Here is a 72089-nt window from a genome sequence, read left to right as displayed (position 1 = left end):
GCATAGCTCGCAGGTGGGGGGCAGGGGGTCGTGGGGGGAAAGAGGAGGGCCGCAGGGAGGAGAGGGATCGCGGGGGTCATAATAAAAGAAACGTACCTTTAGGTTGGGTCCCCCGTCTTATCTGCTCCTGCTCTCCTGCGTCCGACAGGAACAGGAAGCATGCAGCCAGGCTCCCTCCCCATAGCCAATCACAAGGCTGTATTACAGCGTTGTGATTGGTCTAAGCGTAGTGACATGGCACTCAGCAAGGGGCTGGAGGGGTGGGCATGTTCTAAAGAGGGGCCGACCAAACAGTCATTGCGCACTCAGTCCTGACCGCCATTCTTATTGTGTTTCCTGCAGATTACCACTTTCAGAGGCAATGAAATGAAAAATCCTGGTTCACTGATAGAATACCAATGCTAAAAACATTGATGTTCTAAATATTGAAAAAAATAAAAACTACAAAAATATCGACTCCCTTACCTTAAAAGGTAAGTACAAAAATATCAAATCAAAAATATCGAAATAAAAATATTGATTTAAAAATATATATGAAATAATATATTATGTATTAAATATTAATATTATTTGTAACAAAAAAATTACATTTAATATACATTTTAACTAAATATAAAAATAAACGTAATTAACAAAAAATATAAACACACAAACCTAATAATTTATACATAGATTTACTTTAAAATAACTTATTAACTATTATCTTTATTTAATTTTAAACTTTAAAATTATATAAAAAGAAAAAATATATATGTATCAATAATTTAAAAAAAAATCCATAATAAATTAAAACATTACATTATTTAAAAAAATTCAAACTTGCATTTAACAATACAATAAATGCAACAGTAGGGAAAATGTTGGATAGTGGAATAATTAAATTTACTATTCCAACTTTAGTGAGATCAACAGTAGGGAAAGTGTTGGATAGTAGAGCGGTAAACATTAATATTCCCACTCCAGTAAGAGCAACAGTAGGGAAAGAGTTGGATAGCGAAGAGGAAAAAATTACTATTCCCACTCCAGAGAGTGCAACAGTAGGGAAAGTGTAGGATAGCGGAGGGGTAAAAATTAATATTCCCACTTCAGTTAGTGCAACAGTAGGAAAAGTGTTGGATAGCGGAGGGGCAAAAATTACTATTCCCACTCCAAAGAGTGCAACAGTAGGGAAAGTGTTGGATAGCGGAGGGGTACAAATTGTGGGACTGCAACAGTAGAGAAAGTGTAGATAGCGGAGGGGCAAAAATTACTATTCCCACTCCAGTGAGTGCAACAGTAGGAAAAGTATTGGATAGTGGAGAGGTAACATTTACTATTCCCACTCCACTGAGTGCCAAAGGAGGGTAAGTGTTGGATAGCGGACAAATTAATTTTACTATTCCAACTCCAGTGAGTGCAACAGTAGGGAAAATGTTGGATAGCGGAGGGGTAAAAACTACTATTTCCATTTCAGTGCCTGCAATAGTAGTGAAAGTGCTGGACAGCGGAGGGGTACACATTACTATTCCCACTCCAGTGAGTGCAGCTGTAGGGAAAGTATTGGATAGCGGAGGGGCAAAAATTAAGTATTCCCATTCCAAGGAGTGCAACAGTAGGGAAAATGCTGGATAGTGGAGGGCAGATGGGGGTAGTAAACACTGGAATATGGATGATTGGAGGTAAGTAATGTATTAATGTATTACTTGTAAAGCGCACTGTTGCCAGCCGGCGTCCTGGCGCTGTATACCGCTGGGGAACCCGTCCTGGCTTTCCCTGTGGGATGGTCCCTGCTGGGAATCCCCAAGGTGGAGCCAGGCATCCCCGGCGTTGATGGGGCCGTTGTGGAGATTAGGCAAGCTAATGCCCAGAGTTGCCGAGTGGGACCCCTGGTTAGAGTAGGCACCGAGGTGAGAATTATCAAGTCCGCTGACCCTGGTCCACGTAAACAATAAAACAAATAAAACGAATTTCGTTGCGCGCCCTGCGCTACGAAATTCATGTTATTTATTGTGGTCTCTATACTCTATAATCAGTTCCTTGCTGGTTCGTTCTCTTTCTTGTACGCAGTATGGGGAGGCATGTACAGTATTTCATGTCAGTATGCAGTGAGGATAAATTTACGCCGGTTCTAGATGTTCAGTCAGCAGCATGCTGTGACTAGCAGGCCCACATTGACATAGTGAAACCGCAGTCCAAGCATACATTATCCAATTTGCAGAAAAAAACTGGGTGGTCATTTAACCTCCATGATACGGGGTGGATGCCAGCTACATAGAGTACACGCGGGTGTCGGTAGCACTCTACATTTGATTATTTATTTTTCTAATTTGCAGCCCACATGTGTAGGGCGGTGGTCTCTAGAACCCTATGCCAATGCCTTTACTCATTACACGTGTGTGGTGGTTATAGTAATGTTGGTGATCTCTTTTCGGTGTGATAATGTGGTGATGTTCTTTCCTCTAAGCAGTAGGCAGTATGTGGCATTCAGAATGCTGTGCAAAGTACACCTATTGATGCAGTTCTCATCTCAACGCACCTGGGTGTGCTGCTGTTTTCTCCTCCGCGCACCTGTAAATGGTGCTTTAACCTCTGTACAGCGGTGTGGTGATGACGTCTCTAATATGTCCAAGGTTAGATTTGTGGACTCCTTTCCTCTCCTTAGTGCACATGAGGAGGGCTCTTGGTGAACTCATGGTGGTGGAGTTGACAAGGAGGGTCTTTGTTCTGAACCAGTTGGACCAGTGAGGTGATGTTCTGTGCCAAGTACCGATCTAGTGCGATTTTCCCTTCCCAGTAACCCTGCGGGCGGCCTTCTCTCCTTAGAGGCCCTATGTAGTGCTGTTCCCTCTTCAGTGCAGTGCAGCACTGATGAGTTCTGTCTTCTGTAGGTGTTAGCGCTGTGGCTTGCTGCTTTTCCCCACAGTGCTTTTTGTCCACAAACCACAACACTGAAGAGTAATTCATTAATAACATGTATTTTTCTGGCTCTGTATCAGCTATACCACAAATATAAAAATGAAGCAATACAGGGATACCTTGAGCTTCATAATTGTGGACAATTGACTCTGTGTGTTTCTTATGTTTTCATGTCTGTATACGTGAACACTGTAAACATTTGATTTTCCATGTTATGTTAGTATAACTGATTGTATTATATGTAATCTGTATGTTATGGACAGACAGAAAAATATATGTTTTTGATTAATTACTCTTCAGTGTTGTGGTTTGCAAACATTAAACAGTTTGAAGTGCAGAGGCAAGTAAAGAATCACTAATAGTAGCTCTCGTGCACAGCCTGATAGGGATCATATGGGACCCTTCATATATATGCTTAATAAAACACATTTCTCACAATTTCTGCCAAAATTGTGATACTTGTAGTTTATAATTACATACCCAGGTTCTGAGCGACACAGGGCAACCCTATTATACCAAATGGCTTCCCCTTCGTGTGGCTATGACTTCTCTCTTCATATCACCTTTGGGTTGCAATTCTCTTTTTGTGGTCCCAGAGGGATGTGATCTATTCCATGTTGCGGTGGTGGTTTCTGTACACATTGGATCTGTGTCATGCTCTTCACCTCTCAGTCCCCATGGCATAGTGCTGTGCCATGATTAGCCCTGTGTGGTGCTGCACTCCCTTCGATGTTCCTGTGGGATGGTGCTGAGCCCCGATTACACCTGCATGGTGCTGATCTTGCGTCAGTGTTCCAGTGGGTAAACCCTGAGTCTCGATTACACCTGCGCTATGCTGGTCTCGCCTAAGTGTTTTTACACCTGTGTGGTGCTGGTCTCGCCTCAGTGACTTTACACCTGTATTGTGCTGGTCTTGTCAGTGTTTTTACACATGTATAGTGCTGGTCTCTGCTTGGTTTTCCTGTGGGTTAGTGCTGAGTCTTGATTATACCTGTGTGGCGCTGGTCTCTCCTCAGTGTTTTTACACCTGTGTGGTACTAATCTTTTCTCCGTTTTTTAAACCTGTGGGATTCTGGTCTCTCCTCAGTGTTTCTGTGAGTTAGCCCTGAGCCACGATTACACGTGCGTGGTGCTGGTCTCGCCTCTGTGTGTTTTCACCTGTGTGGTGCTGGTCTCTCCTCAGTGTTTTTACACCTGTGTGGTACTTATCTTTCCTCAGCGCTTTTACACCTGTGTGATGCTTGTCTCTCCTCAGTCTTCCTGTGGGTTAGCCCTGAGCCACGATGACATCTGTATGGAGCTGGTCTTGCCTTTGTGTTTTTACACCTGTGTGGTGCTGGTCTTGCCTCCGTGTTCTTACACCTGTGTCGTGCTGGTCTCACCTCAGCATTCCTGTATGGAGCTGGTCTTGCCTTTGTGTTTTTACACCTGTGTGGTGCTGGTCTTGCCTCCGTGTTCTTACACCTGTGTCGTGCTGGTCTCACCTCAGCATTCCTGTAGGTAAGCACTTAGTCTCAATTACAACGGTGTGGTGCTGTTCTTGCCTCAGTGTTTTTACATCTGTGTGGGCTTGTCTTGCCTCAGTCTTTTACACCAGCGTAGTGCTGGTTTTTCATCAGTGTTTTTATTCCTGTGTGGTGCTTGTCTCGTCTGTGTTTTTACACCTGTATGGAGCTGGTTTTGCCTTAGTGGTTTTACATCTGTGTAGTGCTCGTCTGCCTCAGTGTTTTACACCAACGTGGTGCTGGTCTCACCTCAGTGTGGTGCTTGTCTCGTCTCAGTGTTTTTACACCTGTATGGGGCTGGTCTTGCCTTAGTGTTTTTACATCTGTGTGGTGCTCGTCTTGCCTCAGTGTTTTACACCTGTAGACACAGAAGCGAATGCGTCAGAATCAATACTGAAATCCCCATTACATGGATAGGAAAATATTAATTTATCCTTCCACAGAGACAACTTCTCAACTTTATTTGATATAAATAAATGTCACCAGCACAAACTGTAGTTCTCCAAATTGATTTTTTTATATATAATTGAAAACAATTGAAAAAAATCTTAAATGCATGATTTCAAATAGCCAATACAATATTTAACCACACATTAATAGTCCTATGGATAGCCACAAAATCCCTAATTACCCTATTCATTAATACAGATGCTACTCATATGTACTCAAAAGCATTCTGTTTTGTGATTGCTCCGTCTTATCACCAGGGAGTACATCAATGGACAACAATTCATAAGTCCTTCTCTAATCTTTTGTACTCTCACACTTTTTTGTGTTATTCCAATTTATGTAGGGCTTCTCCAGAAATGGTCGATGCAATTCAGCCCGACATATATTGGGCCTCATCGGGACAGGGGTAAAAACAGTGCACCTTTAAGGTGTTTCTACACCTCCGTGCCGGAACTACTCTTCTTACACGTTTCTTTTTTTGCGGGTGGGGAAGAAAACTGGATGCTTAAATTTCCCGGATCTCGCAATCACGTATTAGTGACTTGGCTACAATATAAAATTCTTGCAGCCCTCAAACATGGCTCCGGTTTATTTGGAAAATCCCGGGTCGCATGTTCAATATCTGCTGTCTGGCTTCGGTCTCTATTACTTTTTAGGTCTCGGCTAGCGTAGGCTGCGCTTGCGTAGTCTCGCTGGCGAGATTTTATGTTTTCTAGAGTAGGGAGGTAAACGAGCTAGCTCTTCTCCATTGGCTGGCCTCCTAAACGGCAGCCTGCCATTGGAGAAGAGCTTTGTTCCTCACTTTAAGCCCCGTCCATTTCGGATTGAGGGGCGTGTTTTTTGCTGTCCTTTCTCTCTGTGACGTCTTCAGTCACTCAACAAAAAACCCCCCCAGTCTGAAATGGACGGCGCTTACAGACTTCTGCTGCCCGTCTGCCCGATGCTTGTTTTTATTTTAATATACCGCAAACGCGGCCCGAAAGGCATTGGAGCACTCTCCAGGGGAGAGGGCAGTTCGTCCGCAACGTCCACCATGTGGGGGGCCTCGGTGGCAGGAGCGCTCTCCAGCTATCCTTGCATTTCCGCCAGGCGGGCCTGCGTGTGCCGCAGCTCTCCCCCACCGTCAGCCTCCTGCCTACGTGTGGCCAGATGCTCCCGGGGCCCACAGTGCCTGCGAGTCTGCTGTCCCCACTCCTCACTCGGCCGAGGGTCCAGTCCGTGCAGTTTAGTTTTATCTTTCATGTATTTGGGTCTAGTGTGTTCTGCATCCATCTAACTTGTAGAATCATGCCGGGTCCAAAAGCTGCATACACGAGACAGCTGCTCTTGGCATTCGCCATTAGAGTTGTTATTTTTCGGTCCGCCATTTTGAGTTCCTCCTTTGTGTTCTCTTGCAGCTGAGCCTGTGTGCTGGCCGCCGCCTGCCTGCACGCCTCGCCCATGTCCGCCGACACGCCTCCGTTCCTGAAATCCTGGGCTCCGGGCCCCTTTTCCCTGGTCCTCCCTCGCGCTCTGAGGCCGGGAGCGGGGGCCCGCGGGCAGGAGGGGCCTCCAGCAGGGAGCGGGCTCTGTGGCGTCCAATTTTACCTGCACCCGCTTCTGAGCAGCGCGAGTGTTCTGGGGGCTCCCATGCGCTGGAGGGAGCCCCAGAAGAAGAGAGAGCCCGCAGCCTATTGCTGCGGAGGGAGCACGAGGTACACCGCCCGTGCCTGCCCCTGCCGCTTCTGAAGAGGGAGATGACCAGCGAGGAAGGGAGACCGGCCGCGCAACAGAGAGAGACACCACCCCCCCTGAACCGGTAAGTTTTCTTGCCTCTGTTCCCTGCTTCTACTCGTGTTTTTCTTGACTCTGTTCTCTGCTTGTGCTCGTGTTTTTCTTGACTGTTCCCTGCTTGTGCTCGTGTTTTTCTTGACTCTGTTCTCTGCTTCTGCTTGTGTTTTTCTTGACTCTGTTCCCTGCTTCTGCTCGTGTTTTTCTTGACTCTGCTCCCTGCTTGTGCTCGTGTTTTTCTTGGCTCTGTTCCCTGCTTGTTGTGCTCGTGTTTTTCTTAACTCTGTAACCTGCTTGTTGTGCTCGTGTTTTTCTTGACTCTGTTCCCAGCTTGTTGTGCTCGTGTTTTTCTTGACTCTGTTCCCTGCTTGTTGTGCTCGTGCTTTTCTTGACTCTGTTCCCTGTTTGTTGTGCTCGTGTTTTTCTTGACTCTGTTCCCTGCTTGTTGTGCTCGTGTTTTTATTCACTCTGTTCCCTGCTTCTTGTGCTCGTGTTTTTCTTGACTCTGATCCCTGCTCGTGTTTTTCTTGACTCTGTTCCTTGCTTGTGTTTTTCTTGACTCTGTTCCCTGCTTGTGCTCGATTGTGTGTTGGGCTCTGTGTGTGTGTTTTGGGGCTCTGTGTGTGTGTGTTTGGCTCTCTGTGTGTGTGTATTTGGGGCTCTGTGTGTGAGTGTGTGTGTTTGGGGCTCTGTGTGTGTGTGGCTCTGTGTGTGTGTGTGTGTGTGTGTGGCTCTGTGTGTGTGTGTTGGGCTCTGTGTGTGTGGGTTGGGTTCTGTGTGTGTGTTTGGCTGTGTGTGTGTTTGGCTGTGTGTGTGTGTTTGGCTCTGTGTGTGTGTTTGGCTCTGTGTGTGTGTGTGGCTCTGTGTGTGTGTGTGGCTCTGTGTGTGTGTGGGTGCGTGTGGCTCTGTGTGTGTGTATGGGTGCAAATGCAATAGGTCTCCCATTTGCGAGAGATTAAGCTATTGGCATTGTAAATGACAATGCCATGTATTTATATGTTTTAAAAACAAAAATAATGTCATGAGTGAGGCCAATAGCTCTAACTTTAACAAAGACGAGACCATTGCATTGTAAATGCTTGTTCTTAAAGTTATCCCACGCGGCTCAAGGCAGCCATGGTATTCCTGGATTCTGGCTCTCGTAGGCAAAACCACGTGATCCAAGTGTTTTTACATCTGTGTGCTGCTCGTCTTGCCTCAGTGTTTTTACATCTGTGTGGTGCTTGTCTTGCCTCAGTGTTTTACACCAGCGTGGTGCTGGTCTCGCCTCATTGTTTTTATACCTGTGTGGTGCTTGTCTCGTCTCAGTGTTTTTACACCTGTAGGGAGCTGGTCTTGCCTCAGTGTTTTTAGGTCTCATAACCTATCAATACGCATGCGCATTGAGCGGAGCGAGATATAAAGGGTCTTAAACAGAGCTTACCGAGATCGGGCGATTCCATGAAGTGCCTGTGAAAAGCTCGCTCAATGCGCATGTGCATTGCCATGAAAAGCGCATGCACAGACACTAGCCTCCCTCCCACAGTCATCCCCCAGCGTGCGCTGTGCCAACAAGCCTTTGAAGTGAAGCTTAGCTTCACTTCAAAGGTATCCGCTCCCCCCGCCCCCTGCTTCACACATCTCACGGCTGCCAGGCCGTCTCGTATTTCTCCTCCCTCGCCTCCCTCGCCTCCCTCGCCCTTCAGCATGCCTAAAGTGCTTTAGCGAAAGCGCAAATTCCAGCCACGCTTCTTGCAGTGAAATGGAAAGCTCTTGGCAAATATTGACTGTTCACTTTTAAATCTGTATTTTCCCCGAGACACGGCCGACCGGCCGTACTTTCACTTTCACGGCCGGCAGCCGCAGGACATGTCTACTCTTTTTTTTTAACTCTAAACACAACTCTGGGTGAATGGGTGTTGCTGAACAGTCCTCAGATCGGCATGTTGTGGTTCCTGCTGTAATTGTAGTTACGGGAAGGTTCAATATCTGGAGCATGGCGAGAAGACAAGGCTGTGGCTGGGGTAACCTCAGCACTGCAAATGTCTTCTGAAGCACTTTCCCAGAGGATATTAAACGGCCTCTGCTCACCACTCTGCCCGAATGCAGAAAAAACGCACGGCTACTCAAAGGGAAACAGGATGGGAACAAAATTGACATAAAGGAAAAATATTGCGCATTTAACTTCGGCAAAGATACATTTGCTGTTCCCAATCTTCACCGCCCTCCTGCTCCCTGCACAGATGTAAAACAGATAATTAAGGAAGCAGTGCACCTTATTTTTGTTACAGTAAACAGTAATAGACGGCCCCTTGCTTTCCTCGTGCGAGCTTAAGGTTGAGCCGAGTGGCCGTCTGTGACAGAAGCCTCCTCCTCGAGTTCAGCTTTTCGTCTAATGATACCGGACATCAATGTGTTCTCATCCCAATTTGCAGACTCCGCACAACACTCATGCACATCCACCGCCACATCCACTGCCACATCCACCACCACATCCACCACACCCACCACCACCACATCCACCACACCCACCGCCACTACATCCACCACCACATCCACCACAACCACCACCCCATCCACCACCACCACCGCATCCACCACCACCACCGCATCCACCATCACATCCACATCCACCATCACATCCACCATGACATCCACCATCACCTCCACATCACATGACATCCACCGCCACATCCACCACCACATCCACCACCACCACATCCACCACATCCACCACCACCGCATCCACCACCACACCCACCACCACTACATCCACCACCACATCCTCCACAACATCCACCACCACCACCGCATCCACCGCCACATCCACCATCACCACATCCACCGCATCCACCACCACCGCATCCACCACCACACCCACCATCACCACCACATCCACCACCACCACCACATCCACCACCACCACCACATCCACCATCACATCCACCATCACCTCCACATCCACCATGACATCCACCGCCACATCCACCACCACCTCCACCACCACCAAATTCACCACATCCACCACCACCGCATCCACCACCACCGCATCCACCACCACATCCACTACAACCACCGCTACCACCACCACCGCATCCACCACCACCACTGCATCCACCATCACCACATTCACCGCATCCACCACCACCACATCCACCGCATCCACCGCATCCACCACCACATCCACCACCACATCCACCATCACCACCACATCCACCATCACATCCACCACCACCACCACATCCACCATCACCACCGCATATACCATCACCACATCCACCGCATCCACCACCACAACATCCATCGCATCCACCACCACATCCACCATCACATCCACCACCACCACATCCACCATCACCACCGCATACACCATCACCACATCCACCGCATCCACCACCACCACATCCACTGCATCCACCACCACATCCACCATCACCACCACATCCACCATCACATCCACCACCACCACATCCACCAACACATCCACCATCACCCCCACATCCACCATGACATCCACCACCACATCCACCACAACCACCACCCCATCCACCACCGCATCCACCACTACCACTGGATCCACCACCACCACATCCACTGCATCCACCACCACAGCATCCACCACCACATCCACCATCACCACCACATCCACCATCACATCCACCACCACTACCACAGCCACCATCACATCCACCATCACCTCCACATCCACCATGACATCCACCACCACATCCACCACCACCACTGCCACACCCACCACCACTACATCCACCACCACATCCACTACAACCACCGTCCCATCCACCACTACCACCACCACCGCATCCACCACCACCACCGCATCCACCATCACCACATCCACCGCATCCACCACCACCACATCCACCGCATCGACCACCACATCCACCACCACATCCACCACCACATCCACCATCACATCCACCACCACCACCACATCCACCACCACATCCACCATTACCTCCACATCCACCACCACATCCACCACCACCACATCCACCACCGCCACATCCACCACCGCCACATCCACCATCCCCACCACATCCACCATCACATCCACCACCACCACCACATCCACCATCACATCCACCATCACCACCACATCCACCATCACATCCACCACCACCACCACATCCACCATCACCACCGCATCCACCATCACCACATCCACTGCATCCACCACCACCACATCCACCGCATCCATCACCACATCCACCCCCACATCCACCATCACCACCACATCCACCATCACATCCACCACCACATCCACCATCACCTCCACATCCACCATGACATCCACCACCACATCCACCACAACCACCACCCCATCCACCACCACCACATCCACCACTACCACCGCATCCACCACCACATCCACCGCATCCACCACCACCGCATCCACCACCACATCCACCATCACCACCACAACCACCATCACATCCACCGTGGAGAAGTGTGGCTCAATGGTTAGAGGCGGCAGACCCGGAAGCTGAGATCGGCCCGGGACCAGGGTTCGATTCACAACGCCACAGGGTCTTGGGCCAAAATGTCCGCGGGCTTGATAATTCTCGCCTCGGCGCCTACTCTAACCTTGGGCTCCACTCTGCAACTCTGGGCAATAGCTTGCTTAATCTTCACAACGGCCCCTTCAACGCCGGGGATGCCTGGTCTCACCTTGGGGGTGCCCAGAAGGGACCATCTCACAGGGAAAGCCAGGACGGGTTCCCCAGCGGTATACAGCGCCGGGACGCCCGCGGTGTGGGCAGCTGTGCGCTTTACAAGTATACAACATTTACCACCACCACATCCACCATCACCTCCACATCCACCATGACATCCACCGCCACATCCACCACCACATCCACCACCACCACCACCACCACCACATCCACCACGACCGCATCCACCACCACCGCATTCACCACCACCACCACACCCACCACCACTACATCCACCACCACATCCACTACAACCACCACCCCATCCACCACTACCACCACCACCGCATCCACCACCACCACTGCATCCACCACCACCACTGCATCCACCATCACCACATCCACCGCATCCACCACCACCACATCCACCACCACATCCACCATCACCACCACATCCACCATCACATCCACCACCACATCCACCACCACATCCACCATCACCTCCACATCCACCATGACATCCACCGCCACATCCACCGCCACCACATCCACCACCACCACATCCACCACCGCTACATCCACAACCACATCCACCATCACCACCACATCCACCATCACCATCACATCCACCACCACCACATCCACCACCACCATCACCTCCACATCCACCATGACATCCACCACAACCACCACCCCATCCACCACCACCACCGCATCCACCACCACCACATCCACCGCATCCACCACCATCGCATCCACCGCATCCACCACCACATCCACCATCACCATCACATCCACCATCACCTCCACATCCACCATGACATCCACCCCCACATCCACCACCACATCCACCACATCCACCACCACATCCACCACTACCGCATCCACCACCACCACATCCACCACCACCACACCCACCACCACTACATCCACCACCACATCCACTACAACCACCACCCCATCCACCACTACCACCGCCACCGCATTCACCACCACCACCGCATCCACCATCACCACATCCACTGAATCCACCACCACCACATCCACCGCACCCACCCCCACATCCACCATCACCACCACACCCACCACCACCACCACATCCACCATCACCTCCACATCCACCATGACATCCATCGCCACATCCACCACCACATCCACCACCACCACATCCACCACCGCCACATCCACCACCACATCCACCACCACATCCACCACCACTTCCACCACCACCGCATCCACCACCACCAGATCCACCACCACCCCCACATCCACCGCATCCACCACTTCCACTTCCACCTCATCCACCACCACCATATCCACCACCACCACGACATCCACCACCACCGCATCCAAGACCACCGCATCCACCACCACATCCACCATCTCATCCACCACCTCATCCACCACCGCATCCACCACCACCACATCCACCACACCCATCACCATCACTCCACCACCACATCCACCACCACTTTCACCAAATCCACAACCACCACATCCACCACCACCACATCCACCACCTCCACATCCACCACCACCACCACATCCACCACTACATCCACCCCCTCATCCACCACCATCACACCACATCCACCATCAACACCACCACCACATCCACCACCACCATACCCCCCAGATCCACCACTACCACATCTATATGTGTGTGTGTGTGTGTGTGGCTCTGTGTGTGTGTAGGTGCACCCACCACCACCACATCCACCACACCCACCACCACTACATCCACCACCACATCCACCACAAACACCACCCCATCCACCACCACCGCCGCATCCATCACCACCACCGCATCCATCATCACCACATCCACCGCATCCACCACCACCACATCCACCATCACCACCACATCCACCAACACACCCACCACCACATCCACCATCACATCCACCATCACCTCCACATCCACCATGACATCCACCGCCACATCAACCACCACATCCACCACCACCACCGCATCCACCACCACCGCATCCACCACCACCACCACACCCACCACCACTACATCCACCACCACAACCACCACCCCATCCACCACGACCACCGCATCCACCGCCACCACCGCATCTACCATCACCACATCCACCGCCACTGCATCCACCACCACATCCACCATCACATCCTCCACCACCGCATCCACCACCACCGCATCCACCACTACATCCACCACCGCATCCACCACATCCACCACACCCACCACCATCACTTCCACCACCACTTCCACCACCACATCCACCACCACCGTATCGCCCAGTTCCACCACTACCACATCTATATGTGTGTGTGTGTGTGTGTGGCTCTGTGTGTGTGTAGGTGCACCCACCACCACCACATCCACCACACCCACCACCACTACATCCACCACCACATCCACCACAACCACCACCCCATCCACCACCACCACCGCATCCACCACCACCACCGCATCCACCATCACCACATCCACCGCATCCACCACCACCACATCCACCATCACCACCACATCCACCAACACATCCACCACCACCACCACATCCACCATCACATCCACCATCACCTCCACATCCACAATGATATCCACCGCCACATCAACCGCCACATCCACCACCACCACATCCACCACCACAGCTTCCACCACCACCGCATCCACCACCACCACCACACCCACCACCACTACATCCACCACCACAACCACCACCCCATCGACCACGACCACCGCATTCACCGCCACCACCGCATCCACCGTCACCACATCCACCGCATCCACCACCACTGCATCCACCACCACATCCACCATCACCACCACATCCACCACCACCACCACATCCACCATCACCTCCACATCCACCATGACATCCACCACCACATCCACCACCACATCCACCACCACCCCATACACCACCACTGCATCCACCACCACCGCATCCACCACCACACCCACCACCACTACATCCACCACCACATCCACTACAACCACCATCACCACATCCATCGCATCCACCACCACCACATGCACCGCATCCACCACCACATCCACCACCACATCCACCATCACCACCACATCCACCATCACATCCACCACCACATCCACTAACACATCCACCATCCCCTCCACATCCACCATGACATCCACCACCACATCCACCACAAACACCACCCCATCCACCACCGCATCCACCACCGCATCCACCACCAACACATCCACTGCATCCACCACCACCACATCCACCACATCCACCACCAGATCCACCATCACCACCACATCCACCATCACATCCACCACCACCACCACATCCACCATCACCTCCACATCCACCATGACATCCACTGCCACTTCCACCATCACATCCACCACATCCACCACCACCACATCCACCACCACCGCATCCACCACCACTGCATCCACCACCACCACCACACCCACCACCACTACATCCACCACCACATCCACTACAACCACCACCCCATCCACCACTACCACCACCACCGCATCCACCACCACCACCGCATCCACCATCACCACATCCACTGCATCCACCATCACCACTTCCACCGCATCCACCACCACCACATCCAGTGCATCCACCACCACATCCACCACGACATCCACCATCACCACCACATCCACCATCACATCCACCACCACCACCACATCCACCATCACCTTCACATCCACCATCACCTTCACATCCACCATCACCTCCACATCCACCATTACATCCACCGCCACATCCACCACCACATCTACCACATCCACCACTGCCACATCCACCACCGCCACATCCACCACCACATCCACCATCACCACCACATCCACCATCACATCCACCACCACCATCACATCCACCATCACCTCCACATCCACCATGACATCCACCACCACCACCCCATCCACCACCACCACCGCATCCACCACCACCACATCAACCGCATCCACCACCACTGCATCCACCGCATCCACCACCACATCCACCATCACCACCACATCCACCATCCCATCCACCACCACCACATCCACCATCACCTCCACATCCACCATGCCATCCACCGCCACATCCACCACCACATCCACCACCACCACATCCACCACCACCGCATCCACCACCACCGCATCCACCACCACCACCACACCCACCACCACTACATCCACCACCGCATCCACCACCACCGCATCCACCACCACCACCACACCCACCACCACTACATCCACCACCAAATCCACTACAACCACCACCCTATCCACCACTACCACCACCACCGCATCCACCACCACCACCGCATCCACCATCACCACATCCACCACCACCACATCCACTGCATCCACCACCACATCCACCACCATATCCACCATCACTACCACATCCACCATCACATTCACCACCACCACCACATCCACCATCACCTCCACATCCACTATCACCTCAACATCCACCATGACATCCACCGCCACATCCACCACCACATCCACCACATCCACCACTGCCACATCCACCACCGCCACCATCACCACCATATCCACCATCACATCCACCACCACCAGCACATCCACCACCACATCCACCATCACCTCCACATCCACCATGACATCCACCACAACCACCACCCCATCCACCACCACCACAGCATCCACCACCACCACATCCACTGCATCCACCACCACCGCATCCACCGCATCCACCACCACAACCACAATCACCACCACATCCACCATCACATCCATCACCACATCTACCATGACATCCACCATCACCTCCACATCCACCATGACATCCACCGCCACATCCACCACCACATCCACCACCACCGCATCCACCACCACCGCATCCACCACCCCCTCCACACCCACCACCACTACATCCACCACCACATCCACTACAACCACCACCCCATCCACCACTACCACCACCACCGCATCCACCACCACCACTGCATCCACCATCACCACATCCACCGCATCCACCACCACATCCACCATCACCACCACATCCTCCATCACTACCACATCTACCACCACATCCACCATCACCTCCACATCCACCACCACATCCACCGCCACATCCACCACCGCATCCACCACCACATCCACAATCACCACCACATCCACCATCACATCCACCACCACATCCACCATCACCTCCACATCCACCATGACATCCACCGCCACATCCACCACCACCGCATCCACCACCACCGCATCCACCACCCCCACCACACCCACCACTACTACATCCACCACCACATCCACTACAACCACCACCCCATCCACCACTACCACCACCACCGCATCCACCACCACCACTGCATCCACCATCACCACATCCACCGCATCCACCACCACCACATCCACCGCATCCACCACCACATCCACCATCACCACCACATCCACCATCACTACCAAATCCACCACCACATCCACCATCACCTCCACATCCACCACCACATCCACCGCCACATCCACCACCACATCCACCACCACCACCACATCCACCACCACTTCCACCACCACCGCATCCACCACCACCACATCCACTACCACCACCACATCCACCACCACATCCACCACTTCCACCACCACCTCATCCACCACCACCACATCCACCACCACCACCGCATCCACCAACACCACATCCACCACCACATCCACCACCTCATCCACCACCGCATCCACCACCACCACATCCACCACACCCACCACCATCACTTTCACCACCACATCCACCACCACTTTCAATACATCCACAACCACCACATCCACAACCACCACATCCACCACATCAACCACATCCACCACCTCCACCACATCCACCACCACCACCACATCCACCACCACATCCACCCCCTCATCCACCACCATCACCACCACATCCACCATCACCACATCCACCACCACCATATCCCCCAGATCTACCACTACCACATCTATATGTATGTGTGTGGCTCTGTGTGTGTGTAGGTGCAAATGCAATGTTCTTGGATTTTCGTCACAATAAAATACACTGAACATAATCTTCACAAAAGTTATTTACAAACGTTTAAGCTATTGCCATTATAAATTACAATAACTTTTATTTAAGTATTAATTATTTACAAAATAAAAGCCATTGTTATTTGTAATATCAAGACATCTAAGTCACATAAATACAACACACATTGCATTACAAATGCTATAGGTGTCACATTTGCAAAAGTTAAAACTATTGACATTGTAACTGACAAAGCTATTAATTTTGCTACTTTCAAAACCAACACATAAATAAAAAAAAGTGTCATTTACAATACCAAGAGCTCAAACTTTCCTAATGCGAGACCTATTGCATTTCCAATGCTTGTTATATCTGTGTGGTGCTCGTCTTGCCTCAGTGTTTTACACCAGCGTGGTACTGATCTCGCCTCATTGTTTTTATACCTGTGTGGTGCTAGTCTCGTCTCAGTGTTTTTACACCTGTAGGGAGCTGGTCTTGCCTCAGTGTTTTTACATCTGTGTGGTGCTCGTCTTGCCTCAGTGTTTTACACCAGCGTGGTGCTGGTCTCGCCTCATTGTTTTTATACCTGTGTGGTGCTTGTCTCGTCTCACTGTTTTTACACCTGTATGGAGCTGGTATTGCCTTAGTGTGTTTACATCTGTGTGGTGCTCGTCTTGCCTCAGTGTTTTACACCAGCCTGGTGTTGGTCTCACCTCAGTGTTTTTACACCTGCATGGTGCTGGTCTCTTCAGTGTTTTCCCACCTGCATGGTGCTGGTCTCTTCAGTGTTTTCACACCTGCGTGGCGCTGGTCTTGCATCAGAGTTTTTACACCTGTGTGGTGCCGTTCTTGCCTCAGTGTTTTTACACCTGTATGATGCTGGTCTCTCCTCTGTGTTTTTACACCAATGCGGTGGTCTCACCTCAATGTTTTCACAACTGTGCAGTGCTGGTCTCGCCTTAGTATTTTTACACCTGTGCCGTACTGGTCTTGCCTCAGTGATTTTAAACCTGTATGTTGCTAATCTCGCCTCAGTGTTTTTACACCTAAGTGCTACTGGTCTTTCCTCCGTGTTTTTGCACCTGTGTGGTGCTGGTCTTTCCTCCGTGTTTTTGCACCTGAGTGGTGCTGACCTCGCCTTCATGTTTTTACACCTGTGTGGTGCTCGTCTCGCTCCCGTGTTTATACACCTGTTTTTGTTGTTGCTGGTATCACGTCCGTGTTTTTATACCTGTGTGGTGCTGGCCTCGGCTCCGTGTTCCTGTGGAATAGTATGCACCCCTCATTACACATTTTCAGTGCTGTTCTTTTCTCATTGCACGTAACGTGTGCAGTGTTTGTTCCTCAGTGCACGTTTGCCTGCACACGTATGCGAGGGAGGGTGCTGTGTTCTATGTTCCGTGTGCGCTAGACTCGCTCAGGGCGCTGCTTTCCTGTCCCATTGTGCGCTGTTCTCCCTCGCTGCACTGTGCTGTTGTGCTCACGCATTATTCCACTCGTGCGGTGGGCGGCGGGTTCCCTGTCCTCTCCTCGCGCACTGTAGGGTGGTGTTTGAGTTCTGCTTTGCTTTGGTAGGCGGTGCTCACCACTGAACTCTGTACACGGCGGGTGGGGGTGGTGCAAGCTGCGGGTGTGGTGTTTGTCCTCAGTCCTGAGATAAACCTGTCCGACTGCACTTGTTCCGGCTCCGCTTTCTCTCTCTGTATCTGACAATCCCAGGTAAGGAAGGTTTCTTAAGTTTTAATGCATTTCGTGAAAATAAAAAGCATGTCTTAAGTCCACCAGACCCGCCTTCTCTCCGACTGTGTGAAGGTTTCGCGAGAGTGAGAGGCCAGTGGGCGTGTTAATGCGTCAGGTGCAGTGGTGCCGAGGCACAGAAGCCCGGGGGAGGGGGGCACTGCACCCAGTTCAGGTACTCGCATGGTGCCCCCAGAGCTGTCTCGGTGAGGGCACACAGACAGCGCCAGCAGTGCCCTCTGACCGTGGTGTTCTAGTTGTTCACGGGACTCTCGTCGTGCAGTGTATGGGTGTCACTGTGTAAAGTACTCGAGGGCTGTCTAGAATGTTCTCATGTTGTCCGTGACGCTCTCACTTTGCCTGTTTCCGTCTCAGACTCTCTATGCTAATACGGTCAATCAGTAGTAGTCTCAGTTTAAATGTATGTATGTATGCATGTGTGTGTATTTGTATGTATGCATGTATGTTTTATATATGTAGCATTTGTACAGCATGAACCTGGCCGAAAGGTCCTCTCTGTAGTGCCGTCTATGTTTAGTATTGCTAGACTTCGTATAGCTCTCACATACATATGACATATGGCCTCAGGCGTCGTGCGGTATGCCAGTTATCTCCTGGACGGTGTGTAGTATTCTGAGTGTATACAGTAGGGAGTATCCTCGCAGTCCCTGTAGCGTCCACAGGCTCTCTAGGGCTCTCAGGCTGTCTCTTGCTTCTAGGAGGGGTTACAGAGCCCTGTGTCTTTTGTAAGTCTGTGGAGCTGTCTATGTGCACCTAGACATCCCACAGTGCACCCAGGCTGCCTCCACTCCATGCAGACAGTGTCTGACACCTTTAGGCACCATAGAGTACACTGAGGCCTAAGGTAATATTACCAGGTCCAAATAGTGCACTCAGACTTCATATCTCACTCGAAGATACTACTCGAAGGTGCTATATATTATTTAGATCACTGCCCATAGTTCTCCCAGGCTCTATATAGTACTCTCAGCTCAGTTTGTGGATGCACTCTGAGGCTAGCACCCTAAACGTGCCTATATCCTCACACTGTCTCTAGTATCCGTAGACAGCCCATCATGGAGCCAGATTGTCCATTGGGAAAAAACAAGGGGAACCCAATAAGTGGCTCGGGACCATGGGTGTCACGTATTTTGAAGGAAACAAGTGGTCCTTAGCATATAGGGATAAAAGTGAGCAAATATATTATAAAGACCACAGTGGGCTGCTATATAGTTCACAATCCATTGTCCAGCTGGACAGGGAATATTTATTCATTTGATAGGTTTGTTCAATATAGAAATAAGACAAGTAACCAAAACAATAAGGGTTACAGTAGGGCACAGTCCTGTGCCATACGTGGAGAGAAAATGAAAAGGACAGTAAGTGAAAGAAATATCAGGCAAACAAAGTGAGCTTGCAAACCACTGACATGAATTCAAATTAACAGTGTGTCCTGGAGTGAATCAGCCATACAATAGTACATTAGGTTCACAAGTATGGGACACTCTTAAAGGAGTCGACTTTTCGATCCCAACCTCGGTTATTAGGGGATCATCTTCAGGACTTTCACAATCTTAACTTTTGCCTGAATAAAACCTTTTAACATATAACCGCCAGACGTTTGTCTGTGACTGAGGTTTAGTCTTATTGGATGTCCTCAGTAATTGGGGTAGCGCTCGTCGCCCATGTTGTAATTTTCCACAATTGTGAGGGCTTCTAACTTGTGCCGCAGGGATGTGGCTCAAGTCCGATGTGCCACAGTGCCGTATATAGACGTGGTTTTACTTTGAGTTAGCGCTTGGAGTTTTAGAGTTGTTGTCCTATGGGGGCACGCTTTCACAAGGGTTTGCGCTGAGAATCTTTAAATGAATTGGCTGAAATGATGTACAGCGGGTGGTTTTTTACCATGCGGTCTCGGAAAACGAGTCTTTGTTTTCCTAGCTAGGCGTCTCAGTCGCTGTTGGTTCGAGGCGATAAAGGGATGAGCATTAGCTGTGATAGATTCTTTTTCAAGTGCGGCGCAAGCAATCGCGTGGGTAACCTTCGTTAGGGCCAGAGAATTAAAGATCCGCTAGAGGTTAGCGAGGCTGTCGATAAGCCGATGGCGCGTTGTCGTCTGGCCCTAACGAAGGGCCAGACGATGACCAACAGCGACTGAGACCACCACCACCACATCCACCACTACATCCACCCCCTCATCCACCACCATCACCACCACATCCACCATCAACACCACCACCACATCCACCACCACCATACCCCCCAGATCCACCACTACCACATCTATATGTGTGTGTGTGTGTGTGGCTCTGTGTGTGTGTAGGTGCACCCACCACCACCACATCCACCACACCCACCACCACTACATCCACCACCACATCCACCACAAACACCACCCCATCCACCACCACCACCGCATCCATCACCACCACCGCATCCATCATCACCACATCCACCGCATCCACCACCACCACATCCACCATCACCACCACATCCACCAACACACCCACCACCACCACCACATCCACCATCACATCCACCATCACCTCCACATCCACCATGACATCCACCGCCACATCAACCACCACATCCACCACCACCACCGCATCCACCACCACCGCATCCACCACCACCACCACTACATCCACCACCACAACCACCACCCCATCCACCACGACCACCGCATCCACCGCCACCACCGCATCTACCATCACCACATCCACCGCCACTGCATCCACCACCACATCCACCATCACCACCACATCCACCACCACATCCACCACTGCATCCTCCACCACCGCATCCACCACCACCGCATCCACCACTACATCCACCACCTCATCCACCACCTCATCCACCACCTCATCCACCACCACATCCACCATACCCACCACCATCACTTCCACCACCACTTCCACCACCACATCCACCACCACCGTATCGCCCAGATCCACCACTACCACATCTATATGTGTGTGTGTGTGTGTGTGGCTCTGTGTGTGTGTAGGTGCACCCACCACCACCACATCCACCACACCCACCACCACTACATCCACCACCACATCCACCACAACCACCACCCCATCCACCACCACCACCGCATCCACCACCACCACCGCATCCACCATCATCACATCCACCGCATCCACCACCACCACATCCACCATCACCACCACATCCACCAACACATCCACCACCACCACCACATCCACCATCACATCCACCATCACCTCAACATCCACAATGATACCCACCGCCACATCAACCGCCACATCCACCACATCCACCACATCCACCACCACAGCTTCCACCACCACCACCGCATCCACCACCACCACCACACCCACCACCACTACATCCACCACCACAACCACCACCCCATCGACCACGACCACCGCATTCACCGCCACCACCGCATCCACCGTCACCACATCCACCGCATCCACCACCACTGCATCCACCACCACATCCACCATCACCACCACATCCACCACCACCACCACATCCACCATCACCTCCACATCCACCATGACATCCACCACCACATCCACCACCACATCCACCACCACCACATACACCACCACCGCATCCACCACCACCGCATCCACCACCACCACCACACCCACCACCACTACATCCACCACAACATCCACTACAACCACCATCACCACATCCACCGCATCCACCACCACCACATGCACCGCATCCACCACCACATCCACCATCACCACCACATCCACCATCACATCCACCACCACCACCACATCCACTAACACATCCACCATCACCTCCACATCCACCATGACATCCACCACCACATCCACCACAAACACCACCCCATCCACCACCGCATCCACCACCGCATCCACCACCAACACATCCACCGCATCCATCACCACCACATCCACCACATCCACCACCAGATCCACCATCACCACCACATCCACCATCACATCCACCACCACCACCACATCCACCATCACCTCCACATCCACCATGACATCCACTGCCACTTCCACCACCACATCCACCACATCCACCACCACCACATCCACCACATCCACCACCACCGTATCCACCACCACTGCATCCACCACCACCACACCCACCACCACTACATCCACCACCACATCCACTACAACCACCACCCCCGCATCCACCACCACCACCGCATCCACCATCACCACATCCACCGCATCCACCATCACCACATCCACCGCATCCACCACCACCACATCCAGTGCATCCAACACCACACCCACCACCACATCCACCATCACCACCACATCCACCATCACATCCACCACCACCACCACATCCACCATCACCTTCACATCCACCATCACCTCCACATCCACCATTACATCCACCGCCACATCCACCACCTCATCTACCACATCCACCACTGCCACATCCACCACCGCCACATCCACCACCACATCCACCATCACCACCACATCCACCATCACATCCACCATCACCACCACATCCACCACCACATCCACCATCACCTCCACATCCACCATGACATCCACCACCACCACCCCATCCACCACCACCACCGCATCCCCCACCACCGCATCCACCGCATCCACCACCACATCCACCATCACCACCACATCCACCATCCCATCCACCACCACCACATCCACCATCACCTCCACATCCACCATGACATCCACCGCCACATCCACCACCACATCCACCACCACCACATCCACCACCACCGCATCCACCACCACCGCATCCACCACCACCACCACACCCACCACCACTACATCCACCACCAAATCCACTACAACCACCACCCTATCCACCACTACCACCACCACCGCATCCACCACCACCACCGCATCCACCATCACCACATCCACCACCACCACATCCACTGCATCCACCACCACATCCACCACCATATCCACCATCACCAGCACATCCACCATCACATTCACCACCACCACCACATCCACCATCACCTCCACATCCACTATCACCTCAACATCCACCATGACATCCACCGCCACATCCACCACCACATCCACCACATCCACCACTGCCACATCCACCACCATCACCACCATATCCACCATCACATCCACCACCACCAGCACATCCACCACCACATCCACCATCACCTCCACATCCACCATGACATCCACCACAACCACCACCCCATCCACCACCACCACTGCATCCACCACCACCACATCCACTGCATCCACCACCACCGCATCCACCGCATCCACCACCACAACCACAATCACCACCACATCCACCATCACATCCACCACCACATCTACCATGACATCCACCATCACCTCCACATCCACCATGACATCCACCGCCACATCCACCACCACATCCACCACCACTGCATCCACCACCACCGCATCCACCACCCCCTCCACACCCACCACCACTACATCCACCACCACATCCACTACAACCACCACCCCATCCACCACTACCACCACCACCGCATCCACCACCACCACTGCATCCACCATCACCACATCCACCGCATCCACCACCACCACATCCACCGCATCCACCACCACATCCACCATTACCACCACATCCTCCATCACTACCACATCTACCACCACATCCACCATCACCTCCACTTCCACCACCACATCCACCGCCACATCCACCACCGCATCCACCACCACATCCACAATCACCACCACATCCACCATCACATCCACCACCACATCCACCATCACCTCCACATCCACCATGACATCCACCGCCACATCCACCACCACCGCATCCACCACCACCGCATCCACCACCCCCACCACACCCACCACTACTACATCCACCACCACGTCCACTACAACCACCACCCCATCCACCACTACCACCACCACCGCATCCACCACCACCACTGCATCTACCATCACCACATCCACCGCATCCACCACCACCACATCCACCGCATCCACCACCACATCCACCATCACCACCACATCCACCATCACTACCAAATCCACCACCACATCCACCATCACCTCCACATCCACCACCACATCCACCGCCACATCCACCACCACATCCACCACCACCACATCCACCACCACTTCCACCACCACCGCATCCACCACCACCACATCCACTACAACCACCACATCCACCACTTCCACCACCACCTCATCCACCACCACCACATCCACCACCACCACCGCATCCACCAACACCACATCCACCACCACATCCACCACCTCATCCACCACCGCATCCACCACCACCACATCCACCACCACCATCACTTTCACCACCACATCCACCACCACTTTCAATACATCCACAACCACCACATCCACAACCACCACATCCACCACATCAACCACATCCACCACCACCACCACATCCACCACCACATCCACCCCCTCATCCACCACATCACCACCACATCCACCATCACCACATCCACCACCACCATATCCCCCAGATCTACCACTACCACATCTATATGTATGTGTGTGTGTGTGGCTCTGTGTGTGTGTAGGTGCAAATGCAATGTTCTTGGATTTTCGTCACAATAAAATACACTGAACATAATCTTCACTAAAGTTATTTACAAACGTTTAGGCTATTGCCATTATAAATTACAATAACTTTTATTTAAGTATTAATTATTTACAAAATAAAAGCCATTGTTATTTGTAATATCAAGACATCTAAGTCACATAAATACAACACACATTGGAGTGGAGAAGTGTGGCTCAGGGGTTAGAGGCGGCAGACCTGGAGCTTGAGTTCGGCCCTGGACCAGGGTTCAATTCCCCGCCTCGGCGGGTCTTGGGCTCAAAAATTCCACGGACTCGATAATTCTCGCTCTGGTGCCTTCTCGACTCACGGGTTCACACTCTGCGACTCTGGGCAATAGCTTGCTTAATCTCCACAACGGCCCCTCGCGGTAGGATGCCTGGCTTTCACCCTGTGGATACCCTGCCAGGGTTATCTCACAGGGGAATACCAGGACGGGTTCCCTAAGCAAGCGCGGAGATGCCCCAGGGTAAGTTGTGCGCTATATAAGTTTCATTCATTTCATTTCATTGCATTACAAATGCTATAGGTGTCACATTTGCAAAAGTTAAAACTATTGACATTGTAACTGACAAAGCTATTAATTTTGCTACTTTCAAAACCAACACATAAATAAAAAAAGTGTCATTTACAATACCAAGAGCTCAAACTTTCCTAATGCGAGACCTATTGCATTTCCAATGCTTGTTATATCTGTGTGGTGCTCGTCTTGCCTCAGTGTTTTACACCAGCGTGGTACTGATCTCGCCTCATTGTTTTTATACCTGTGTGGTGCTAGTCTCGTCTCAGTGTTTTTACACCTGTAGGGAGCTGGTCTTGCCTCAGTGTTTTTACATCTGTGTGGTGCTCGTCTTGCCTCAGTGTTTTACACCAGCGTGGTGCTGGTCTCGCCTCATTGTTTTTATACCTGTGTGGTGCTTGTCTCGTCTCACTGTTTTTACACCTGTATGGAGCTGGTATTGCCTTAGTGTGTTTACATCTGTGTGGTGCTCGTCTTGCCTCAGTGTTTTACACCAGCCTGGTGCTGGTCTCACCTCAGTGTTTTTACACCTGCATGGTGCTGGTCTCTTCAGTGTTTTCACACCTGCATGGTGCTGGTCTCTTCAGTGTTTTCACACTTGCGTGGCGCTGGTCTTGCATCAGAGTTTTTACACCTGTGTGGTGCCGTTCTTGCCTCTGTGTTTTTACACCTGTATGATGCTGGTCTCTCCTCTGTGTTTTTACACCAATGCGGTGGTCTCACCTCAATGTTTCTTCAATATGAGAACAAGGTGTCCCCACGAGAAAACAGTCAAAGACTGTGTGTCACACCTAGTTCCTAGAATCTAGGGTGAGTGTTTCATTTATCTAGACGCGACTTTATAAAGCATGCCAATAATCTGGCGGGAAAGGTAAAGTTACAGTGATTCGTGCTTACTTACTATCAGTGTATGATCAAAAGGAGCAATGTGTACCTACTGTTCTAGTTACTAGTATCCCTAAAGATGCCAACTGTTATTGAAAAGGGATTGTTGTCTCACCGTATAACCAACATTAAAAATGACCGTTTTCTAGTAATACCCACAATAGGTTAAAATATCTAGCTTTCAACAAACATGTACATAAATCAATATCTTCAGTAAATGTCAAAGGAAAAGGAAAAGTTTACCACACCATTGGTTACTCTGTTACACATTTATTATACATACAAATTTAAAATTCCATCTTTACAAAGTATACAATCAATCAAAGAAACAGTATTAATACATTTGTATAAAACAATTTTAAAAACAAAGAATCACAGGTCGACGCGGCGTTTCGGTTTCTTGTATTTCTACCTTCTTCAGGACAGATTCTTAAAACAAGTGGAGTAAATTTCCCACCAGACAGTATTTTCTGTTTAAAACCTTGTTGCCATCTGATTTCTGGACTTATTTTCGGCTGTGTTCGGTGTATTGCCTCTTATATTAAGACTTTTCACGCTTGGTCTTCGACTACCAGGAGGAGCCACCGTATTATCCTATGTGGGTTTCTTCAATGACCCATTAAAAAAGTTGCTGATAATTGCAATTTCTTTTATGTTCAGGTTCTCAGGCACCTCGTTGTGGATGTCGGGGTTCCTGTTGCCTTTAAGATTACAAGCGGCCTCCCTGCTCCTGGGTCCCGGTAGTCTTTAAACAGCGTTCCTCGGCGGTCCTATTCGATCCGTCACCAAAGTGGGATGTCCTCAGTAATTGGGGTAGCGCTCGTCGCCCATGTTGTAATTTTCCACAATTGTGAGGGCTTCTAACTTGTGCCGCAGGGATGTGGCTCAAGTCCGATGTGCGCAGTGCCGTATATAGACGTGGTTTTACTTTGAGTTAGCGCTTGGAGTTTTAGAGTTGTTGTCCTATGGGGGCACGCTTTCACAAGGGTTTGCGCTGAGAATCTTTAAATGAATTGGCTGAAATGATGTACAGCGGGTGGTTTTTTACCATGCGGTCTCGGAAAACGTGTCTTTGTTTTCCTAGCTAGGCGTCTCAGTCGCTGTTGGTTCGAGGCGATAAAGGGATGAGCATTAGCTGTGATATATTCTTTTTCAAGTGCGGCGCAAGCAATCGCGTGGGTAACCTTCGTTAGGGCCAGAGAATTAAAGATCCGCTAGAGGTTAGCGAGGCTGTCGATAAGCCGATGGCGCGTTGTCGTCTGGCCCTAACGAAGGGCCAGACGATGACCAACAGCGACTGAGACGCCCAGCTAGGAAAACAAAGACTCGTTTTCCGAGACCGCATGGTAAAAAACCACCCGCTGTACATCATTTCAGCCAATTCTTTTAAAGATTCTCAGCGCAAACCCTTGTGAAAGCGTGCCCCCATAGGACAACAACTCTAAAACTCCAAGCGCTAACTCAAAGTAAAACCACGTCTATATACGGCACTGCGCACATCGGACTTGAGCCACATCCCTGCGGCACAAGTTAGAAGCCCTCACAATTGTGGAAAATTACAACATGGGCGACGAGCGCTACCCCAATTACTGAGGACATCCAATAAGACTAAACCTCAGTCACAGACAAACGTCTGGCGGTTATATGTTAAAAGGTTTTATTCAGGCAAAAGTTAAGATTGTGAAAGTCCTGAAGATGATCCCCTAATAACCGAGCTTGGGATCGAAACGTCGACTCCTTTAAGAGTGTCCCATACTTGTGAACCTAATGTATTATTGTATGGCTGATTCACTCCAGGACACACTGTTAATTTGAATTCATGTCAGTGGTCTGCAAGCTCACTTTGTTTGCCTGATATTTCTTTCACTTACTGTCCTTTTCATTTTCTCTCCTCGTACGGCACAGGACTGTGCCCTACTGTAACCCTTATTGTTTTGGTTACTTGTCTTATTTCTATATTGAACAAACCTATCAAATGAATAAATATTCCCTGTCCCGCTGGACAAGGGATTGTGAACTATATAGCAGCCCACTGTGGTCTATATAACATCTTTGCTCACTTTTATCCCTATATGCTAAGGACCACTTGTTTCCTTCAAAATGCCAGATTGTCCATAGCAGTCTCATGCTGTAGTAGATAATGGCCACTCTGATAGTCACATCACCCACATTAGACACACATATTGTCTCTCAGATCCATACACCATCGACCAGTGTGACCAGATCATGTGGTGACCTCAAAGCTTGCTTCTGGAAACCTAATGTCCTCACATGTCTCTTCCAGATCTGCCATGAGCATCAAAAGCCGCCACTGGGACACCCACAGGAGTGGGCGGAGCAAGCAGCCTCCAAGCCTGTCGGGTTTGGATACTGCGCGGCCCACCGGGCTGCCCTCCTCACCTCCCCCCGAGAGCCCCGTCCCTCGCGACCACGAGCGCTGCCGGCGCGAGCTTGCTGAGGCCAAGCTCCTGGCCACGAACATGGAGAAGACTTTGCACTGGTGGGCCGAGTGTGCGAGCAAGTGGAAGGAGCGCTGGGCCCGGGCCAATGCGGAGCGGCACCGGGCCAAGAAGGAGGCCCGGGGTCTAAAGCAGGAGGTGGCGGACCTCACGCAGGAAGTGCAAGAGCTGCGGAAGGAGCTGGAGTCACTGAAGAACCAGGGCACACCTGTTTCACCGGAGGGGGAAGCCAGAGAGACCTCTGTGCCGGTCAAGGACATCACCCTGGGGGCTCTGGAAGCAGAGGTCAGGGAGGTGCTGACCAAGCTCAAGAACTGGAGGGCCTCTGGGGAGGCAGAAAGAGAGAACGGACTGAGCCCAGGAGAGGGGTTGGAAGCCGCCCCGGCAGTGTTTGAAGCAGAGGTGAGATAGAGGGGAGGAAGACCCAGGGGGTTTCTGGGTAAGAGGTAGGAGAGACTCTGAAGGCAGTGAGGCAGTGAATTGAGGCTAGTCTGGAAGCACGGGGTGGGGGGGAGTTGCATTGAACACAGGTACCATTGAACCAGTGTGGTGTGACTGCAGGGCCGCGCCTTCGGTCTAGACCAGAGGCCAAATGTCTTTAATTTTTTTGCGCTGAGCCCCCATAAGCAAAATGTTTTGAAGCCAGGCCTCCCTCCTAAACTTTATGGCAAGATGGTGGCTTGGGGGGGGGGTGAGATCGTTTCAGAGGTGCTTTACTGTAGCTCATTATCCACACTAAATATGAGACTTTTAAATGCACCAAACAAAAACAGAAATGACCAAAAGCACTACTTCCCATAATTGGAGTGCAGGGAGCTTTTTCCACTCCTGGGCCTCAGTGCGACTGCACCTGCCTCACTAATGATAGATGCATGCTTTCCAAAGCAGTCTGCCTCCTCTCCCCTTTGTTAACAATATGGGCTCTCCCATCTCATGCCACACTCTCCATTGCATCTCCCTGATGACCAAATCAAACTGCCTCCTCTGTTTTAATTTGCTCTGTAGCCCAAAATCGAGATCGGTACAGCAAGTATGCGCTGGTCACCTTTTAAAGCACTGGAAGTATCTTAAACACTATGTCGTTTTGCTGCAGCCTATTTTATACAATTTTAAAAGTATGATATTCACGGTGCTTTCTGTCACAGGCTTGGATGTTGTAGCACTATAAAAAAGAAAGACACTATTCCTCACTGCACCAACCGGGTTTTAATTTTGGGACTTTCTGGCCACGCTTACAGACTTAAGTAGTGATCGCATTAGCCATCTGAGGTATCATAAGATTATATTTTCCATCAGTTAGTTTAGCTGGCATTTATTTTTTATTCAAGGTGTATGCTTGTTACTTTATATGTAATTAACTGAAGATAAACAATACAACGAAATACAAACTATTTTGTTTTTAGCCAAGTCTTTGACCCCGTCTCTAGTTTCACTGGCCTTGCTCTATGGCACTTAGGGGCAGATGTATCAAGCCTTTTGCGACTCGCAAAGGCCGAAATTCTCAGAATTTTGGCCTTTGCGAATCGCAAAAGGTCTTTTTGCATGTTTTGGCATGCATCAAAAATCGCAAAATAAGAAATAGCAAAAATTTGTGATTCCTTATTTTGCCATAGCATTTAAGGAATGCTATGTATGAAGCATTTTTGAATTGCGATTTATGTTTAAAAATTCGCAAATTACCACCAAGTTTTAGTTGATGGTAATTTGCGAAGTCTTTAAAAAATGCACAATTTAGCATTTTTGATGGTGGCATGTGACGCACACACATGCCCATAGGGCATGTATGTGTGCCATATGCACACAGATGTACATTTCAGGGGTGCAGCAGGGTGTCTTCGAGACACCCCTGCACCCTTGAAATAATTCTCAAATTGCGATTAGCAAATTGCGAATTCGCAATTTGAGAATTACTTCACAATCATTCCTATGGGCCTCCTGGCCCGTAGGAATGCATGGGAAATTATTCCTTATTTGCGAATTCGCAAAATGCGAATTCGCAAATAAGGAAGATTAAGGAATCGCAAAATAATAGCAATTTTTTTCATACATTCCATTTTGCGAATTCTAAATAGCGATTCCTTAAAAATCGCTATTTAGGAATCGCAAAATGGAATCTTGATACATCTGCCCCTTAGTATTACAGTTTGCATACTTTTGCACTTCGACTGCTTCGTGGAAATAAAAACAGTCTTGAAATGTGCCAGTCGTGCTCCAGGCTGCCTTCATTTGCAAGTAATTACAGAGGCATTTGCGCCACTAATCAGAATAGACCTTCGGGCCGCCAGGGGGGTGCGCCTCCCAGTTTGAAGACCTCTGGTCTAGACCTAAACTTTAATCCTGAAGGTCTCAGCTCCCATACAAGATTCATTGCTGTTAATTGTCTGTACCTTTTATTGAGGTTTTCAAGGAAAAGAGACAAAACAAACATCAATAAGAAACCCCCCCTTCTTTCCCCTACTATATCGCTCTCTCCCCACACTGTTCCCAGGGACCTGATTATATTCACAGGAGGATACTACTTTTCTCCATCAATTTGTAAGCCTCTCCTGAACCTTTGAGGCCAGGCCCATGTAAGAATCCAGTTAGTGGAGCTTTCTCCATTGGAGCATCAAGCAGAATATTTAGGACCCTGAATGTTCTGGGGGAGGTCAGTTCTTTTAAGTAATTTGATGGAAAGTTGGACTCCACACTGTTGGTTGCTCCCTCCCAGATTATAAGTTATTTTCTCCATTCCCAGGAGACACCTTACCCTGTGGTATCAGTTAAGGTGGCCCGAGAACTGGCCTGTGTGTACTTTGAGATCAGCAGAAGAGCTAATACTTTTTCGGTCCCCATCTGACTTGACCAAGTCCCAGAAGCCGTGGAATTGTGGGCCTTGGTAAAGTATGTGGGACATCTTGCCCATCTTTCCTGCATCCACCTATTGATATATGTCACATGACGTTGGGCTGGGGTAAGATACCCTCTACACAATATCTTCAATAAAGTTTCTGATCCCTGCATGTTTTTAGCAACCTTGCTTGACCTTCTTAGAACATCTCTCCAATATTTGTCATCAAAACCGAGTCCAGCCCTTTTCCTAAGGCTTCTTGAAAATTCAATTACAATGCAAATGTGTGTGTTGTTATGCTGCTCCACCAGATCTAAGTTAGAAGCAGTGATAAGTTCGGTAGTCAGTGGGGATACCATTTAGGATGCACACGCCCTCACCCATCAAGGTGGCATGCTTCATCATCGGGCTGTGCGCCTCACTGGGGGGGAGCTGCAATACTCAGCAGGCCACATGTAGGGGCTCTTTACCGAGATCTTCTTTGATCTTTATGCCTGGTGTTATCCATGGCATATTAAATGCCCTTTTCTAGAATTGTTACGGGAAAGAGGTACACTGGGAAGTAGTGTGATAAATTAGCTATGGGCAACCCTCTCAGTGAAAATGTATTTTCATAGATTTTCAATGGCAAGGTTAAAAATTGATATGAATCAGCTGACCATAAAAGAGAGCCAGTGGTTCTAGCAAAAGGTCGACATGTTTCATGCCTTACTCACCCTTGATGGATTTATGGCAATTCATCAGGACCAAAGAAAGAATACCCTCATCTACTATGTTGGTTTCTATTGCTGTAGTGATAAAGTGCCAGAGTAATGTGTAATTTAAACATCTACACCAAAAGGTTTTGCTCACACATAGGAGTTTTTGGTGTTGGTGTGACTTGTGAATGAAAGAGGAGACAAAACAATATGTAAAATACATATATCGACATTTGTCAATAGTTGTATATGTCACCCATTTGTGACATGTCCTGTCAATAATTTAAAAACAAAAACATGCGATGCTTGTGATCACAGCACACTTAAATAATGACAAAGTTTTAAGCCATGCTGTTTATGCTCTTTCCTATTGGATCACTGTATATGGGCCCCTGAGAGAATCTCAGAGCTCCTGCTCTTCATTTAGTCTAGTCTTTGTGATAAGTAATAATGGTTGTGAAGAAACATGTTAAACTCTTGGACAGGATTATCTTTAAATGTAGGATTTTTGAGTGCACCCATCTCTCCTGGTTTGGAGAACAAATCCCACAATTACTTACTGCTGTTTGTTGAGAGGTGTGGACAAAGTCTACCCGCGTTGAGATCTCTGCATGGTTCAATGTCTGGGCTCAACTTTGCAGAGATCTCACAGGGATGACATGAGCCAATGTGTGGCACAAGTGAGGCACAATGTGAGTGGCATAGTAGCGATTCCTACTATGGGCACCATCTTGGAATGTTGTGATGTTTCCGGAACCACATTGGTTGCCAACAGATACCTACAATGCACATCTTAACAGTTTCCACATCTGGGCTGTTGGATGATCAAAATTAGCATTTTAATAGTATAATTTCCTATGACCAGAAAATACTCATGTTACAACGATCTCGATGGTGTATGATGTTCTGATAGTCCGAGCGAAACCAAAAAGGGGATGATGGACAGAGCATTTGAGCCAATCAAACACTCACCCCCAGTCAACGGATCTGGGTTTAATCCATCACCATTTTTTAGCTCACTCAGCCACCCCAGTTCAGACATATGCAAATCAGTCTGACCCTGTGCCTCATGGGAACAGTCCAGCCCGAACTGCCAAGCCATGTCTTCCCTGGACCGGAAACAAGCATCCTGGTACTGGTTTCGGATTCATAATCCTCATCAGCCAGGCTATCTTGAATCCAGTGGCCAAGTGAGCAAGGGACTCACGTCTGAGCATACCCTGCCAACTTAGGGCGAACAAAGGGAAACAAAAGGGGATGATGGACAGAGCGTTTGAGCCAATCAAACACTCTCCCCCAGTCAACTGATCTGGGTTTAATCCATCACCATTCTTTAGCTCACTCAGCCACCCCAGTTCAGACATGGCCATATGCAAATCAGTCTGACCCTGTGCCTCATGGGAACAGTCCAGCCGGAACTGCCAAGCCATGTCTTCCCTGGACCGGAAACAAGCATCCTGAGACCGGTTTCGGATTCATAATCCTCATCTGCCAGGCTATCTTGAATCCAGTGGCCAAGTGAGCAAGGGACTCACGTCTGAGCATACCCTGCCAAATTAGGGCGAACAAAGCGAAACAAAAGGGGATGATGGAAAGAGCGTTTGAGCCAATCAAACACTCACCCCCAGTCAACTGATCTGGGTTTAATCCATTACCATTCTTTAGCTCACTCAACCACCCCAGTTCAGACATGGCCATATGCAAATCAGTCTGACCATGTGCCTCATGGGAACAGTCCAGCCCGAACTGCCAAGCCATGTCTTCCCTGGGCCGGAAACAAGCATCCTGGAACCGGTTTCGGATTCATAATCCTCATCAGCCAGGCTATCCTGAATCCAATGGCCAAGTGAGCAAGGGACTCACGTCTGAGCATACCCTGCCAACTTAGGGCAAACAACGCGAAACAAAAGGGGATGATGGACGGAGCGTTTGAGCCAATCAAACACTCACCCCCAGTCAACTGATCTGGGTTTAATCCATCACCATTCTTTAGCTCACTCAGCCACCCCAGTTCAGACATGGCCATATGCAAATCAGTCTGACCCTTTGCCTCATGGGAACAGTCCAGCCCGAACTGCCAAGCCATGTCTTCCCTGGGCCGGAAACAAGCATCCTGGAACCGGTTTCGGATTCATAATTCTCATCAGCCAGGCTATCTTGAATCCAGTGGCCAAGGGACTCACGTTTGAGCAAACCCTGCCAACTTAGGGTGAACAACGCAAAACAAAAGGGGATGATGGACGGAGTGTTTGAGCCAACCAAACACTCACCACCGTTCAACTGATCTGGGTTTAATCCATCACCATTCTTTAGCTCACTCAGCCACCCCAGTTCAGACATGGCCATATGCAAATCAGTCTGACCCTGTGCCTCATGGCAACAGTCCAGCCCGAAATGCCAAGCCATGTCTTCCCTGGACCAGAAACAAGCATCCTGGGACCGGTTTCGGATTCATAATCCTCATCAGCCAGGTTATCTTGAATCCAGTGGCCAAGTGAGCAAGGGACTAACGTCTGAGCATACCCAGCCAACTTAGGGCAAACAAAGCGAAATAAAAGGGGATGATGGACGAAGCGTTTGAGCCAATCAAACACTCACCCCCAGTCAACTGATCAGGGTTTAATCCATCACCATTCTTTAGCTCACTCAGCCACCCCTTTTCAGACATGGCTATATGCAAATCAGTCTGACCCTGTGCCTCATGGGAACAATCCAGCCCAAACTGCCAAACCATGTCTTCCCTGGACCGGAAACAAGCATCCTGGGTCCTGTTTCGGATTCATAATCCTCATCAGCCAGGCTATCTTGAATCCAGTGGCCAAGTGAGCAAGGGACTCACGTCTGAGCATACCCTGCCAACTTAGGGCGAACAAAGCGAAACAAAAGGGGATGATGGAAAGAGCGTTTGAGCCAATCAAACACTCACCCCCAGTCAACTGATCTGGGTTTAATCCATTACCATTCTTTAGCTCACTCAGCCACCCCAGTTCAGACATGGCCATATGCAAATCAGTCTGACCCTGTGCCTCATGGGAACAGTCCAGCCCGAACTGCCAAGCCATGTCTTCCCTGGACCGGAAACAAGCATCCTGGGACAGGTTTCGGATTCATAATCCTCATCAGCCATGTCTGAACTGGGGTGGCTGAGTGAGCTAAAGAATGGTGATGGATTAAACCCAGATCAGTTGACTGGGGGTGAGTGTTTGATTTGCTCAAACGCTCCGTCCATCATCCCCTTTTGTATCGCTTTGTTCTGTTAGTCCTAGGTAGATTCCATCTTTTTAGTAGTATCTGTAGAGGGTGTGACCAGCGTTCTAGTTTGGTTACAGGGGACGTGAGGGACCATACAATTTAATTAAAGGGAGTTATTTCACTATTAATAATAGTTAGTAGCCAGGTCATCATGGACTAGTACCTGTGTTGTACGTGTTGTTGTCACTGTCTTTGATGGACTTATTTTATTAGCAGTAGTTACCGCACTATTTCGTCATTGAGCCCCTTGTGTTTGCTTGTAGTCTGAACAACCTTCGTTGTTTCCTGTCTTTCTTGAATATTTTGTTACCTTAGGGAGATTTTCATGAACTAGCCATTTCAAATCATTGGGAGTATGATTTTTTTCGATATAGTGGTTGGGCAATTTGGTTGCGGTATGGTGGCATCTAATTGTGCTCCTGTGCTCTTTATCTGGTCTTCACAGATCTTGTTGTCATGCCTATCGATTGCAACTTGCATGGGCATTCGATAAGGTGCACAGCCTGTGTTGCAGTTATTATGGTGCCAGAGTTGGCACTTATGTTGCATGCCCAGGCCAATTTCCTTTGTTGCTATTGTTAGATGGCAGATGTTGCACTTGTTGAATGGATAATAGCCACAAACCTCCACATATGTTTGGAAGATTCCATAGTGTACTTGTTGAAAATGCAACCTGGTAAATGGAAACATTTAATTTGGCAAATTACCAACTACCATCCATTAAACGTGAGATCAATAGAGAATATACACAGACGATCCCTCTATTCGGGGGAACAAGACAGGGATGCCCTCTATCCCCTCTGATATACACCCTAATGATGGAGCCCTTAGGAACTAAGCAATCCCAGCATCCACGGCCTGAGGGTGGGCAATAAGGAACATAAGGTAGCTCTATTTGCAGATGACATCCTCTGCTTGTGACCAAACCTGACCAAACAATTCCGTCCGTCTTATAGAGCTGGAGTGCTACACAAAGGTATCAGGTTTTAAAATTAACTATTCCAAATCTCAGGGCATGGGGGTGGCAGACCCACTCAACTTGCACTTCTCAAACGAGGCAGTTTCACATATACCGGGACATCCGCCAGGTACTTGGAAATCGTTGTGCTGACCTGCACACAGACACTCTGTGACAGTAATGGTTTAAACAAATGGAGGTGCATCAAACATAATGAAAGGAAGTCCAAATTAGTTTCTTTCTGGTCGTCTTTTATTTCTGAATCAATAGAGGTGCATAAAAAGAGCCAATGCGTTTCGTTCCTTGAAACTCAACAGTTCTTGAAACTTCCTCAGGGCTCTAGTACAATTGAGAAAAAATGTATATGTATCTCACTTAATGATGACAAAAGTTTAAAAAATGTGTCTCCAGACACTGTATATTAACAGTCCTAACTGGTCAGTTTATCAACCAAATAGGTAGAGATTGCTGATATAAGTCACTCATGAATAGGATTTAACCCAAGCTTCGGCAATTCAATGTCCCAAGCCTTTAATAGTACAAGGCCAAGTAAGGATACAGTTAATCCATGTGTTAAACTTGTTCAGTATGATAGGTAGTCAACCAAAGGAACGAGGATGGCTAACTAATGCATTGCTGTTTTTCTCTGTACACTTAAACTCAATGGTATGATTTAGCTTATTGGCAATTGCGTCACTGAAAGAACACAAATATAGTAATGTTAATGTCTCTGTTGAACTACGTCAATGATGCATCTAGTGAACTGACTCTACCCATGGGTCTCCCTACCTAGTTGTTTACCTCAAAGTTGTAAAAAAAAAGAGAAAGAACATGCAACCCGGTTCACATTTATGCTTCTAGCAGTAGTTTGTAATCTGAGAAATCAGATAAGCATTCATCTGATTCCTCCTGCACAAACCTTCTGAAAGGCACTGAGTTTCTGATTGCGCCCCCCCATCCTAAGGGCGAATAACCCACTGCCCTGAGTACACCTAACCATATATTCTTTGGTAACCCATAATCTAAGTTCATCTGAATAAATGGCCTAATCTGTCCCTTAGTAAAAATGCCTCATATCTTAATATACCTGCCATGCTTTCACTTCTGAATTTAAGCTTTGACCAACCCAGGCTGAAAGTCTCCCTTTCCCAGCATTGCAGTAACTGGTAATGGAAGGTTGGTGGGTATAGGGTGAACTTTGCCATAATCTCATTGGAGACTCACATGGTGGCACTGGTAATGGGGCTGCAGGGACAGTGCTCTTGCTCTTTCCTGTCTTTTCACCCACCAGACATCCTATGATGGACCCCTCACTAGAGTGTGATGGATAAAGCACCTTGCAGTGTCTTCCATGAACTGCAGCTGGGATGCTGGGCAGTTTGAAGTGAAATCCAGAAGTTCCATTCCAAACGTTATGTCCATGTCCTAGTCTTTGTTTCTTCCCATTACCAATGAAGTTGGAGTGCACCTGATGATTCTTACTCAATGTACACTTGTTAATATACATACAAAGTGCCTGGAGCAGGTGTAAGATGCGCAGTAACACAGATATTTTGACCATCCCCATCCTACGTAGCCATGAAAGCGTCCGGTTGAACCACCTCTGTAGTTCTTAGGCAATATCTCTAGTGAGGCCAGGATACTTGGCAGCAAACACACCTTCTATCGTGGGAGTCAGGTTAACCCCCGGGGGCGTAACAAAGGCCCCTGCAGCCCCCGCGATGCGGGGGGGCCTGAGCTCCACGGGGCCCCCAGAAACCCCCAGCTATTTCATACAAGTGAAGCTCCACATAAAGGGTGTTTGTGCATTCAGCACAGAGAGTGAGGCGGGTTGTCCAAAATCATCATTTCTGACTTTAACCGTAGTTATCTTGAAGGCTGAGACTTGTGGGAAGTGATCTAGCTCTTGGGAAACACCAGGGGTTTCAACTACCAGATAACAGCAATGGCAGGTGAGGGCACTCATGTTGTGACTCCCACCGAGCCATGCCCATTCAAACCAATCCTTGCTTTTCAGGCCCTATATCTTGTCATGAACATATTTCTGAAACTTCAACCAAATGTATGACTTCAACTGAATTCCCAACCCACCCTTGCAAATGTCTTTTCTGCATTGAGGAATAGGAGCATTGCCTCTCTCCCACTTCTGTTGATATCTATATTGAGCAGAATCATTTTGGTAGTGTTCCCTCCTTCTTGACACTCTCATATGAACTCTGACTCTGTAGGACGGATAATTGAGGAAAAAGATCATGTAGCTTCCTGGCCAGGATCTTGGTGTATTTTTTACCATCCGGATTTAATAAAAAAAATGGGGGCAATACGATCTACAGTCATCTGGGCCTTACCTGCTTAGATACAACATTCTCAATTATGGCATATTTTAGGAGCCCATCATTTAGTTTTGCGGTGTCCTCCACCACCCTGCATCTGCTGAACAGTAAAATGACTGTCACTGGGAAATGGTCCGACAGAGACATGACTTTATGCTCAGCCCCCAAAAGCAGAGACTGATGTTTCCTGTCAATAGAAATAAAATTGATCAGTGCATAAAAGTTTTGGAAAACTGAAAAATGCAAATACTCCGTGACAGACAGGTGGTGGGCCCTTAATGAATCCAGCAATCCCATATCTCAGAACCATAAATTCTTACCGAGAACATAACCATGGTCCTTCTATGTTTCTGTTCTGAGCGGCCACCTGATCCAGCCAGAACTAAGATGCAGTCAGTACCTATTCCATTCCTTTTTTTGACAGGTATTTTCTCAGGCTTGCATTGGAGCACATTTTTCTCAGTTTAGGAGTCCTAAAGTTAGGAGTCCTAACTTTACTACTCCTAAACTGAGAAAAATCCTAACTTTAAGACTTTCGGTATTCACAGAAGGCATTTAGGAGTCCTAAAGTTAGGAGTCCTAACTTTACTACTCCTAAAGTGAGAAAATCCTAACTTTAAGACTTTCGGTATTCACAGAAGGCATTTAGGAGTCCTAAAGTTAGGAGTCCTAACTTTACTACGCCTAAAGTGAGAAAATCCTAACTTTAAGACTTTCGGTATTCACAGAAGGCATTTAGGAGTCTTAAAGTTAGGACTCCTAACTTCTGTGGATACCAAAATGAGTAAGTGCCTACTGTGAATACTAAAATGAGTAAGTGCCTACTGTGAATACTAAAATGAGTAAGTGCCTACTGTGAATACTAAAATGAGTAAGTGCCTTCTGTGAATACCAAAATGGTAGTAAGTTTAGGATTTTCTCTTACATCAGTTCTGTGAATCGGGCCCTTAGTAGGCCACCACTCAGCACCTGAAGCAAGTCAACATCAGTTTAGCCTGTCTCCACATTCCCATTTACAGTAAACTCTCAAAGCCCCTGCTTACTTGTTTCTCAGTTGCATGCCTCGCAGATGTCTTCTGGAGTGTGCCCAATCTATCACCCACCCAAAGGGTCCCAAGGCTGCAGAGGCATCCACCATGACACCTTCTCATTTCCTCATGCTCCAGGCCCCACTGTGCAATCCAGGCTACCGTAGACTCTCTAGCCTCTTGGCATCTTTGGACTCTGAGCTCTCTGCTCTCCTGGTCACCCGCCCCTCACCTGCCCCCCTTGGTCTTGATTTTGGATCCTTGCGTGCTGGATCCTTTTCCCCAAGCCCAGCACTTCTCTCAGGCTGCTACCCTAGCTGTTCTTGTCTCAGGCACCACGCCAGCCACTCACACTTACGTACGAGCTGGTGTCCTCTGTGCTCCTCCCCATGTCCGGCCTCAAACTGGGCCACAAAGTCACCCTCCGATGGCTAAGCAGTTGTTCTCCAGGCTCGCTGCTGGAGGACCTCATGGCCCACACTACTCTCCCTCGGCCTCAAGGCGGTACTCTTCTTCATCTTCCAAGGGCTGGAACGCCACATGCCGAAGCTCGATTCACAGCCTTTCAATCAGCCACTGCACACTTTCTGCAGCACTGAGCTCTCCCCGGGTCAGGACGATGTCCCCGCGCACTGAGGCACCGACTTCAGCTAGGTATGGGCAGGTTGGATTCCTGAGAGTCAGCCTTTCTATTTTAATGCTGCTCAGGACTCAAACTGCTGCCATCTTGGTTCCAATACACCCGGAAACGTTACCTCGTCAGGTAACCGAGGAGGCTTCTTCTCATCAACACATCTTGGAATGAAAGCCCCGTGCCTTAAGGACAGGCGCTTCCCACCGGCATCCTGTGTTCACGCACACAGAGGTCCCATTTTGGACAGCGCTTTGCAGACTCTACCTGTTATGTATTTATGGTGGGCTGTGACAGAGAACTGATGCTTTTCTTCATCCATTCCTGGCCACACCCATTAAGTTTGATGTTATCTGTGACATCTTGTGATGTTTGGTGTGACATGGGCTTTGTGGTGTATATGGCTACATTGCTCAGCCTCACTGTGGAATTTTAGTAGCTCTTAGGCGTCATACCTTGACCATTATATTGTTTCAGAGCAAGTTTAATGAGGAATTTTAATGAGGAATTTTAATGCTCTTAGAAACACTATTTCTCTTTCTGAATGAAAAAACATAAATTCTCTTGAACAATGTTTTTCAGTGAATTTGATTTGTAAAGAACTACTTCTGGGATAATCAATTTGCACCCACAACTTACTGCGCATGTACTTTGGCCTTGCCAAGCACTCACACCACTCGGCTGCTGAACTTGCTGCGCATGACCCAAGGATTCAAGCCCTGGCATTGGGTCACTGTTTGCCTGCACAGCCGAATGCCTACAGCAAAATCTGGCTCCTAGGCCTGCACCCACTGCTCGTGGCCTCAAAGTCCACTATAGATGACTTTCAGTTCTGCACTGCAGACTTGGCTGTAGGACATAGACAAGGCTATCAGCAGTACTCTGTACCTACTTCGTGACCCTCGGAGTGTACTGTGTACCGCCTTTGGCAGAGTCCTGCAGGCTCTGACTGCACAGGTTGTTGCGTGGTCATGCCCTGCATCTGATCACTCTTGTGAAGAGCTTGCTGCACATGACCAAAGGATTCAAGCCCAGCCAGAGGCTACACGCAGCAGGGCCTGCTCACATAGATTGACCTGCAGCAAAATCCGAGACCCACGGCTTCCATCCACTGCTCGTGGCCTCCAAGTCCACTGTAGATGACTTTCAGTTCTGCACTGCAGCCTTGGCTTTAGGACCTAGAAGAGGACAAGGCTATCAGCAGTACTTTGCACCTACTTCGTGGCCCCCAGACCTCAGAGTGTTGTGTGTACCGCCTTTGGCAGTGTGCTGCAGGCTCTGACTGCACAGGTTGTTGCGTGGTCATGCCCTGCATCTGATCACTCTTGTGAAGAGCTTGCTGCGCATGACCCAAGGATTCAAGCCTTGGCATTGGGCCACTCTTTGCCTGCACAGCCGAAGGCTACGCGCAGCAGGGCCTGCTCACATAGATTGGCCTGCAGCAAAATCCGAGACCCGCGGCTTGCATCCACTGCTCGTGGCCTCCAAGTCCACTGTAGATGACTTTCAGTTCTGCACTGCAGCCTTGGCTTTAGGACCTAGAAGAGGACAAGGCTATCAGCAGTACTTTGCACCTACTTCGTGGCCCCCAGACCTCAGAGTGTTGTGTGTACCGCCTTTGGCAGTGTGCTGCAGGCTCTGACTGCACAGGTTGTTGCGTGGTCATGCCCTGCATCTGATCACTCTTGTGAAGAGCTTGCTGCGCATGACCCAAGGATTCAAGCCTTGGCATTGGGCCACTCTTTGCCTGCACAGCCGAAGGCTACGCGCAGCAGGGCCTGCTCACATAGATTGGCCTGCAGCAAAATCCGAGACCCGCGGCTTGCATCCACTGCTCGTGGCCTCCAAGTCCACTGTAGATGACTTTCAGTTCTGCACTGCAGCCTTGGCTTTAGGACCTAGAAGAGGACAAGGCTATCAGCAGTACTTTGCACCTACTTCGTGGCCCCCAGACCTCAGAGTGTTGTGTGTACCGCCTTTGGCAGTGTGCCGCAGGCCCTGACTGCACAGGTTGTCCTGTGGTCATGCCCTGCATCTGATCACTCTTGTGAAGAGCTTGCTGCACATGCCCTCTAGTAATCCGCACAAGCCTTGGAGGCAGGTCATGGTCTCCAGCTGCAAAGAGTACCCCCTACATGTACAGCTAGAGCAGATCTACTTTGGCCATGAATAGCAGGCTCTAACCACGGGGTGTGGCCTGTGACTACTACTTTCGTCCGCTTCCATTAGCCACAGCGCTCATTGTGCACTGCGTTCAGTTGCATAGAGTCGCTTTGGCCAGATGTTATGGTCTACGGCTGTGCACTGCCTCCATTCCATAAACTTCCATTACCCTTTGCTCATAGCCTTCGGCCATGCACAGCAGCCTCCTGTCACAGGGCTTGTCCCCAAACCCCTTGACTGCAGAGCTCATTGTGCGTGTTGTTGTGTGTGGCAGGTTTGGGTACGTGCTGCTGCCTGCAGCTATGTCCTGCACCCAGCCCCTTTGCTTCCAAGCCAGCATTGGTCTCCTTGCACAAGCACCAAGCAGAGGCCTTTACCTTCCATCATCTGTTGAGTTTTTAGAGTCCTCCTCCAACATTTCTTGTAATTCTCAAACTATTCTTAAACACGTTCAGGAACTAGGCATTCTCAAACTTAACGTCAATATTTACATCTTTTTACGTCAAATAAAGATAATTTTTCACCTGCCTTCGATGTGGCAGGATTTCCTAGAGGTTCAAATGCCACTACTTGTGCCTCAAGGATTTTTCCCCTGAACGCGGATCCGAGAAGTCTGGTAAACTTCTCGCAGCGTGTAATGGCAACTGTGCCTCTGGCAGCCAATCAGATTGTGCGCGTCCAAGCCCACTAGAAGCACAGGAAAACCCGTTGTTTGAGCCAATTACATTTTGTTTGGAATGAAAATTGGTTCTTGAACTGGGATTAATCCTTCAAAGTCTGCCCAACACTTTATTGTAATACAAATATCTTTAAAATTACAATGGATATACACCAAGAACTGAAATGCAAATGGGCCGCACCTTTATAATGAGGCTGCCAAGCTATTTGTTTTGCTAGTGCTTGTTTATAAAACATTGGTTAAAAAGGTAAAAGAAAAAACTTTCCAAACTACTAGAGAAAAAACTTCCACGTATCTTAAGGTGTGGCGACAGTGCAGACAAATCCAATATTTTCAGGGCCTTATTCATGAGAAGGGACGCATCATTGCTTGAAAGCAACGATATGTCACTTCTCAGTGCGCCCTCCTTGCGACATGATGGATGCGTCATGATGGATGCGTCATATTTACTGGATGACGCATCATGTCGCAAGGAGTTACAGATACATCAGTATTTCTGATGTATCAGTAGGCGCAAAAGTGACGCATTGCTGGGGTGTGTCTGAAATCCAGCAATGTATCCTTTCACATGGGGCAAGCCCCATGTGAAAGGGCCTGATTCAGTCTTACGCCTGCTGTGAGGCAGGCATAAGATATTGACGCAATGGCGTCCTAGAAGGAGCACACTGAAATCTCATAATTTTGAATGCACCACTTCTACGAGGCTTTTTGCGGGGGAACGCCCACCCTGCATACATCATACCTGGTGCAGGTATAATGCAGCATTTGGGTTTACAAACTGACGCATCTGCCTAGATGCTTCACTTTGTAAATAGCAAAAAACAATTTGATGGACAGAATGTAGATCAATGTCTTACATTCACCCCAGTACAAGGATCTGGGCCTAAATCCATCGTTTTTTGCACTCCACACCACCCTGGGTCAGATAATGGCTTTATGCAAATCAGCTCTGACCCTGTGCCCCATGGGAACAGTCCAGTCCGAACTACAACAGCCATATCTTTCCCAGACCGGAATCAACCATCCGAGGACCGGACCGGTTTCGAGGTAACACCTCTCATCAGCCCGGCTAGCTTGACTCCAGTGGTGTGGAGGCTTTGGGACCCACGTCTGAGCTACCCCAGTACACTCAGGGAGAAAATTACAAAAAACAATTTGATGGACAGAATGTAGATCAATGTCTTACATTCACCCCAGTACAAGGATCTGGGCCTAAATCCATCGTTTTTTGCACTCCACACCACCCTGGGTCAGATAATGGCTTTATGCAAATCAGCTCTGACCCTGTGCCCCATGGGAACAGTCCAGTCCGAACTACAACAGCCATATCTTTCCCAGACCGGAATCAAGCATCCGAGGACCGGACCGGTTTCGAGGTAACACCTCTCATCAGCCCGGCTAGCTTGACTCCAGTGGTGTGGAGGCTCTGGGACCCACGTCTGAGCTACCCCAGTACACTCAGGGAGAAAATTACAAAAAACAATTTGATGGACAGAATGTAGATCAATGTCTTACATTCACCCCAGTACAAGGATCTGGGCCTAAATCCATCGTTTTTTGCACTCCACACCACCCTGGGTCAGATAATGGCTTTATGCAAATCAGCTCTGACCCTGTGCCCCATGGGAACAGTCCAGTCCGAACTACAACAGCCATATCTTTCCCAGACCGGAATCAAGCATCCGAGGACCGGACCGGTTTCGAGGTAACACCTCTCATCAGCCCGGCTAGCTTGACTCCAGTGGTGTGGAGGCTCTGGGACCCACGTCTGAGCTACCCCAGTACACTCAGGGAGAAAATTACAAAAAACAATTTGATGGACAGAATGTAGATCAATGTCTTACATTCACCCCAGTACAAGGATCTGGGCCTAAATCCATCGTTTTTTGCACTCCACACCACCCTGGGTCAGATAATGGCTTTATGCAAATCAGCTCTGACCCTGTGCCCCATGGGAACAGTCCAGTCCGAACTACAACAGCCATATCTTTCCCAGACCGGAATCAAGCATCCGAGGACCGGACCGGTTTCGAGGTAACACCTCTCATCAGCCCGGCTAGCTTGACTCCAGTGGTGTGGAGGCTCTGGGACCCACGTCTGAGCTACCCCAGTACACTCAGGGAGAAAATTACAAAAAACAATTTGATGGACAGAATGTAGATCAATGTCTTACATTCACCCCAGTACAAGGATCTGGGCCTAAACCCATAGTTTTTTGCACTCCACACCACCCTGGGTCAGATAATGGCTTTATGCAAATCAGCTCTGACCCTGTGCCCCATGGGAACAGTCCAGTCCGAACTACAACAGCCATATCTTTCCCAGACCAGAATCAAGCATCCGAGGACCGGACCGGTTTCGAGGTAACACCTCTCATCAGCCCGGCTAGCTTGACTCCAGTGGTGTGGAGGCTCTGGGACCCACGTCTGAGCTACCCCAGTACACTCAGGGAGAAAATTACAAAAAACAATTTGATGGACAGAATGTAGATCAATGTCTTACATTCACCCCAGTACAAGGATCTGGGCCTAAATCCATCGTTTTTTGCACTCCACACCACCCTGGGTCAGATAATGGCTTTATGCAAATCAGCTCTGACCCTGTGCCCCATGGGAACAATCCAGTCCGAACTACAACAGCCATATCTTTCCCAGACCGGAATCAAGCATCCGAGGACCGGACCGGTTTCGAGGTAACACCTCTCATCAGCCCGGCTAGCTTGACTCCAGTGGTGTGGAGGCTCAGGAGACCCACGTCTGAGCTACCCCAGTACACCCAGTGTAATTTTCTCCCTGAGTGTACTGGGGTAGCTCAGACGTGGGTCCCAGAGCCTCCACACCACTGGAGTCAAGCTAGCCGGGCTGATGAGAGGTGTTACCTCGAAACCGGTCCGGTCCTCGGATGCTTGATTCCGGTCTGGGAAAGATATGGCTGTTGTAGTTCGGACTGGACTGTTCCCATGGGGCACAGGGTCAGAGCTGATTTGCATAAAGCCATTATCTAACCCAGGGTGGTGTGGAGTGCAAAAAACGATGGATTTAGGCCCAGATCCTTGTACTGGGGTGAATGTAAGACATTGATCTACATTCTGTCCATCAAATTGTTTTTTGTAATTTTCTCACTTTGTAAATAGGGCGCAACATGGTGCATTTTTTACGCAGCCTCTAAAAGTAATGCAAGGCCTCACAAATAAGGCCCTCAATCTTTATGAATTCATAGTTTCTTTATCACATACTTTACACTTTGGAAACTCTGAAAAGCATTAGAAAAGAACAACAATGTTGAAAGGCAAAGGCTTTCCAATTAACTTTCCACAAGACTCCCAACTGAAACATGCACCTGCCATTTGATCCTCTACAGTAGTTTTGGGAGTAGATTAATGGGTCTCCAAGAGAAGAGACATCTCCTTTTCAGTCATGCTTATTACATCTTCTTCCTCAAGTGCTGGAGCTGGCCCCTCCACCAGCACCATGAAAGCTCTTGTGTGCTTAGGCCTGATGTTTTGTGCAACATGTGGAATACAGGAACTCAAACAAAAACGACCTCGACGCCATGTTCACAAGTGCAAACATAACACAAGCCAGCTGGCTCAGACCTCCCCTTGCCGCAACAAAGTAAAGGTGAAGTTCCCAATCTGTTTGCAATATCTAAACCGGCGCAGAGGTAGCTGCTATCCCAGGATCCTTCACTTTCAAAACATTGATTTTCAGAGAGGCTCCGTGAAGCAGTGGCTACAGCACAAACCCAAAAGAGGTGAAATCCAAAAGTGATGGTACAGCCTTTACTTTAATATTCAACTGCTGCTGTGCAAACGTAACTTTAACTCCCACCAGAATCATAAAATACTACCAAAGTCTTTGGTGTTTTCCCTCACACCACTTTATACAGTGTGAAAACCAATATCTAGCAGTGTTGCATGTACATTGACGTTGTCTAGCACATATAAAAAGTATTCTGCAATGTATTATCTCACCTCATAACTAGGCCTGGGCAGAGTTCATGGAGGTCTACTCTGCGAAACCCCATTAAGTGCCGGAAAAACTCTGACGCGCTCCACAGAGTTCTGCCAGCGGTGGAGTCTGTTAAGTCACACTGTTTGCACTGATTTTTAGCGCCAGTAGTTTGTACGGCGCTGTAAACTCAGCGCGAACAGCACGGCACATGGCGCCAGAGGATGCTTCTGCTTTCAGCCGCTTGAGTCGACATTCTATTCGCGCAGCAGATTTCTCAACGAGAGCAGTGGTGACCTGCCATGACTGCCCGTGTTGAGAAATCTCGCCAGGTGCATGTTTTTAACTTAACGTTGGCGAGCCGTACGAGAGAAAAAATTTGGCTAAGTGTCACTTTGCAGAGTTTTACGGAACTCTGCACTCTGCGCAAAGTGGGCATAACCCCACAAACTCTGCTGGTGGAGCGGAATTCTTCAACCACCCCTACTCATAACAACAAACCAGCTGATGCTACCCTAAATGGCAGACACTTTCACCTTCCAGTGGTGCGGAAACGGTGTCCTTGGTCATAAAGCAGAAAACGAGAATGGGATCTTCTAAATCTACTTTGGGTAGCAAAAGACATCCATAATTAAGGTCCACTAGGGCCGCTAGATCCTGAGGTACTTGGCCCGGTCCTCTGCATCTGCTGCATTAATAATAAGTAGGCCCCTGACAAAGTACCTCTCAGATAATTTCACAATCAATATTACAGTTCAGTGTTATCCCAGCTCCTTAAACATTCAATTATAGAAATGCAAATTCTTACATACTTACCCACATGTATACTCAATCTCTCCTTTACTTATAATTTCCACCTGTCAAAGGTGATGGTGTGGCTGGCAGTTAAGAGTAAGCCTGATTGACATGGTTGAATACAAAGTGAAGATAGTACCTTAACTTTTTGATTTCAAGTTGTTTAAGGTTTATGCCCCTATTAACACCCCATAAAGCCAAACTTGACTTTTACAGTATTTTTTTTCAAGAAAAGATGGATATGGATATCTATTTTGTGTAACTCAGCTTTCTACACTTTCTCTTGTCTCTTCTCAGTCATAGGTCTTGCATCTACTCAAGCCCACCGTGGTCTGGAGTTCCTGCACTGGATTTCTTGGTTGTCAGCAGGCCACTGTGTCTGGAATGGAAGCTCCTAGCAATGACAGGCTAGAGGAGACCAAGCGGCAGCCAGAGAATGAAGCCCGTGGATGACTAGCAACTCAGTGTGGAGTCCCGGGCATAGCTCTGAAAAAGGACCTCAATGATACTTCCACTACAACTCGAGCAACTTTCAGGGCCCCACGCACACTTCCCACCAGGTGATATGGCCCCATGAATACAGATACAGGTCCCCGAGCTTCAGTATGGATCATGCTTAGGAATCTGGAAAAATTAAATCCGCACAATTCTTGGTTGTAGGCAGCAGAATGTGAGCATCATTTGAAGTATTGGGAAAGTCCTGGAATGGTCATGGAGAGTTGAGGGCAGACACTACACTTTGGCAACCTTATCCCCGGATGAAATGAGCTGGAGTAAATTGTGTATGATATTGGCCAGCAGGTAGTGGGAGCGAGGGGAATTTATAAGGTATTGATTGAATTCAGAGGGAAAATGCAGAGGTTTTCAGACAGCCTTATATACCATCGGACATTGGCCAGGGTGCCTTAGGTTGAGTGTGGCGGGTCACAGAAGCAAGCTGTGTCTGTTGAAGGATGAACTCTTGGCGTAGGTTGTAGTGCACATCAGCAAGGGGCTTCAGCATTTGAAATAATTCCTAAAATGTATTCAAAGACATTTTAGGGTGATCTCATTAACTGATACTCGAGACCCATCTTCCACATTTATTTTACTTATTTGTTCCATAAAAAGTGACTTGGTCCAAGCACGACAAAAACACCAACCCTTTTTACTAGCTTGGCTTTTCAAGATACAAAACAGTGGTCAGAAATGAGTCGCTGACACACAAACATCCAGACACATCTAGTGATGGAGCAGACCTATTCATTGGTGCAAGTCATGCCCGAGGACCTGTGGCGAGAAATGACATGGAAGTCTTTCTTTGATAAATGAGATCCCTAAAGATCTAAAAGCAAGGCCCTAAATACGCTGAAGGTACTGATTCAGTGGATGCTATGATCTTATGTTGCAGGGTGATATAAATTAAATATAGTTTATGGCGACATGTATTCTATTTTGTTTTGTATCTCTGAAAATGTTAGTAAAAGTATTATAACAAAATACAATTTAAGGTTGGGTGGCAGGAATTCAAATCATATTGTAAAAGAGATGGAAGTATTTTGTCATCTTGTTCAAACAATATTAATATTGCACTGAGTGGATAAAAGAGAGAAGGTGATCCATTGTTATGTGCATTAAAACACCATTCACCACTTATTTATAGTGACTGTCCCAGTAGCAGCCCTGTACTAAGGCTTTTCATCCCAGAAGATGCAGACGGAGTCACTGAGTATGCACATTTTCAGTGAAGTGCGGGTATTTCGGCATCAGTAATTCCAAGCAAGGGCTTGAATAATGTCATAATCACTCTGAAGGCAATTTCACTTCAGCAAGATATTGGCAGTTAAAGGCAGGCTTGTTGCAAGGAGTTTCAGCAATCCAGAAATGTGTTGTCCTGTTTAGGGCTTATAGGTATGAATTCAATACCATGTTTATAAAATTATGAAGCATGGGGCTTCACCAAGACAAAACAATATCAAATACATGGCAAGTAAACTTTGAAAAGTAAACAATTGATATATGCGTGGGGTACGGCAACGCAATATCGACTCTAAAACCATCATATCATCTTTTGAGTACCTCAGAAATATTGTAGGAATAATATTGAAGATACGTGCAATGTTTTTTCTTGTTGACAATAATTTTGATGCTAAATTAGTGGTGTAGCAACATGTTGTGGAATATAAAATAATTTATATCATAGGATTTGTGTTTTTTTATTGTTTTGAGTGTATATATAAATATGTTTTAATTTAGTTATTTACTTTACTTTACTTGTCTTTGTTATGTCCTTTTTGTGCTCTTGTTTGTTTTGGGATTAGTGGGTGAGTCGTTTTTACAAATAATAATTTTAATAGCATTTGTTATGTATGTTTCATTTTTTATTAAATATCGTTGTGTTCTAAATGTGGATTTATTTTATTTAAAGGATTGCGGAATGTATAAGGAATTGGATGTGTAATGTTGAATAATTAACATCAAATTAATAATATTAAAAATTAGGTGTATTATTTGCAGTGTAAATACATATTTGAATGTATGTAATTGTTCTGAAAATATATATAAAATAAGTATTGTGGTTCATTAATTTGTACATTTATTCGTTTTTTACGTTATTTTCACCTGGTTATTGGTTCTATTGGGTGATTGAGTCATAGTGTTTTATAGCTTTGCTTATTAATTTAAACACACACACACACATATATATATATATATATATATATATATATATATATATATATATATATATATATATATATATATATATATATATATATATATATATATATATATATATATATATATATATATATATATATATATATTAATTTGAATTTATAAATCAAATAAAAATATATTTTTAAAAATGTAAACTGTTAATTCTCGTTCATATTTTGGTAGTATTTTTGTGAATCTTTTACATTTATGGTTTATATTTTATTTGATGTCAGTTTATTTATGAACCCCATGAACCGATAGAAAAATGAAATTGTAACAGTAAATTAGATATATTGGTTGATAATCACATTGAATATTATTTTAAATGTGTTTTTTCTCAAAACAATTGTAATAAATTTAATGTATTGAAGTTATAATTTGTATGTGAATTAACCAATATGTACTTGTTCTTCAATGGTTATGGGATTACAAGTAGAATATTTATTCTGAACCCATTTAATAAATTAACTTTTCTCATGTGGATATAAAATTTGACCACCGACTTCTGAAAAAAAAAGCAAGAAACTTGGGTTGTGAAGATGTGAGGAGCAACACAGAGAATGTGGGAGGTGTACAGTGACAGTCAGAGAAAGGCGTAAGAAACAACAAATGATCTGGGAGGGAGGAACAATATGGAAAACAGAGAAATTTCAGTGGGGAAGCAGCACAAGAGAGAAAGTAAGAAAGCACATGCACTCTAACAAAGTGCTAAAAGAACATGCTTTCACAGCAACCCCTTTTTGTAATTGTGGCGACAGTAGGACGTTGTGGTGAAAGAGGAGGTCACGTCACAACCCTGAAGCACCCAAGTCAGGATTTAAAGGCACAGGTACCGGCCAATTGGATGAGTGACCCAGTAGGACTCCATGCAAGTTAAAGGGACGATCTGAAGGCCACATAGAATGTTTTAAAAGTTGGGTTTGGCAAGCCACTCAGAACTCAGAACAAAAGAAAGGCAAGGGACCGCCATTGTTAAAGTTAAAGCGCTGCCTGGCGCCCTGCCAAAATAGATAGTGTTTTAAAAGTTGAGTTGGGCGAGTCGTGCAGATCAAAAAAAAGTGTGCGTCCACCATGTTAAAGATGAAGCGTGGTGTGCAGCACTGCAAAAATAAAACATACAATGTTTTGATGCAGGCACTCTTACTGAGCAGCGCATGCTAAGCAACTGAACCAAAAAAAAAACCTCACATTTCAGGAACAATGTGTCATTGGAAGTGCTGTCGTGCCCTCAACGCCAGCTATGATGAAGTCATTAAGAAACTGTAAATAAAACATACAGAGTAAAGTCACTTGTAACAGGGACATTCCTCAAGGGAGGTTACAACAGTAGAAAAGGAGGGATTTAGGAGGGACTACTAATGAAATTAACCAAAGAAAAAGAAGCATTTCCAAAAGACCGTCAAAGGAGCCAATTAAAAACATGGGCGGAAAATGGTTGGTGCCTAGGCAAGACCTAAAACATCACAGTTAGTTTCTTCTAGTGCCTACAACCTGTAAATATCATGTTAGCAGAACGATTGTTTCAAGCTACTCTTAGACATGATACACACTCCTTACTGGCTGTACACCTTTTCATTTTTTTTACTGAATTAGAATTGTTTTCAGGTGGTCTGCATTAGTAAAAGGGCAGTTCCCTTATAGAGCTATTCTATAGAACCCTTTACTGAATGCAAGTTACATGAAGGAAAATATATTTTAACTTTCACAAAGTCCATCAATATCTCAGTCAAAGTGGAATTTTTTTTAATGATTTCCATTGTTCACCTACAGCTGTTCTTCCATTTCACAGTCCCTGACACCAACAGTAGTTTACTGCGATGTGTCTGCATTGAAAGTTTGCTCTTTCACTAAAAGCTTAAACCTCAAGAGGTTTCCTTTATTCCAAAGATTGTGTATGTTGTCAACAGGTTTGATAGTACTTTCTAGACATCGAGGCAAAACTTTGCATACAAGTACTTCACTGTCAGGATTATACAATTTAACAATGTTAATATTTGTTGAGTTACAGATGATGATAAGTCCAAATGGTATTTTTTTTAAAAATGTTAAGCTTACTGCAACTGGAGAGATAGATATAAGGATATTCAAGTTCACAGGAAAGTTGGTGTGTGTGTAGGTGATCACTACAACCAAAAAAAACCAACTTGAATCTGGTAGGAAGCAGAATTTCAGATAAAGTGGCCATCTTGGATTGGAATTGTATAGAAGGAGATTGAAGTCAGAGTCCCATTGCTCCCCAAAACAGTTCGTGTTTGCAGTTGTCAGAGGATCTTCATAGAGCGAGTGTCTTGCTGAAGGAGCATCCAATTGCAACGTTTGACTTCCTACTTTTTGCACTAAATTGCTTACATTAAAAATCAGACTTCACCAAAAGTTAGGATTTTTTATTTCAATTCCAAAGACACGAAACATTAACTGGTTACCTGCTCCCATTTGCAATTACAGCTCATTAAACATGATAATGTAATTCCAGTGTTAGTATATGGAAGAGGTAGCCCTTGCAGTAGTTAAAAACTAATTTAGGAGTCTTTCACTACCAGGACATGTAAAACTTAAAATCACATTGCCTACTTTTTAAATACATTGCACCCTGCCCTGTGGACTGTTTAGGCCCTGCCCTAGGAGTGACCTATATGAAAGAAAAAGGAAGGTTTGGGCCTGGCCAAAGGTTTAATTTGCCAAGTCTGAATGGCAGTTGAAAACTGCACACACAGGCTCTGCAATGGTAGGTCTGAGACGTGTTTAAAGGACTACTTAAGTGGGTGGCACAATACTTGCTACAGGCCTATTTGTAGCATTTAGTTTACAGGTCCTGTGTACATGTAGTACCACTTTTTCCCAGGAGCTTATAAGTAAATTAAATCGGCCGATTGGGGATAAGCCAATGCTACCATGTTTTAACAAGCCCCCTCTCCGTTCTTTGGAGACACCACAGGCACTGTCATCAGTAAAGGCTGACACCAGTGTTCTAGCACATCCACACACAGCCATACTTCTCCAAGCCAGACAAAATCACTGTAAGCAGAGGGCAGATTTTTCCGGCTGTATGTCGGAACTATGCAGGCTTTTACCACACCTTCCTTAACAACGCCAACGGAACCACAAATGCGTTTTTACAACGCATTCCTTAACTGCACAAGTTGTTACAATGACTTGCCTTAGGGAAAGCGCTGGACTTTGGAATTGTATAATTTACTACTCATACTTTAGACTGCGCAACAGTAGGGAAAGTGTTGGACTTAAAGTCCAACATCAGCCAACAATGCTTTCCTTAAGGCAAGTTGTTTTAATTACGTGTGTAGTAAAGGAATGCATTGTAAAGATACATTTGTGGTTCAGACTACGTTGTTCAGGCACAGCATGGTTTGAGCTCCGATTTAAAGGCGGTTTCCCGATTTTTCCTGCATACTACTGTGGCATGGGTAAAGTACCGGAATGGACACAGAGACGAGTTAAAGCAGGTTTTATGAACTTTAACAGATGTTTTCTCCTCCTTGTCAGTCTTTCAGGGCTACTAGGACCGATGTCAGTTTTATGCACAGGGCTTTGTTCCCTCCCAGGCTCTCTATGCACGTGCTCCCTCCTCATCTGGTGGTGGGTCCCCGGGGGCACCGTGTCAATGCGCCAGATAATGCAAACAAAAGAAACAAGAGCAGGGGTCAGGCGTCACTTCGACTAAGTGTAAGGGAGGGTCGTGAAGGGACACCAGAGCACTTGTGAAAATACTACGGAGAATCAAGGTATGCGTGCTCAAACCATGATGCCAAAAAGGTAACCCAAAAAAATAACCAAAAGCAAAAGTAACGCAGTTTCAAGGGGTACGCTATCCTTCCTCCCGATCCAGCCCGTGAAACGTTTGCGTACCTGTAGGAGCCACGCTCCTCCAGGAGCGTGGCTGGGCGGTTTGTGGGGTCGTTGGCCTGCTGTCTCAGCCGGTGCCCCTGGTGACACAGCCTCCCGGTCTTCTTCCTTCCTCGCGGCTCCAATCTCTCCTTACAGCACGGTCTTCTCCTCCTCCGACTCGTCTTCGATCCCGGTGCACTGCCGCAGATTCTTCCGGGTATCCTTCTTCCTTAAGGCTCCAAAGGAAGCTACGTCAGGGGGCGGAGTCACGTTCCTCGGGATTCCCCAGTCGGAGACGCCGTCGTCTAGAGAATTGTCCATGCAGGAGGGGTTTCTGGGATCTGTGGTTCATGCATCCTATCGGGGAGAAAGAAGAGGTGGAAAGGGAGATACAGTGCTCCACCAGTTGACATTGTCCATGCGTTTCTCTTGCGACAAGCCAACGTTGTCACAACTACATTTCAAAACTGCAGCTAACCACAGGGTTATAGAAACATCATGTAAACGGTCTTACCAGGTAGTTTGGAGCTGTAGAGCTTTCCACTCCACGCTTTTCTTAGTGGAAAAGCAGTTGATGAAGCTTAAGTGGGAAGATATCATTGAGAAAGTGGAAGTGCACATCAGATGGGCTTCCTTGACATTATTAACCAAAAAAGACAAAACGACGCAACTTTAAAATCCTATTTATTTATTTATTTTTGGCATTTGTACAGCGCTCTGTTACCCGTAGGTGTCCTGGCGCTAAGTGTCACTCCTGAGATAGAGGCAGGTTAGGGAATCAGATGGTGAACAACCAATTCTTTAATGCTTTCCTAAAGGCCATGAGGTCTGTCAGTTTTCTGAGGGCGTGGGGCAAGGTGTTCCAAGCTTTGGCTGCACCCGGCACAAAGCTTCTGCCTCCCCACCGTGCCCTCCTAAAACGAGGCATCACGATCAACCCCATGTCAGCTGATCTAAGATTTCTCGTCGGACGGTACCAATAAAAGTGCCGCCGAAAGAATAAAGGTCCCTTCCCTTGTAAGGACTTGAATACTAGGCATAGGGCTTTGAAAATAATTCTCTTTCGCATTGGGAGCCAGTGCAGCTTGACCAGCTCCTAAGACACGGAGACAAATTTAGGGATCCCCAAAATAAGCCTTGCCGCCGCATTTTGAAGTACCTGCAATTTGTTAAGTACCCCCTGTTGGGCACCAAGAAATAAACCATTGCAATAATCCAACTTTGCCAAGACCAGCGTTGTGACCACTGTTTTCCTATCACTGTCAGGGATGAATGGAAGGATCTTGCGAATGGATTTAAGCAGGTAGGCCACCGAGGAAGATAGAGCACTGACCTGGGGCCGGAAAGTAAGTTGATCATCGAACAACACCCCTAGATTTTTCACCTTCGCTACTGGAGTGGGGGCCTTGCCCATCTGGTCTGGCCACCAGCTTGGGCTCCAAAAGTTGGTGTTTGAACCAAACACTATAACTTCGGTTTTGGCCGAGTTCAATTTAAGGCAGTTAACTGCCATCCAGTTCCCAACCGCCAGCATACACTCCTGGAAATTCCTAACTACTTCTTCTTCCCTCCTTGGTAATACCGACACCACGATCTGGGTGTCGTCAGCATAGGATGTAAGATCAAACCCTTGTGCCCGAATAACTGGCGCCAATGAGCTAACGTAAACGTTGAACAACGTAGGGCTCAAGGACGAGCCCTGAGGAACTCCGCAGGGCACGATGAAGGGTTTTGACTCGTATTCTCCCAAGGCCACCTTCTGGACTCTGCCGGACAGGAAGGCTTTAAGTGTGTCAAGCGCTTTCCCTTGAACTCCGCGGGCCTTCAAAAGGTCAAGTAGAATCCCATGGTGGACAGTGTCGAAGGCCGCGGAGAGGTCCAGCAACACCAGGGCTGCCCTCGCTCCCACATCGGTCACCACTCTAATCTCCTCAGTTGTTTTAATGAGGGCGGATTCCGTACTATGGTAAGGTCTAAAACCATGTTGAGAGGGGTCCAAGGATTGAGTGGACGCCAGGAAGGAACTTAATTGAGCGTTCAGCGCATTTTCTATTAATTTAGCTGGTAATGGGAACCTTGCTATTGGGCGATAACTATTTGGATCTCTAATATCCAGGTTAGGATTCTTTAGTAGGGGCAAAACTGATGCCTGTTTCCAACAAGCTGGAAAACCTCCTGTCCCAAGCATCATGTTGAAAACAGTCACCAGCGATGAAACTATCAGATCTGGGACCATTTTCATCACAGCCACCGTACACGGGTCTGACGGAGCACCTGATTTTGCTGCTAACAGTAGCCGCCTAATTTCTTCGCCATTTACTGGCGAAAAGCTATCAAGGCTATGTCCTAAGGGTGACTGCATAACAATTTCTGAGGAGGCCGCCTGGCTATTCAACCTCTCCTGACTAGAGAAGGCTTTGAAAATCGTCTCCACCTTACTTTGAAAGAATCTGGCAAGATCTTCACATAATTCAGAACATGCGGTTATGGCCGCGGGAGCTGGATCGCCCAGAACTGCCACCGTCGTAAACAGTTCCTTCGTCGAGTTCTTAGCCAAGTTTATACGGTTGGTATAGAACACTTGTTTTGCCCTCCCCACCGTTTTTTTATATGTTAGGAGACTTTGTTTCAGACGACTTCTGTCACTTTCCCAATATTCTTTCCGCCAGACCCTTTCCAATTTTTTACATTCCAACTTGTGAGTTTTTTAGTTCCTCCGAGAACCACGGCGCTGAAGGCCGTGCTCTGGCCAGGAGGCGTAGTTTGGGTGGGGCGAGGAACTTGCACGCTTTATCAATCCAACTAGTGTGGGCGAGCGCCGCCGCTTCCACTTCTAATGGAAGGGGCTCCTTTGAGGAGAGCAAATAATCTTCCAATGCGCTACCCTCAATTTTATTCCAGGCCCTGCATACCCTGGCTGTTTTAGATGGGCACCCCCCACCTTGGGATTTAGGCACAGAGATGACAAATAGTAGCGCCCTGTGATCGGACCAGGTGAGTGGTAAAGCTTTAGTAAAGCCCAGAGTGGGGGGGTTTGAGAAAATCCCATCTAGGGTGTGGCCGGCCTTATGTGTGGGACCACTGAACCAGTTGTTTAAGCTCAGCCCCATCCATCAGGTCAATAAGTGCGTTGGTGTCTGCATCCATGGGGTTTTCTAAATGGAAGTTAAAATCTCCCAGGACCGTAAAGTCCTTGGAGCATAGTCCCTCCTCCAGAATACTTCCCACCCTAGAGATGGTCAGACAATAGGTACCCCATTCTACCCGAGAAATCACTGAACGCTGATCTCCAACTAAATTTTACCAATCCATCCCCACCCCTCTATCTAACGAGGCCGACTATGCTTAGCTTCCGAGATTGTATGATTTCAGGATGGTATGTCTCTAGGCAACCCCCTCAAGCCTAACTTGTTTTACTCATTGAGCTATTCGCTCTTATGCTCTTGTTTTGGAAGGAGTGTTATTGCTGCCTCGTTAGTGATACCACCTCATTAAGTAGAGGGTGAGATTGACTTCTGCACATGGCTAGGTAGAGCAGACTTAGAAGCCATTGAGTCAGTCCCACTTTGTGCGCTGCTACATTGAATAGAATCTGGGATGCCATATCAGTGGAGGCACAACCAACAAAATAGCCTTCAATAATCAGGATTTTCACCCCAGAAGTAATGCTGAATTTGAAACGTTTCTCCCACTTTTGTGGCAGTCAGTGGTTACTAGGCAGTATCCATGACATTCCAAAGTGGTAAGTAATAATGCACACCTATCGATTAAGTAACTCACAACAATGAAGGCAAGAGGTCAACGCTTACATTTAGGCTCAAGGTCCAGTCACATTTTTGATAAAGCATTCCGATTCTTAGGGCACACAAGATAAAGAACATGACTGAAAACTAGAAAGTCCTAGCACCATCTTAAGCAGCCATATGGCCGATCCATGTCTCTCTCTCACTTCCATGCCTCTCTATTCCCATGCAAGTGGCACTGAGTACATTTTACCACAAATTGTTTCTAGACCTCTTCCGCACCAGAAATACAAGATGGAAACATTTTAACTTTCACAACTTTCACAAAGCCCATCAATATCTCAGTCAAACTGGAATTTTTTTTATGATTTCCATTGTTCACCTACAGCTGTTTTTCCATTTTACAGTCCCTGACACCAACAGTACTTTACTGCAATGTGTCTGCATTGAAAGTTTGCTCTTTCACTAAAAGCTTAAACCTCAAGAGGTTTCCTTTATCCCAAAGATTGTGTATGTTGTCAACAGGTTTGATAGTACTTTCTGGACAACGTAGACCAGCACCCATACAACAAAGATAATGAATTTCGAAGAGATATCGAATCTAACTGCTAATCAAGCAGAGGTGAAAGGCTACACGGAAGAACAAGCAACGAGCATTTACGCCTTAATCAAGGAGACAAGGGCTTTTCAAGCAGCCCCAGGCACGACCAGCAAGATTCTTAAGCAATTACAATACACACTTCGGAAAGAAGTTAACCAATGGCTTCACGCCTCCACGCTCATTCAGTACCACCGGGTTAAGCGGATTCCGCGAGGGCTCAGGATCGCTTTAAAACCTATGCTGTTCAAATTCAATAAGCCGTTCATGGTGAAGTGGTACTCAATTTTAAATAAGTGCTCACTCGATCTTATACTTTTGATAATAGAAGAACTATCGGACATTCTCAAGGAACTGGCAACAGAAATTCAAGATTTAAAAACGAACTTAGAAGCTCAAATGTCTAAAGAAGAGTTGGATCAGGCACTCAAGGATATAAATGAGATAATTGATGCGCATGAAAAAGAGGTACACGAAAGAAAATTGAGGAAGTTTCGTAGAGATACGATTGACTATAAGCTGGATGAGGTGTACACGTGGGCGGAGGTGTACGCCCAAAGACGTCCTTTCAAAAAAACTCAGGCCTCATCGGAAGAAAGTGTGGCAACAGAACAAGATACCCTTCCAAACAGACCGCCAGCATCAACTGCGGGAACAACACCAACAACTGATAATGTAGCATCCACCAGTGGATCGAGCAGGGAGCCTTTTTTAGAGGCAGGCCAGAGGAGCGACCATCCTCCTCAAGAGGACGAAACAAGCAGAACAAGCGAGTTAGAAGGGGACAAGGTTCAACAACAACAAAAAAAGTCCAAGCCGAAAGGGAGAAACCGGTAGAGGATCTTGTGGTTAACATTTCGAGTAAGGTACTAACGGAAAACCAATTGAAAGTGCTTAACAAAGGGATGTCGTTCGTACCAACATATAATACTAATCCACTGGAAACTGAAATATCTCTCTATAAATTTACAAGGAAACTTCGTTTGAGATGGTTTTTTCACAATTTACCACAAGAACCCAGCGCAGATATCACCACTCAAATATTCAAACCAAAAAGTACGTTCGTTCCTCCGACTTCACATAAGACATTCGACCTATTTGAGCTACTAGTGAAGAAAGATTTGGTGGAGACACACAAAAGTGTACCAAAGCACATGAATTTGACGAGAAAGGATTTGACAACTTTAAAGACACTAAGGAGTGATCAGGATTTAACATTTCAAGCGGCAGACAAGGGCGGAGCCCTAGTGGTAATGGATACCACTTACTACAACCAAAAGGTTTCGAACCATGTGGGGGACAACGACACATATATTGCCCTGGATACAGATCCTACCATGACTTTTCAAACAATACTAAGAGACATCTTGAAGAAAGCTAAAGATCTATGCTGGATTAATGAAAAGACATACAGATATTTAATTACTGAATATCCGAAGAGACGACACATCTACATGTTGCCCAAACTGCATAAAGATGCCAGAGACCCGCCTTTCCGCCCTATTGTGGCAGGATGTGGCTCACTACATGAGCCCATAGGAAAATTTTTGGATCACTATTTGCAACCCTTGGTGCAAGGATGGGTATCGTACATACAGGACACTACAGATTGCCTAAACAAACTTGGTAAAGTCGAAATATCCAATGATTCAGAGACATGGTTGGCTACAATTGATGTAACTGCACTCTATACATCAATCCCCCATGGGGAAGGAATAGAAGCGGTAGAGTGGATGCTGTTAAGAAGTGAATATGAGGAGTCATTGAACATTTTTCTATTAGAAATCTTACAATTTTGCCTGTACCACGGATATTTTTCTTGGGATTCCAAATTTTATCTCCAAAAGACGGGAACATCAATGGGATTCACGGGGGCGCCGGCGTACGCGAACATTTTCATGGCAAAGTTTGAACATGAACACATTCTTGAGAATTTTAATTGGACAGAACATCTAAAACTGTATGCCCGGTATATAGATGATATCCTAATAGTCTGGCAGGGAACGAAGAAACAGTTGGAAGAGGCAATTGCGGTTTTGAATAGTTGTCATCCCATGATAAAATTCACTAACAATATTGATCAGAACACCATCAATTTCTTGGACATAACAATAACTAAGTCAGGAGATCGAATGACAACGAAAGTGTTCAAGAAACCAACTGATCGGAATAATGCATTACATTACTCGAGTTTTCACTCAATTAGTCTGAAAAACCACTTGCCATTCTCACAGTTTACTAGAATCAAAAGGATCAGTAGTGATGAAACACAGGCCTTGGAGGATATAGAAGAAATGTCTCAACAATACAGCAGAAGAGGATATCCAGAACAGGTACTGATTGAAGCAAAACAGAAGGTCACTCAAAAAACAAGAGAAGTTTTACTTCAGAAGGTTAAGAGAACTCCCAGCAGGAAAGAAGCCTGTGTGTTGAAACAATCAACACTTACATCAAAAATAAAGAAATGTATCTTGAGGAGGTGGGAACTCATCGAACAGGAGGAGGACTTCAGAACAGTATTCGTTGATAAACCAATGTTTACATTGTCAAGATCTAAAAATCTTAAGGAATTACTGAAACTGAAAGACAAGGACACTTTGAGAGAAAACACTAAAGGCATGCGAAAATGTTTCAATTGTGGACATTGTGGAAACGTACAGGTGGGAGACACTATTGCACATCCACATACAGGGAAGCAAATAAAACTGAAACACACCTCTGATTGTAATACCGGTTCTGTAATTTATGCCATCATATGTCCGTGCGGCTTAGTTTATGTAGGCCGCACTACTAGAAAGATCAAGATAAGGATTACAGAACACAAGTCCAACATAAGGTTAAATCAGGAGAAGTCTAGTTTGGCACAACACTGGAAGGAAAGGCAACACACTATTCCCCAGCTAAGATTTACTGTACTGGAGCAGGTGTTAGTTGAACCCCACATGGATCCTAACATTAGAATAGCTCAGAGAGAAACATTTTGGATGAGACATCTGAATACCGTAAAACCGGGTGGGCTAAATGACAAAATTGAATTTGCGTGTTTCTTGTAATAATTGGTTTGATCAACATCCTTTTTTCAAAACTGTGGTAAAATGTTGTAGTTGTTAATACAGGATTGAGCTTACACTGAAGTATCATCAACGATTGAGTACGTAGTAAATTCATAATCATTAACCCCCCTAGCTTATTTTTGTAGCAGCGAGTAGGAGATACAAACATTGTTGTTCATAATACAGTGTAGAAGGAGGCAGAAGAGTAGCATAAGTTTAAGCGGATGAGAAGTTGTTAGATCAGTCCTCTTTTCATAACCATGGACGGGAGTTGCCCATAACTCATATTATTTTACATTACTTTAAAATAATGTTCACTGGTGTACATTAGCGTATGTGGTTACATTTTTTGAAACTTTTGCTCGTAAACGAGCAGTTTAATAATGGATATTTAGAAAAACATCAGTAACCTTCAGGGGGCGGGGACGGTAGTCCCGCTTTGATGACGAGTTTAAATAGACCCGGGTTAGACACGTGGCCACATGGCGTTGTCAGTGCTGTTGGAGTGAGCGAGGTGAACAGGGCGTACGCATTCAAAAGAAAGGCAGACGGTAAGCATTAGAACGCGTAGTACATTGAGTACCTTGTACTTTAAGGTCGTGGAGAATGAAAGATTGTTTCTGACAGTGGGTTACTTTTTGTGCTTCCAGCATTCAGCACAGTGCATTTAAGAGACTCAAGATAAAAGCGGAATATTTAGAAGTAAGTGACATATCACTGTTATGTTGCAACGAAAAGCAGTTAGAGAGAGTGTGCATTTACGTGAACTTTTGATTTTGGTCTGTAGGATTTTTTGGCTCCATTCACAGCAGTTGAAGAAAGTATTTGTGCTTGATTTCAGGGTATGTTTTTTTCCCCGTTTTTTCACTGCATTTGGTATAAGGCAGGTAGTTTAGTACTCATATTATACACGTTGATTATACTTGGTTAAACTCAATAGCATGTATAGGGAATACCACAGTGGAAATGAACATTGCTTGGATAGCTGGTTGTGTTTTGATGAATAACATTTTCAAGAAATAAGTACTATGTTGTCTCATAATTAAAAATGGTAGGATGCGAATAGAAGAAATGTGAATATGGTTATGAAAATATTTTTTATTATTTATTTACACAGTGATTTCCCCTGACGAAGATGCGAGTGCATCGAAATGCATTGGGAACCGACACAAGTACAGATGAAAAGTGTTTTTCTTTGTATTAATTTGATATTCGCCACATGGAAATTGTATCAGCAGTGATAACCTATTGCTCAACAGTTTGAAACCTGTGTTTTGTAAAGTACTGACATGTTACTATTTAATTGAAGTAAATAAGGAATGAAGACATTTAAGTTGTGGTTTCGTGTATATTAACGGCATTGGTAGAAAATGTTGTTTGAAAGATTAGCAGCGAAATGTTTAATAATTTACTAATGTTTGATTACCTATGAATAAGAGTCGTACACAAGGGTTGCACCTGAGCAAAATTGAACAGTGCATTCCTGCACGTGACACAATTGTGTCAGTGTTTGCACTGAGTACATTTTACCACAAATTGTTTCTAGACCTCTTCCGCACCAGAAATACAAGATGGAAACATTTTAACTTTCACAAAGCCCATCAATATCTCAGTCAAACTGGAATTTTTTTTATGATTTCCATTGTTCACCTACAGCTGTTTTTCCATTTCACAGTCCCTGACACCAACAGTACTTTACTGCAATGTGTCTGCATTGAAAGTTTGCTCTTTCACTAAAAGCTTAAACCTCAAGAGGTTTCCTTTATTCCAAAGATTGTGTATGTTATCAACAGGTTTGATAGTACTTTCTGGACATCGGGGCAAAACTTTGCATACAAGTACTTCACTGTCAGGATTATACAATTTAACAATGTTAATATTTGTTGAGTTACAGATGATGATAAGTCCAAATGGTATTTTTTTTTTACAGCTTACTGCAACTGGAGAGCTAGATATAAGGATATTCAAGTTCAGAGGAAAGCTGGTGTGTCTGTAGGTGATCACTACAACCAAACAAAACCAACTTGAATCTGGTAGGAAACAGGATTTCAGATAAAGTGGCCATCTTGGATTGGAATTGTATAGAAGGAGATTGAAGTCAGAGTCCCATTGCTCCCCAAAGCAGTTCGTGTTTGCAGTTGTCAGAGGTTCTTCATAGAGCGAGTGTTTTGCTGTAGGAGCATCCAATTGCAACGTTTGACTTCCTACTTTTTGCACTAAATTGCTTACATTAAAAATCCGACTTCACCATAAGTTAGGATTTTTTATTTCAATTCCAAAGACACGAAACATTAACTGGTTACCTGCTCCCATTTGCAATTACAGCTCATTAAACATGATAATGTAATTCCAGTGTTAGTATGTGGAAGAGGTAGCCCTTGCAGTAGTTGAAAACTAATTTAGGAGTCTTTCACTACCAGGACATGTAAAACTTAAAATCACATTGCCTACTTTTTAAATACATTGCACCCTGCCCTGTGGACTGTTTAGTCCCTACCCTAGGAGTGACCTATATGAAAGAAAAAGGAAGGTTTGGGCCTGGCCAAAGGTTTATTTTGCCAAGTCTGAGTGGCAGTTGAAAACTGCACACACAGGCTCTGCAATGGCAGGTCTGAGACGTGTTTAAAGGACTACTTAAGTGGGTGGCACAATACTTGCTACAGGCCTATTTGTAACATTTAGTTTACAGGTCCTGTGTACATGTAGTACCACTTTTTCCCAGGGGCTTATAAGTAAATTAAATCGCCAGATTGGGGATAAGCCAATGCTACCATGTTTTAACAAGCCCCCTCTCCGTTCTTTGGAGACACCACAGGCACTGTCATCAGTAAAGGCTGACACCAGTGTTCTAGCACATCCACACACAGCCATACTTCTCCAAGCCAGACGAAATCACTGTAAGCAGAGGGCAGATTTTTCCGGCTGTATGTCGGAACTATGCAGGCTTTTACCACACCTTCCTTAACAACGCCAACGGAACCACAAATGCGTTTTTACAACGCATTCCTTAACTGCACAAGTTGTTACAATGACTTGCCTTAGGGAAAGCGCTGGACTTTGGAATTGTATAGTTTACTACACATACTTTAGACTGCGCAACAGTAGGGAAAGTGTTGGACTTAAAGTCCAACATCAGCCAACAATGCTTTCCTTAAGGCAAGTTGTTTTAATTACGTGTGTGGTAAAGGAATGCATTGTAAAGATACATTTGTGGTTCAGACTACGTTGTTCAGGCACAGCATGGTTTGAGCTCCAATTTAAAGGCTGTTTCCCGATTTTTCCTGCATACTACTGTGGCATGGGTAAAGTACCGCAATGGACACAGAGACGTGTTAAAGCAGGTTTTATTAACTTTAACAGATGTTTTCTCCTCCTTGTCAGTCTTTCAGGGCTACTAGGACCGATGTCAGTTTTATGCACAGGGCTTTGTTCCCTCCCAGGCTCTCTATGCACGTGCTCCCTCCTCATCTGGTGGTGGGTCCCCGGGGGCACCGTGTCAATGCGCCAGATAATGCAAACAAAAGAAACAAGAGCAGGGGTCAGGCGTCACTTCAACTAAGTGTAAGGGAGGGTCGTGAAGGGACACCAGAGCACTTGTGAAAATACTACGGGGAATCAAGGTATGCGTGCTCAAACCATGATGCCAAAAAGGTAACCCAAAAAAATAACCAAAAGCAAAAGTAACGCAGTTTTAAGGGCTACGGGGGTACGCTATCCTTCCTCCCGATCCAGCCCGTGAAACGTTTGCGTACCTGTAGGAGCCACGCTCCTCCAGGAGCGTGGCGGGGCGGTTTGTGGGGTCGTTGGCCTGCTGTCTCAGCCGGTGCCCCTGGTGACACAGCCTCCCGGTCTTCTTCCTTCCTCGCGGCTCCAATCTCTCCTTACAGCACGGTCTACTCCTCCTCCGACTCGTCTCCGATCCCGGTGCACTGCCGCAGATTCTTCCGGGTATCCTTCTTCCTTAAGGCTCCAAAGGAAGCTACGTCAGGGGGCGGAGTCACGTTCCTCGGGATTCCCCAGTCGGAGACGCCTTCGTCTAGAGAATTGTCCATGCAGGAGGGGTTTCTGGGATCTGTGGTTCATGCATCCTATCGGGGAGAAAGAAGAGGTGGAAAGGGAGATACAGTGCTCCACCAGTTGACATTGTCCATGCGTTTCTCTTGCGACAAGCCAACGTTGTCACAACTACATTTCAAAACTGCAGCTAACCACAGGGTTATAGAAACATCATGTAAACGGTCTTACCAGGTAGTTTGGAGCTGTAGAGCTTTCCACTCCACGCTTTTCTTAGTGGAAAAGCAGTTGATGAAGCTTAAGTGGGAAGATATCATTGAGAAAGTGGAAGTGCACATCAGATGGGTTTCCTTGACATTATTAACCAAAAAAGACAAAACGACGCAACTTTATAATCCTATTTATTTTATTTATATATTTATTTTTGGCATTTGTACAGCGCTCTGTTACCCGTAGGTGTCCTGGCACTAAGTGTCACTCCTGAGATAGAGGCAGGTTAGGGAATCAGATGGTGAACAACCAAGTCTTTAATGCTTTCCTAAAGGCCATGAGGTCTGTCAGTTTTCTGAGGGCGTGGGGCAAGGTGTTCCAAGCTTTGGCTGCACCCAGCACAAAGCTTCTGCCTCCCCACCGTGCCCTCCTAAAACGAGGCATCACGATCAACCCCATGTCAGCTGTTCTAAGATTTCTCGTCGGACGGTACCAATAAAAGTGCCGCCGAAAGAATAAAGGTCCCTTCCCTTGTAAGGACTTGAATACTAGGCATAGGGCTATGAAAATAATTCTCTTTCGCATTGGGAGCCAGTGCAGCTTGACCAGCTCCTAAGACACGGAGACAAATTTAGGGATCCCCAAAATAAGCCTTGCCGCCGCATTTTGAAGTACCTGCAATTTGTTAAGTACCCCCTGTTGGGCACCAAGAAATAAACCATTGCAATAATCCAACTTTGCCAAGACCAGCGTTGTGACCACTGTTTTCCTATCACTGTCAGGGATGAATGGAAGGATCTTGCGAATGGATTTAAGCAGGTAGGCCACCGAGGAAGATAGAGCACTGACCTGGGGCCGGAAAGTAAGTTGATCATCGAACAACACCCCTAGATTTTTCACTTTTGCTACTGGAGTGGGGGCCTTGCCCATCTGGTCTGGCCACCAGCTTGGGCTCCAAAAGTTGGTGTTTGAACCAAACACTATAACTTCCGTTTTGGCCGAGTTCAATTTAAGGTAGTTAACTGCCATCCAGTTCCCAACTGCCAGCATACACTCCTGGAAAATCCTAACTACTTCTTCTTCCCTCCCTGGTAATACCGACACCACGATCTGGGTGTCGTCATTATAGGATGTAAGATCAAACCCTTGTGCCCGAATAACTGGCGCCAATGAGCTAACGTAAACGTTGAACAACGTAGGGCTCAAGGACGAGCCCTGAGGAACTCCGCAGGGCACGGTGAAGGGTTTTGACTCGTATTCTCCCAAGGCCACCTTCTGGACTCTGCTGGACAGGAAGGCTTTAAGTGTGTCAAGCGCTTTCCCTTGAACTCCGCGGGCCTTCAAAAGGTCAAGTAGAATCCCATGGTGGACCGTGTCGAAGGCCGCGGAGAGGTCCAGCAACACCAGGGCTGCCCTCCCTCCCACATCGGTCACCACTCTAATCTCCTCAGTTGTTTTAATGAGGGCGGATTCCGTACTATGGTAAGGTCTAAAACCATATTGAGAGGGGTCCAAGGATTGAGTGGACGCCAGGAAGGAACTTAATTGAGCGTTCAGCGCATTTTCTATTAATTTAGCTGGTAATGGGAACCTTGCTATTGGGCGATAACTATTTGGATCTCTAATATCCAGGTAAGGATTCTTTAGTAGGGGCAAAATTGATGCCTGTTTCCAACAAGCTGGAAAACCTCCTGTCCCAAGCATCATGTTGAAAACAGTCACCAGCGATGAAACTATCAGATCTGGGGCCATTTTCATCACAGCCACCGGACACGGGTCTGACGGAGCACCTGATTTTGCTGCTAACAGTAGCCGCCTAATTTCTTCGCCATTTACAGGCGAAAAGCTATCAAGGCTATGTCCTAAGGGTGACTGCATAACAATTTCTGAGGAGGCCGCCTGGCTATTCAACCTCTCCTGACTAGAGAAGGCTTTGAAAAACGTCTCCACCTTACTTTGAAAGAATCTGGCAAGATCTTCACATAATTCAGAACTTGCGGTTATGGCCGCGGGAGCTGGATCGCCCAGAACTGCCACCGTCGTAAACAGTTCCTTCGTCGAGTTCTTAGCCAAGTTTATACGGTTGGTATAGAACACTTGTTTTGACTTCCCCACCGTTTTTTTATATGTTAGGAGACTTTGTTTCAGACGACTTCTGTCACTTTCCCAATATTCTTTCCGCCGGACCCTTTCCAATTTTTTACATTCCAACTTGTGATTTTTTAGTTCCTCCGAGAACCACGGCGCTGAAGGCCGTGCTCTGGCCAGGAGGCGTAGTTTGGGTGGGGCGAGGAACTTGCACGCTTTATCAATCCAACTAGTGTGGGCGAGCGCCGCCGCTTCCACCTCTAACGGAAGGGGCTCCTTTGAGGAGAGCAAATAATCTTCCAATGCGCTACCCTCAATTTTATTCCAGGCCCTGCATACCCTGGCTGTTTTAGATGGGCACCCCCCACCTTGGGATTTAGGCACAGAGATGACAAATAGTAGCGCCCTGTGATCGGACCAGGTGAGTGGTAAAGCTTTAGTAAAGCCCAGAATGGGGTTGTTTGAGAAAATCCCATCTAGGGTGTGGCCGGCCTTATGTGTGGGACCACTGAACCAGTTGTTTAAGCTCAGCCCCATCCATCAGGTCAATAAGTGTGTTGGTGTCTGCATCCATGGGGTTTTCTAAATGGAAGTTAAAATCTCCCAGGACAGTAAAGTCCTTGGAGCATAGTCCCTCCTCCAGAATACTTCCCACCCTAGAGATGGTCAGACAATAGGTACCCCATTCTACCCGAGAAATCACTGAACGCTGATCTCCAACTAAATTTTACCAATCCATCCCCACCCCTCTATCTAACGAGGCCGACTATGCTTAGCTTCCGAGATTGTATGATTTCAGGATGGTATGTCTCTAGGCAACCCCCTCAAGCCTAACTTGTTTTACTCATTGAGCTATTCGCTCTTATGCTCTTGTTTTGGAAGGAGTGTTATTGCTGCCTCGTTAGTGATACCACCTCATTAAGCAGAGGGTGAGATTGACTTCTGCACATGGCTAGGTAGAGCAGACTTAGAAGCCATTGAGTCAGTCCCACTTTGTGCGCTGCTACATTGAATAGAATCTGGGATGCCATATCAGTGGAGGCACAACCAACAAAATAGCCTTCAATAATCAGGATTTTCACCCCAGAGGTAATGCTGAATTTGAAACTTTTCTCCCACTTTTGTGGCAGTCAGTGGTTACTAGGCAGTATCCATGACATTCCAAAGTGGTAAGTAATAATGCACACCTATCGATTAAGTAACTCACAACAATGAAGGCAAGAGGTCAACGCTTACATTTAGACTCAAGGTCCAGTCACATTTTTGATCAAGCATTCCGATTCTTAGGGCACACAAGATAAAGAACATGACTGAAAACTAGAAAGTCCTAGCACCATCTTAAGCATCCATATGGCCGATCCATGTCTCTCTCTCACTTCCATGCCTCTCTATTCCCATGCAAGTGGCACTGAGTACATTTTACCACAAATTGTTTCTAGACCTCTTCCGCACCAGAAATACAAGATGAAAACATCTACCCTTGAACCCATCATCATTCATCTGTCTCCCCATAGCCTTCTTTGGTGGGGCGGAGGGGGTTGGGGAAGTAACAGCCCTGTCCTAATAACTGCCAAGATTTCAGATTGCTTATGTGTGACATTTCTTTGGTTTCAGTGTGCATATAAGTGACAGTCTAATCTTAAATGTGTGAAACTTAGGAGTGACACTTGTGTGTAAATCATAGCAGTAGCCAGTATTTCAATGACTGTGAATTTTCTGTTGCTGTATCCAGACATGTCACAATACAATGAAGATATGCCAAAAACCGGCCAAACCTAGAGACTTTGCTATTGCTAGTTGCACTAAAGGATCAATGAGCAGTGATGATGATTTTGTCAGTGGCGGCTGGCAATTTTAGGAGGGTGTCCGCTGTTGGGACACACGCACACATACACACTCACTCACACCCATGCATTCACACACAGGCACACACACACACACACACACATTCATTCACAACACCCATTACAAAATATTCAAACAGACACATACAAAACATTTATTTTAAAAAATCACACTAACCTGCAGCTCTGCCTCGGAAGTCCTAGGAGGGTTGGTGTGATGATGTACACGGTCTAGTAGTTGGTATGGGAGGAGTCTAGGGGTTGGGGGAAGAGGAGGAGCATAGACAGGAAAGGGGCAGTTAGAGTAGGGACAGGGACATGAATAGAAGCAGTTAATAAAGCTCCTATAACCAGGAGATATTGACCATAGCTCAGCCAATGAAGGAGGGTAATTTTAAATAAACAAAAATGTTAACTTACGTCCTGCGTCCGATCCCGCGTCGCATCGTCCTGTCCTCGCAGGAAGCATCCGCAGGCAGCTCCCCTAAACCAACCACAATGCTGCAATAGCAGCTTTGTTATTGGCTGGGACGCCGCCCATAGAGGCATCTATGAAGAGGCCGTTTTCTCCATGCAGGCTGCATGCAGCCAATATGGAGAAAACGGGAGAGTGTACATGACTGATCTGGTCGGCCCAAACAGTCAGCACCCACAACATTGGGCGAGCCACTCCGACCCGAACCAAACCAAACCCTTCTTCCGTATTCTCGCAGTGCGAGAAGCAGAAACATAAAAAGGTATTTATACCATTTTATGTTCCTGCTTCTCGTACTGCGAGAAAACAGTGGGGCGGCGCTCCTCCGTCCACATGGAGGAGCCGCCCCTATTACCATCATTTGTGTGCTCTGTGGAGAGGCCAATATTTGAATGAGCAAGTGGTATGAACATCTTTAAGAGCAACCAACAGGTACTGTGAGAATCTCACTGCCTTAATACTCACTCCAGAGCTTTCAGTCAAGCTTCACAATGTAGGCAACCACTCATAAAGTGAATGGACACAGACATTTAGAGGAACCTCAATTCTCTTTCCATACACTATATAAGAGTCACATGTGAATGGAAATACACTATAGAAACAGCCCTAATATATACAATGCAAGATTAAGCAAAGCAGGTGTGGACAGAGACAGGATATAGGCCGGGCGCCAAAATACAGTTGCACCTATTGGCGAATCAGATAGCTAAAAAAGTGCCCACGATGGGAAATCGTGGCAGTTTTGAACATGCAAAGGCACATGGTATGTGTGTTTTGCATGGCATGTGAGACTGCAGGGCCTCTGTGCTTGCTGCAGCCAATGTT

At 47.1% G+C, this 72089-nt stretch overlaps 1 protein-coding gene across 1 annotated transcript; it reads left to right on the top strand.

Annotated features, from left to right (window-relative positions):
* Positions 1 to 18825: 18825 nt before the first annotated feature.
* LOC147712357 (uncharacterized) lies at positions 18826 to 51265 on the top strand. Its single transcript, XM_086923054.1, has 3 exons — positions 18826 to 18948; positions 29208 to 29784; positions 48997 to 51265. Exons 2-3 carry the CDS (start codon positions 29215 to 29217, stop codon positions 49000 to 49002), a joined length of 576 nt encoding a protein of 191 aa, XP_086779180.1. The 5' UTR covers positions 18826 to 18948; positions 29208 to 29214; the 3' UTR covers positions 49003 to 51265.
* Positions 51266 to 72089: the final 20824 nt, after the last annotated feature.

This window comes from Lissotriton vulgaris, chromosome 5, assembly GCF_964263255.1.
Source record: "Lissotriton vulgaris chromosome 5, aLisVul1.2, whole genome shotgun sequence".
Taxonomy (NCBI): Eukaryota; Metazoa; Chordata; class Amphibia; order Caudata; family Salamandridae; genus Lissotriton; species Lissotriton vulgaris.
The sequence above is the reverse complement of the archived record's forward strand: the minus strand, read 5'-3'. Positions and strand labels throughout refer to the sequence as shown.

What these genes read in the sequence shown, in the direction of transcription:
- LOC147712357 (XM_086923054.1), top strand. Translation starts at nt 29,215, where the DNA reads ATGAGCATCAAAAGCCGCCACTGGGACACCCACAGGAGTGGGCGGAGC.